Genomic DNA, 64887 nt, shown 5'->3' with positions numbered 1-64887 from the left:
TTGCAAAGCATTTTAGGATTTACCGGGAGCTCCAAGGATATTCTCCTACCTAATCCTTGCAGCAAACTTGAGAAGAGGGTGTTGTTGGAATCTTGAACATGAGGAGAGGAAACTTGGGCTCAGAGGGAGAGACCAATTGTTTGACCTCATACAACTTAAGCAAAAATCATATTTGAATTCAGCTGGAAAATGAGCAAGGGCCAGCTGATAAAAGTGACTCGGAAATGGCACTTGGGATTTCTTAACAATCATTGGTACCCAGAAATGAAGAGGGTAGCTTCAGGGTTAAAACTAACATCTGTAGAGCTTAGAGAAGAAAGTCAGAACACATGGTCTGCACCCATAAGGCTCATCACTAACAGGTAGAGGGAGGGGCGACCCAGCCCCTTTCCCAGCCGGCATCAGACAAGCATCTCGCCACCCCATTACCTAAGGCTCACCAGTGCGGGACAAGCCCCTTCTCTCCCCACAGCCCCCTGAGCTCACGAGCAGAGTGTCCTTGCCAACACTTGCTCGGCTTTTCCTTCTTCAACTGCTTGGCAATATTCTGTCCTTCTGCGTCTCTTGAGACACCGGATTGGGACCATGAGGACAGAAAAGCAGGAGACAGGGTGGAAAGAACAGAGAAGGTGAGTGGGCTGGGCCTTCCAAGGGCGCCAAGCAGGACGGGCGTCCTGGGACAGCTGTGTGGGCCTGAAGGAACCGGGGAGGAGGGACCCAGAGAGATTTTTAAAGAGCCTCTGTGCCTGGTTACTTGGATTCCCTTTAATGTTATTGAAGAAGCGCCAGCAAAGGTTGAACGATGGCACTTTTTAAACTTTGACACCGTGGAGACTCTTTACATGTATTCCTGGCGTGTAATTGGGGTGCCTAGAGAGTAGAACAACAGGCCTTTACTGAACACCTGCAATGTGCCAGGGGTTGAAGATGAGGGTGAGTCAGGGTCTCTCCTTAGAGGCTCGTGGTTTCGTGTGGGAGACAGGTGAGCAAACACCTGCACCTCAGTGGGGTGCATCAGAGGCTGCACGGAGGGCTAGGAGAATGCAGGTGGGGGAATGAGTCACCGTATTCCGGGAGCAGTGCAGGTGGGAGGAGCCCTAGGGTGGAGGTGATACAGAGAAGGGAGAGATGGAGATACCAGCAGGCTAAAGGCACAGAGGTGAATGGCCCGCAGTTCAGGAGCAGGAGAAAGGACAGCTGGCGGTTGGGGTGGAAGGAGCCAGGCAGAGGTCACGTGTGGACCCTGAAAGCCTCCGTGTCTGGACCTACTCTAAGGACAAAGGTAAGCCATCAGACGTTTTTCTTCAGATTTCAAGATCTTTTTCTGGATTATAAAATTCCCCTTAGAGAAAAGCTCTGTTAATATTTTATTCATTTTTTTTCTCTGCGTGCATGCCTGTAAAACAAAATGGGGACTATACTGCACACAGTTCTGTAAACAGCTCGTTTTCACTTAATATCTTCCACGTCACTGAATGGTCTTCTGAAACAAGATTTCTAAGAGCTGCATAATATTTCATTCTATGGACATTGTACAAGTTTTGTAACCAGTCTTCTGTGGTTGGGTATTTGTTATGGCCTGATGGTTGTGACCCCCCTTCACCCCAGCAAATTCGCATGTGGAAATCCTAACCGCCAGGGTGATGGTGCTAGTAGGTGGGGGGACTTTGGGAGATGAATTTGTCCATGAGAGGGGAGTCCTCAGGAATGGGATTAGTGTCCTTATAAAAGAGAATCCAGAACTCCTTGACCCCTTCCACCATGTGAGGTTACAGAAGATGGCCATTTATAAACTGGGAAACAGGCTCTCATCAGTCACAGAAATTGATGTCAGATGTCCAGCCTCCAGAACTGTTAGAAATAAACATCTGCTGTTGATAAGCCACTCAGTCTCTGGTATTTTATTATAGCTGCCCAAATGGACCAAGACAATATTCCAAGTTGTCACTAATTTTTTTTGCCATTATAAATAACGTGACGAACATCTTGGTGCACACCTCTGCTCATTAGAAGACTTGAGACAAAGCAGATCTCTCTTTGAAAGATCACAATGGTAGGAACATCGAGTGTGATTTAGGTTGCAGCAGAGACTGGAGACAGGCAGCCTTAGGAGCAGAAATATTTTACAACCACCATGATGAGTGTGAGGTTTACTTGCCCAGACCTTGGACTGTGGTCGGCTGGAGAAGAAGATAAGGACACAAGGAAAACATAGAGGAATCTCTAGGGTGTGGTGTTAATGTGTGTGGATAGAGAGATGAGCAGCGGCAGCTGGGGACATAATAGTGACAATGGCAACAAGAGTGACAGTGGTGAAGACCAGTATAGTAATAGAACTCGCACTTAGCAGATGCTGTTCTAAGCCTGTATTCTCTCTTTTCATTTTCACACAACCTTCAGAGGGAGGTACTATGATTTCCATTTTACAGATGAGGAGAATGAGGCACAGGCCATTCAAATAACTTTAATCAAAATCATGGATTTAGTGACAAATCTGGGACTCAAATGCTGTCAGGGTGTCTGTACCATCTGCAAGCTTAGCTCTTTGCTCACAGTCCCTGCCTGGCCCCCTAGCCAGGACCACAGTCTGATGGCTGGTGGTCCAGTTGGCAGAAGAGTAGATCTGGTCATTTTATCCCCAAAGTGGAGAACAAAGTCTCCATGGCCCTGAACAGATGTGTATGCCCCCAACGCAGTGCTTAGCACCTGGATGCTCGCATAGCATAGGTGTCCCGTGGGTGCACAGCCATGTGAACGACGAGAGGCTCCGCCTAGAAGCTGGGTGTTGCTGGGGGAACACAACTCATCATGGGGATCAAGGGGGCTGCCTGCTGGGTCTGTGGGGGTTTGAGAGCCCCATGCACTGAGCGCCACAGGACCAGAGAACTCTGGGTGCAGCAGTGGGCTGCCACCTGCCCAGCTAACCCGGAGCGGCAGCTCTCACCCTGTTGAGGGCCCAGGTGAGATGCCGCAGAGGGAAAATGCCCCCTGCTGGCCATGGGCAAGTAACCTCTGCTGAGTGCGTCCCTGCGCATGGGCCTTTCTCCCTCATCCCACCCCCTGCCAGGGAGGGGTCAGCCATACACATACTGGTGAAATAGGCAGTCATCAAAAACACGGTAACCTCCAGAGACACCCAGAAGACCCTGGCCTCCAATCCCCCCGCCTCCCTTGTTCTGCTCTGTCTTCATCTCCCGCCAGTTTAAACCCTCCACAGCATCAGCCAGAACACTGCTTCCTAAACTCCATCAAAACCAATTTTAGCCATATCCTGGGATGGACTTGACCATTTTCTTTAGTAAACTCACACTTTCAAATGGATTACTGACTTCAGCCTTGTGCTGAGTCAGAACATCTGTGGATGCCTAACTATTAAACTCAGATGCCCTCCAGGTCCACGGGAGGTGGTGCTGGGATGGGGACACAGTTCAGTCAGCCTCTCCCAAAGGACCTCATTTGGTGCAAAGGCATTTCCTGCTAAGGGAAGCATATTAATCTAGTTTTACCCAATAGCAGGATTCATGACCAAGTGGACCCTCCCAAAAGAAGCAGGCACCAGGGGCCTGGGTTGCTGGTATATTTGCTTGGTGGAGAGAAGGTTGGACGAAGGCATGTAGATTGGAAGGCATGTGGGGCACTCTTGGGGTTCTGGGCTGCCGGCAATCCTAGGAATCTGAGTGGCTGTGCCAGTGCCAACGCCGCTGGGACGTCCCCGGTGGCCCACAAAGACAGGCAGTTTCAGGGAATGGTGTTTGCTGCTGAAAGCAGGCAAGGAATGTGGAGTCAAACTAGATCCGCCTGGGCACCTCCCATGATCCATGCCTCTGTTTAACGCTCACAAAAGTCACGCAAGGGAGGCATGTTGACCATTTCACAGATGAGGAGACTGAGGCTCAGAGCGTTCCCACAGCTAGTGAATGGCACCGGGATGCAAACCCACCTCTCTTCAACTCCAGGTGCCCTGGGGTCTCCTGAGGAGAGATGAGGGTTGCAGTCAGTTCCCCTCATGGGGCTGCTGCATCTGAGTCTTAGACTTGAGCTGCACACCTACCCCAAAGCCTGTTTGAGGTTCAGGCCGTGTGCTTAGAACCATGCCTTCCCACCCTCAACCCCCACAGCCCTCTCAACTTAACTGTGTCACCCAGCACTAATGCCTGCCCTTTTAACCCAAGGCTTCTGATTAAAGACGAGCTAGTAAGTCCTGTGGGAAGAAAAGGCAGGTCTGTGGCGTTTTGGGGTTCCAAGGGCAGGGCAGTGGGACCTAGAGTGGCAAGTCCTCTACTCCATCATCCTCTCTGTCGCAGCTGCCCCTCAGAAGCTTTCCAGCCTCTTGTTCCCACTGTCTAGACCCTGGTTCAGGACCCCTGCCTAACCCTTGTTTTAAATAACTTTACTGAAATATAATTCACATACTGCAAAACTCACTCACTCTAAGTGTGCAATTCATTGATTTCTAGTAAATGTATACAGCTGTACAACTATCACCATGATCCAGTTCTAGAACATTCCCATTACCCAAAAAAGTTTTCTCCTGCTTGTGGGCTAATCCCTACTCCCACTGTTGTCTGCGGGCAGATCTGCTATCTCTACAGATTTGCCTTTTCTGGACATTCCATGGACTCCTATACAGTGTGGTTTTCATGTCTGGCTTCATTCACTTAGCATGCTTTTGAAGTTCATGCATGTTGTACCATGGAGTGGTAGTTTATTCTTTTTTATTGCCTAATAGTATTCCACTGTATGGACATACAGCACTTTGTGTATCCATTTGTCAGCTGGTGGATATTTGGGTTGTTTTCAGTTTCAGGCTATTATGAATAATGCTGCTGGGAGCATTAGCCTAGATGTCTTTGGGTGAACTTATATTGTCCTTTCTCTTGGACAGAGTCCTAGCCGTGCTGGTGACATCATCATTTCCTTGAGTTGCTGTGGAAGTCTAGAACTGGCCTCCCTCCAGTTCAATCCCTGCACTGTCCCCATGGTCATCTCTGAAAGGCACACCCAAGTATGTCTCATCCCAGCATAAAACCTTTCAAGAATTCAGAACAAGGTCCAGATTCCTGACCTTGAAATACACAGTGGCCTTCTGGGTGCAGCTCCGCTCTCCCTTCTGGAGCCCCTCTCTCATGTTGGGGACTGGGCCAGGCTGGGTTGTCACTACATCTGTCCTCAGTGTCCAAGCCCATTTAGAAGGCACTCAGATGGCATTGTTGGATAAATGCATGAGAATAGTGCTGTGAAATGCTTGCACAGCACCCAGGGATTGGCCACCAGACCCTGAGACAGCTACGAAAAAAGGTCAAAACCTAGTGCGGACTAGGAATCAGGAGGCTTGGGTTTCTTTCCAAGCACTGATTTTAGAGGAATAGTGTGCCTTACTCAAACATTCATGGCCAAATTCTGAAGCATTTTGTAGGACCTCAGTGCCTTTATGTGCATAGAAACATATTTTCCTTATCTGGGATAGGTTCCCCATCTGCTTGAAGAACTCTTATTCATCCTTCAAAACTTTGGTCAGCCATCGCCTCTACTGTGATAACTTGTCTGATCCCTCCCATACAGGGATAATTATTATTCTCTTCCTCCTTTGCCACTGTATCTTGTACACATTTTTTATCATGGTATGTTTTACAAATTTGCTTCTATGTCTTCATACCACACTAAGCTACCTGTCAAGGTATCTGAAGGAATCGCATCCCATTTGCCTTTTTATCTCAGTTCCTTGACACACAGGAATCAGTGTGGTTTATTTTCCAACTGCACTGAATGTTCCCAAGTCTCAATTCCCCCATTGCCAATGGAGCATGACGTACTTGCCCTAGGTGTCCTAAGGATATTAAAAATGAATGTACAATGACCAATAAGTAAAAACACCTCGATAAAAGGCATGAGCGACTCCACGCAGGTCAAGTCCAGTGAACTGCCAATTGACTAGAGCCCCTGGTTACTCAGGTGAACATGAAACTGACTTTATTTGGTTTGGGAAGTGCTTGGGGATCTTGTCAGCCTTGAGCACCATTGCTGTGAGTATGGGTGCAGATGGAGGTCAGTGATTAAGAGCTCATGATGGTCCAAAAATCTGACTCTGTCACCCTTCAGCCCCTCCCCCTGTTACGTTCCTTCACTGTCCTTATCGGTCTCTGACATCATCCAGTACAGCGATTTGCTTGGTCAATGTCACACTGTGGCGAAGGCTGCTGGTCACCTACACAGATCCTTTCTCCCCTCCTCCTTGGCTCCCCGCCAGACCCTGCTCCTTAGCCCCTCTTGAAGCTGGACGTGGCTATGCGACTAGGTTTGCAGGCACAAAGGGGAACAAATGACAGTTACCTCTGCCTGCAGGCCTGGGCTGTGGTGACTGGGAGTGGGGCCTGCGGGTTCCCTTCCACCTTTCCGTGGCTACACAGATGTGGGTAGTGGCTCAAAGCCACCCAAGCAGAAGAAGACAGTATGCCAGCTGCTTAGCATGGCAGTGATGGGGATGGAACTTGGGTTGTCCCCAGTGATCGTGTAGAGGAAGGCTGCCCACCAGCCTGGGACACATACCTTGAATTACTACTCAAGAGAAAGATCCACTTCTTTGTTCTTTAGTTTAATTAACTTTAGGGTGTCTTTGTTACAGCAACCCAATCTTACCCTAACTAATGCATGCTAATGCTTTGTGATGGCTGGGATTTCAGCTCTTTTTGTTCACAGCAATGTTCCCAATGCCTAGAATAATATCTGGCTCATAGTACATGCTCAAACTAATATTTGCTGTATCAATAAATGGAACCAGACTGCCTGAGTTTGAATTATGGAGGAACCATGTGATCTTGACCCTGTGGACCTCAACTTCCTCACCTGTAAAATAGGGACAGGAATCGAATCCACCTTCTGGATTATCAAGCAGATTAAGATCATTTGTTTACAGCTCATAGAGTAGTGCTTAACACATAGTAAGTGGTCAGTAAGTGTTAGATGGTGTTATTATTATGGCATCAATGTCATGTTTTCTGCAGCCTTGAAGGTCTTTAGTAAGACTGAAAATTATTTCATGTTAAAGTAAGAAAAATTTCAGGAAAAAGGAAGCCATGGGGGCTTGGATAGTAGTTGTGTCTATTCCTGCCATTGGCTGGTATTGATGAAGTTCACCCATTACTTGTTTCATGAACTCAGTGTGATAGCTTTGGGAAATACATGTAAAATTATGCAAATTGCATACAAATTCACATAAAAATAGCCTCATGCGTGCCTACGCATTTACTAGAAAGAATTCTGGTGGCTTTATACTATTTGCTCAGGCTTCCCATCTACCCTCTCAGAAAGACATACCTGGAAGGAGGGAGGTGTGTGCACGTGGAGGTATGCACGTGGGGGTGGGCACATGTCTTCAGTATGGGTCGGGGTGAGGGCAGAGGAGGCTGGTGACGACAGCTCAAACACCACTCTGCAATCAGAGACGTGTGGCTGGACCAAAATAAACTTGAAAACCCAGGCTCTGAGGCCCTACACCCAATCAGTCAGTCCAGCCAACCACCTCCCTTGATTATATAACAGCGCATCTTAGGCTGTAACAGCTGCAAAAGTTGCACAGGAAACTGGTTCTGAGGTTTAATACACCAGATATCCTCAGAGCTCAGCAGCTGTGAAAAGCTGAGCAGTTGGTGAGCTGTCTAACACTTGGTTTCTGTAAAATGGACACAGTGACCCATGGCCTGTCCACTGGCAACTGCTTTGAGGAAGATTATGTGTGTACAGAGGCTTCTGGCCTTGCAAACGGTTAAGGAGTATGCTTGCCATCACTATCGGCATTATTGTGAGGGAGCTGAGAGCAAGGAGCCAGGGCCCCAGGGCCCCTGAGCAGCATGTAGAATTTGTGGGCTTGAACAAAAAGCTCAGTAGCATAATTACAGAGACTCATGCCTCCTGAGCTTTCCAAAGCAACTCAGACTTCAAATACTTTGTCCAGTTATCAGTCCATATGGCAGAATCTCTCCTCCGTGCATGCTTGTTCTCCTTTCAGCAAAGACACCAAGCACCTGCCCCACGCAGGGCCCTATGCTGGGCTCCAAGATTCAAAGATGGAAAAAACACGATCTTTGCTCACATGGACCTTTTCCTGCTGCCCTTATTCACAAGCACCTCTTTCTTCTTACACCCGAGCTCACTAACCACCCAGCAGGGAAGACAAACATGTCATCAATAAACATCACACCACACACCGGGGACAGTAATAGAAGCCTGGAGAGCAAGAGATGCTAAGGAGGAAACATTTGGTTGCACCTGGGAAGGTCAAGGTCACCTAGAAAAATGCATGATGTCTTGAAGGGTGAGCAAGAAGGAGCCTGCCAGCAGGACTGGCAGAGAGAACGCTGTGTGCTAGGGTACAGAAGCATGAAGCCACACGGCCATGTGCTCCAAGATCTGATTTGCAAAATAGGGCCAACAGTGTCAAGATGTACCTTTCCCCAGTCATGCCAGTCCAGGCATCCCTGAGTCCTCCAAATGCCTGTGACATTTATGAACCCATCAGACTTGTTTGGCAGTTATTGTGCACAATGAGTCCTTGAATTGCTTTCCGGCTGCTGCTGCTGCTGTGTGTCCTATATCTTCAAGGAGATTGTGAATCACCTGAGAACTGAGGTTGTCTGTTCTGTCTTTGCCTCCCTGGGACCCAGGTCAATGTCTTTCTTGTGAATATTAAGCAGGCAACAGACATTGGTTGCAGGAAGTGTCCAAATGGATGATGATGTCAGGAATGCTTTTTTGGAGCACCCCCTCGGATGTTGTGTCACATGCTAATTTGTACATGATCTCATTTAATTCTTGATAACCCTCTAAGGTGGATAAGGTGAGTCCCCATTTTAGAGATGAAGCAACTGAGGCTTAAAGAGATAGCTTTCCTTGCAGAAAAAATGCAACCTAGAAGTGATGGACCTAGTATTTGAATGCAGGCTGACTGGCCAAAGGCAAGTGCTTTTAGCTGACTCTACCTACAGCCCCTGGTTCAGTGCACTTAATAAAACATTTGCACTGAAGTTTTACACATTGACATGCAAGACCTGAACTGCAACCAAATTGTGGTTATTTCCTCTTATGGCTGCCTCCTAAGCTGTGAGCTCCTGAAGCATGGGGCTGTGCCGGCTCCAGCTCTGTGCCTCCATACCTAGCATGGTGCCTGTTCTCCCAGAATTGAGAATAAGGAACCAGGGAGTTGTTTAGGGCAATTCTGGAAGGACTCCCTAAAGGAGGCTATGTTTCCTTGAGCCAAACTTGGAACCTGGTGAAAGAGAGTATGGGTGAAAGCTCAAAGGTGGATGTAGTAAATCCCTTTACAGGGCACTGCATGCTTTTGATGGTGTGGAGAAGAACGAGAAATGTGTTTGGAGGAGGCCCAAACTCCCAGACTACTTCAGAGGTACAGATGGCGAACTTCATGCTCTACACATGTATCCTTCCCCTGTGTGGTACCAGAGCCAAGGCCATCTTTGGAGGGACGAAGGTCCTTGCTGCCTCAGAAGAGGTGGATAGACATTTCCAGGTGAGACGTCATGGAAAACTATTGAGAACCTCGTAGCCGAATTGGGAAGCATCATTTGTAGGAAGCAATTAGTAAATGCATTAAACAATTTCTTGAGTGCCTGTTATGTTCTGGGGTTGATTCTAGGAACTGAGACTACATAATAGCCCTCACAGGGGTTCCATTTTAGTGGCAGAAGGCGGAGTGAATAAGTAAACTAACAAGCGAGCTAGGTAATGTCAGGTGGAAATAAATGCTTGGAAGAAAATAAAACAAAGTGATAGCTCGAGAGTGGATGGACAGGGAAGTCAGGGAAAGCCAGTCTGAGGAAATGACATTAGGGCTGAGAAAACTTGAATGACCAAATGGCACCGACCATGCCAAGAGCTGGGGGAAAGTGTTCCACCCAGGGGTACAGCACGGGCAAAGGACCAGGGGTGGAAACAAGTGTGATGAATTAGATGTACGAAAGGACCAGAGAGACTGGAGGGTGGTGATCCAAGGGGAGAGTGGTCCAAAAATGAGGTGGAAAAGCAATGAGGTGGAAGAGACCATGCAGGGTATGGTAGGATTTTATTCCAAGTGACATGCTGTATTAGCTAGCCATTGCTGTGTAACAAATCACCCCACAATTTAGCAGTTTAAAACAGAACACATTTTTTTAATCTCACAGTTTCTGTGGGTCAGGAACCTGGGCATGCCTTCCCTGGGTCCTCTACCTCAGTGTCTCTCATAAGCTGCCATCAAGATGTTGGGTGGGCACACATGGCTGCTTCAAACTCATGCCATCATTGGCAGGATTCAGTTCCTCCCAGACTGTTGACCTAAGGTCATCCTCAGTTCTTCACCATGCAGGCCACTCCAACACAGCCCTTTGCTTCATCAAAACACACGAGCCAGAGAGGCAACAGGGAGAGGCTAATAGCAACAGGGAGGTGATCGTATTTCATAAGCTAATCAGAGAAGCGGCATCCATCTATTCATCTATATTCATGACCATATTCTTTTTTTTAAATTTTTATTAAGGTATTATTGATACACACTCTTATGAAGATTTCACATGAAAAAACAATGTGGTTACTACATTTACCCATATTATCAAGTTCCCACCCATACCCCAGTGCAGGCACTGTCCATCAGTGTAGTAAGATGTCATGGCCATATTCCATTCATTAGAAGCAAGTCAGGGGTCCTGCCCTCACTCTAGGAATACCAGGATGTGAGGACCATGGGGGGTTATCTTAGAAATCTGCCTACAACACACAAAAAGCCATGGGAGATGTCTAAGCAGGGAGGGGACATGATCTGACATGTATTTTCAAAAGCTCACTTTGGCTTTCTTGAGCCCTGGGAGTGTGGGTGGGGGGTGAGCAAAAGCGGAAGCAGGAAGGCCCCAGGGGATCTCTGAAAAAGCTGATGCTGGTTTGGACCAAGGAGGGAACAGAGGGGAGGCAGAGAAGGAGAGCCAAGCACCCCCACCAGTGGAAGGAGGTGCGGGCAAGCAAAGAGGAATCGGGGATGATCTTTGAGGCTGCTGGGACATGTGCCTCTTGCCTGTGGGATGACAGTGCCTGTGACTCTTGGGACATGTGCTCTGTGTTTTTCTCCTCCTAGGAAGACAAGGTGGCACTACCCCCATCCTCCTCTGGACCTACCCAAGGTCACCCATTTGCTGGATGGCTGGCCAGCATTAGGAGCACCAACCGTGAGCAGAGAACAGATGTGCCCTTGTGCCCGGCTAAGGGACTGACCCTCTGTCCTTGGTTTCACCGGCCTGCCCAAGCTCAGACCAACACCAGGGTCGTGTTGGGGATGGCGAACCACTCACCTATAACCGTGCTCACGAAGTCAGCCGGAGCAGGAGAGGGCTAAGGTGTGTGGGTCTGTCTGCTGTCTCTCAGGTGGGCTACAGATGGAGTGAGGAATATGGTTCAGGGCAGGGAGAGTTATTAAAACAGACCCTAGAATGTTAGGGCATCGCTAACAAATGAATTCCAGAGAAACAAACACTTAAATTCATTACCTGAAACATACCCTCTCCATGAAATCTTTACCTAGTATGGATGAAAAGACAGAGAAGTAAATAATCATGTGGCTACCATTTATTGTGTCAGTCTCACTGCTAAGCATTTGATAGATGCCTCATTTAAACCTCATAACAACCCAGTGGAGTGGGTACTAGTATTATCCCATTTCAGAGATGGGAAAACTGAGGCTCAGAGAAGTCAAGCAACTTGCCCAGGGTGACAGTGCCAGTGAATGGGAAAGCCAGGATTTGATGTTGATCTGTTGGACCCCAAGTCTCTTTCCTAATCGCCACCAGACGCTGCCTTCCATTTAGGCTGGTTCAAGATTCATCTCCTGGTTCCAGGGTGAAAGTAGGGGGAGGAGCTCTTCTTCTCAAAAGTGGAGCCAGGCTTGTCAGAGCAAGACAGAAGTCATTGTTACTGCCTCTCACCACCCTGCCCCCACCCCACCTAGACCCAGCGGTTAGGAAAGGCAGCTGCCACCCTGAGAGAGCAGGGTTCAGTTCTCACCAGTGCGGGCTGCATCGTGCCCCCTCGTGGCGGCTGTGAGGAAGGGCAGTGGATGCCACCTGAAGGAACCTGGGGCTGGCCAGCTGGGGGGACAGAAACACAGCAGTGTCCATGGAGCAGAGAGCAGGTTCCATGGAGTCGGGCAGCCCCAGGCAAAGGACCAGAGTGCGTCACCTTTCCTGGGGCCCACGGGGTGTCCTCATTCCTGCCCAGGTCAGCAAGGACTCATCAGAGGTGATATACACCAGTAACCCAAATGACATCACCCAACAGCAGCCACACTGTCATCACTCCAATCTAGCGTCTGCACCTAAATTCAGACTCCTGCACACACCACGCGGGAATCGTCTTGCTTATGTTTAGGGCCTAGGATTTTGGCTAATTTAGAGGTCAGTCTGGCAACCAAAGGGAGAATATGTCGGGGGATGGTGTTTGCTTACAGGGAGCAGCACCACATGGGGATTTCCTGGGGACCACCATCCGCACAGCCCCCAAAAAGCCCCCTCCACGGGGAGTCAGACATGGGCCAATAAGAAAACGAGACAGAAGTGCCGCCTAGCTTGGGGAGAGCAGAGGAGGGGTGGGGACTTCCGCCTGGCAAGCTGGGGAAGGCACCATACCAGGTTTGAAATGAAACTGTGGGTATTTGCCACACCAGTTTGGAATCACAAAGTGTGTTGGTTCTGAGAATAAACTCAGAAAGGGAGCTGACGGTCTCCAAAAGCCTCTGTCCGTGTTACCTGCAATGTTTTTCCTCAACCTGGAAGGGGCCTCCTTCCTGGATAGGGAGCAGGGTGAGTGGAGCAGCCGGGGAGTCAGGATGCCTGTGTTCTATTTCCAGCCGCTATCACTGACTCATGGTGTGACCTTGCTGAGGTCACAGCTCTGTTTTCCTTGCTGGGGGAAAATCGGAGGTGGCAAAGCTTGCATTTTCCCAAAAGATGGGAGTCCTGGAATGTGGGGAACCTCCCTGCTCCCCGTGGACCCCAGCCGTGTCTGCCCTTGCTGATATTAATGAAAAATAATTGCTTAGATTTGGATTCAAGGGAGTTCGGGGGACACACAAAGCAAGAAGCAAGGAGTTTCTGCCATATAAATCCACAAGATTTATGGACACTTTTATGTACAGGGTGTCTCCACTTTGCAGATCTCTTTCCCCACCAATATTTCCCCACATGGGTCTCACGTTGCCTGTAGAAGGGGAGAGAGAAGGTAGTTTCTCCCTTGTTTTAAGATGAGGAAAACAAGGCCAGGGGCCCCTTTTGTTATTTGCATTTCCCCCCGACCACCCCGTTTTGCCTAATGCTCTGCATTTATTAGGTAGAAATTCATCTCTGTTTTCATTAATCAAACTCACCCATGGCTGCCACTTTCCACTCAGCACAGAAAAACTAGGGCTGCCACGGAGTTCAGTGACAAGAATTGCCGCATTCACTCTAGGTGACCTCCTCATAGGTAAAGGCCCAATTTTCACCAGAATTTTTGAAATTCTTTAAAGAGATCATTTCAAGGGGCCCAAGGACCCCAGGCTGAGAAATTTTCCCAGAGAGATCCAGTGGCCCGTGAAAGGTTCTGGGGCTAGTGGTGGGGCCAGGAGCGGGTCCAGGCACCTGACTCCCAGGCCAGGGCTCCGGCCAACGGGACAGCTTGGCAGGGGAGTGCTGGCACCCACGTGCAAGGCGGCAGCCCACGCAAATGCAGGTGTGCTTAAGCCCTGGTACTCAGGTGGACCAGGAAGGCACGGGCTCCCCTCTGTGGTGGAATGAGTGGCAGGAACCAAGTCTGAGACTGGAAAGGGGGAGGATACAACAAATCATCCCCCGGGTGTTCCAATAATGCAATAACGACCATTTATGCAGCCTGAGGCCCTCTCACCTGCTCTGGGAGGATTCAGGCTATTCATCCAGCACTTGCCTCTTCAAAGGGATGAAACCAGAGCAGGGGCTGAACCCCTGCTGCTGGGGATGACAAAGGCAAACTGGGGAGCCTGGGAGCACGGGGTTCGGATTCGGGAGTTCTGGTCTGGTGGCCTGGAGTGTAAGCAGGGAAAAAGGCACAGGGCCCCAAGGACCGTTAGAAACATCCAGATGATTACATCGTTTTTAAACTTTTCATTGGATAGTTGACCTGTGCGGTCTAAATCTTAAATTGTTTTTTACTGAGCAAAAACAGTGCTTAAGACATTTCCATGACTAGCTCTACTATACCTGAGGTTTTGTGCCAAGCTGGCCCCTGGGTCTCTGCCCCCCACCCCCGCGGCCCCCAGGCTCCCACAAACACTTGTCATCTGTTGAGCTGCTGTCTCAGCCCCAGAGGCTCAGGCTTTGATCCATCAGAACGCATCAAGACTACATGTGCTTTTAGAAAAAGGACGGGGGCTTAGCTTTGCAGCTTCAGAATCCAGGACTCCACCAATCTGAATCAGGGCCAGAGAAGGGTCTCCGGGGCCTGCTGCCCAACAGCTGTTCCCGGGGTTATTTTGGTCCAGTGGGAGCTTAACAATTCCAAGGTGTCTCGACCAAAATAACCAGCAGCAGGACCATCTCTTGGGGGCTCTACAGGGACCACTCCTTAGAAACTTTCTAAAAGGGCGCGGGGTAGGGAGTTTGGCTTGGGGCCAATGAAGGGAAAGCTCTGCCAGCATCTGAGGCTAAACTCACCCAGGCGTTGCTGTCCTTTCAGCCTCCCTGACTACCCTCCTGGGGGACCAAAGCTGGGGGCTTGGTGGAGGGAAGCGGAAGTCAAAAGGGAAAGGATAATCTTTAAGCATCTGTGGGAAGCTGGTGTCATGCCAATCACCTTCTACGGATGGGGCACGCAGGGTCCAGAGAGGAAGAACCCAGGCCTGACCCCAGGGCATCGTGCCTCTCTGCTGGGCCTCAGTAAGACCAGCAGCAGGTCCGCGCTGGGCAGATTCCAGGTCCCGGACAAGCTCGGGGACAGCATGGAAAATGCTGACTGGCCCTGGCCCGCCTTTGGGCCACAGCAGGGCCAGGCAGCTTCCGGCGTAGCCGAGCTCGCCTGCCGCACAGAGATGGGTCAAGTGCGAGCGGGGTGGGGGAGGAAGCCCCGCCCAACGCCAGGTGGGCAGCCCCAGGCGCTGCCCCCCAGGCCCGTCGGGCGTGCCTGGGGCGCAGAGCCAAAGAGACCCGGGTCGCGCTCCCTTTGGCGCAAGGCGGGCGCTGGTTAGCGCGGCGCAGACCCCCCCAACAAGCCCTCTGGAAACCGCTGGGGTGTGGGGCGCTCCGTAACTGAACTCAGTCGTCGGGCGCACCGGGCCAAGTCCGCGCGACAGGTCTCATCGCCCGGTCTCTGAAATAAGCTGCCCAGGTGGGGCCGCGTTTGGCGACGGCCACTCGGCCACCGCTCCCGCCTCTCCCCGGGGATTTTCCGGCGGGTGAATTTCCTGTCCCGCTAAATCCTTCTCAAGTTCCTCGCCCCTCCCTCCCCGCCTCTCCCGCCTCAGTCCCCGCCGCCCCGGGCTCCCGGAGTCCGTCCGCGTCGCGCTCAGTGCCCCCGCGCGCCCGCCCTCCGGCTCCCCGCGCGCCGCCCCGCGCCGGCGCTCGCCCCGGGAGCCCGTCCGCGCCGCCGCCGCTCCAGCCGGCCCGCCATGCGCCCCCGCGCCCCCGCCGCCGCCGCCGGCGCGCTCGGGCTCTGCAGCCTGCTGCTGCTCCTCGGGCCCGGGCATGCGTGCCCCGCGGGCTGCGCCTGCACCGACCCGCACACCGTGGACTGCCGCGACCGCGGGCTGCCCAGCGTGCCCGACCCCTTCCCCCTGGACGTGCGCAAGCTGCTGGTGGCCGGCAACCGCATCCAGCACATCCCCGAGGACTTCTTCATTTTCTACGGCGACCTGGTCTACCTGGACTTCAGGAACAACTCTCTGCGCTCGCTGGAGGAGGGCACGTTCAGCGGCTCAGCCAAGCTCGCCTTCCTAGACCTCAGCTACAACAACCTGACCCAGCTGGGCGCCGGCGCCTTCCGCTCGGCCGGGAGGCTGGTCAGGCTGAGCCTGGCCAACAACAGCCTGGCGGGCGTGCACGAGGCCGCCTTCGAGACCCTGGAGTCGCTGCAGGTGCTGGAGCTCAACGGAAACAACCTGCGCCGCCTGAACGTGGCCGCCCTGGCCGCGCTGCCCGCGCTGCGCTCCCTCCGCCTGGACGGGAACCCCTGGCTCTGCGACTGTGACTTCGCCCAGCTCTTCTCCTGGATCCAGGAGAACATGTCCAAGCTGCCCAAAGGTGAGCCAGTGGGGCCGGCTGGGCTGGGGGCTCGGCTGAGCTGGATGAGGGTAGAGGGAGGGAGGGAGCAGAGGGCGGCCACCTCCGCTCAGGAGCCCCTGGTCACGGCCTGGGGTCCAGCCTGGAAGAGGAGGCTTGCATGCCCACCCAGGGCAACTGCTCTGGATGAGAGCCGCTGGGGGTGTAACCCTCGTAGGTTCGCAGCCCGAACTTCTGTGTTTTTGCAGGGCAACGGGGGTGGGGAGGGACGCATCTGGACTCCGAAGTTTCTGGGCCCTGATGTTGTGCTTTTCCCGCTGTTTCTCTAACCGCTCACTTCCAAAGTTAGGGACCTGCCATATCTGACTCACCGATGATTGACATCACCTCCCTGGGCTTTGGTTTCTAGTACTGGTGGGTGTGGGTCGTTTACTGGCCCCTCCCAGGTGGAGTCACCCCTGTGTGGGAGACAGCTCGCTGAACATTGAGAGCGAGCCAGCCAGTTGTAAGGTTCTCCAGCAGCTTCCAGAGTTGAGCAGGGCTCTGTTTCTCAGCTCCCAGAGTGTCTTCTGTCTAAAAGGGGTGAGGAATATTCCTGGTAAGGAATAAAGCAACCCACCAAGAGCCAGTGATGCAGAAAAGACGTGCAGTTCTATGGCTTTTTGGCCCAGGTGTGACATAGCCAAACAAAGACCTGTGGCCTGGTGTGCCCTGTGCTTTCCTGGTGCGCTTTTCCAATTGTGACATGACGTGCATACCCACTTGCCAGATTGGAATCCGAAGGGCACAGAAGGTAAGGGCCCTATGAAGGCCGGTAGAAGGAAGCAAAGGCCAGTCTGGGACGAAGGGGCCCTGCATCCCCTGAGGTGAGGCCCGGGATGGGGAACAGTGGGGGGTCCTTACCCTCAGTGAGTTCCAGCCTTCCACTGTGAGCAGGTGGGCATCAACGCCAGCATTGGCCTCTCAGAGCCAGACTCTGCCTCCCACGTCATCCCCAAGGGTTTGGCCGAATAGGAACTGTAAGGCACATGCTGTAAAAGGGGACGGAGATGCAGATTTAGCTGTGGTATATCTCTTGTCCATTTACTGAGAAGTCAAGGACGCTGTTCATCGATCCCCTAAATTCCTTCCATGCCTCACCAAACATGAACCCCAGCAGACGCTCCTCAGCAGGTGCGGCCCCCTGAGCTGGCTCTCAGCCCAGGCTGACTCTACCAAGTGAACCTAAAAAGATCTGCCTGCAAAATGCAGAGACCCCCAGCTTTAAACTTTGCCTTTACTCACTGCCCAGCTCCCCTGGCCCTCCCCACCAGAATACTGCCCGGGAGACATGAATGTCCAAGTAAAGACTTCATGGGGGGCTGGGGTGGGGGGTGTACTTGTTTCTGATTGCTCCTATTTGTGCATTAACCCCCACTGTTAGTTGAGTTGGTATTATTGGTAACATTCGGCTTCCACATGAGGGTAAGGTGTTATGGGGTCAGGAGCTGCGGATTTCAATCTCAGTTCTGTCATGGATGGCTGTGACCTTGAACAAGTCACATATCCTCTCTGGGCCTCCGTTTCCTCATCTCTAAAGCACTCCGCTTGACCTCTGAAGACTCCACAGAGTTCTGGATTTGGAGATTGAAGACATCAGTTTGAGTCCCGGCTTAAAACCTGGGTGACTCCAGCCAGGTCACTTAGCTGTTTTGAGCCTCATCTTATCCCTGTGTGAACTGGGTTGTGGGTGACACTGTGCGGTTCATCTGACTGGGCAGTTTCAGGATTGAAAGCAGATAATGTGGGTGCCAGTAAAGAGCAAGTAAGGATGTGAAATGTTCCTCCTCCTGACTGCAGCAGGGGAGGAAAAGAGCACCAGGTGGGCACGTGGGACTGGGTGGAGGGATGGACAGGTTCAGAGCCAGGAGCAGTGCCCACCCTGGAGCAGGGTGGTCTTACTCAGCAGGAGAGGATGGAGGCTCCTCACCAGGTGGAGCACCAGCAGCGACCTGGCCCCATTGCAGGCCGCCCATGGTTGGGGCCAGGGCCGTGTCCCAAGGAGCCATGAACCTGAGGCAGGCAGGTGGGTGGAGGAATTCACACAGATCGGATGTGAGCAGCTCAGTTCCAATCTAGACCCAGGTTCACGATCCTAGTCAAGTCCCTGAATTCCCTGAGCCTCAGTTTCTCTGCCTCTAACCTCAAATGCAGTGACGGCCCACCCACCGTGTTTGCTGTGAAGTTTGGATGCAATCAGCTCTGTCAAGGGGACAGTGATGCTTAGCTCAGGGTAAGTGCTCACTAGGTGTGGGTCGCTCTCTTTCCTCCCCTCCTGCATTTGAGTCTGTTATATGTACACAGGGGCAGCAGAGCATGGTGGCTCAGGGCCCAGACTGGCACTGAGCTGCCTGGTTCACATCCTGCCTCGATTTCTTACTAGTTGTGCAACCTTCCTGTCCCCCAGCATCCTCCTCTGTAAAATGGGGGAGCTACTGGTACCTTCCTCTTAGGGTTGTTGGGAGGGATAAAGAGGCTCATCTATAAAGTACTTAAAACAATGCCAGACACACAAAATGGCACTTAGAACAATGCTGTTATAATTACCCTTTCTAAAACAGAAGGCCTAGAGGTGCCCGGAAGGACCTGTCCCATGATCCCTCAGAGAGTCACTGGGACCTCCTGGTGTCCAGCCTTCTGCCACGATGACCACCCACAAGGAAAATCAGGCTCCATGAGGCACGAGCTGCAGGCGCCCACCTCTCCCAGGGGAGGAGACTTGGAGGGGGGAGCAAAGGAGATTCGGTTCTCACTGCCTCTCCCCCTCCTCCCCAAGAGAATCGGAGCTGAGCAAGTGACCTTGACAAGCTCTGACAGTTAGAAAAATATGCTCATCTGCCAGGCAAGCCTCTTGTGCGGCCACCGTGCTGACGGCAGCCCTCGGTCATGGAGCAAACCACGGTGGGGAGGAAGGAGCAGCGGGGGGCAGCTGGTCCCCTCGTCCAGGAGCTGCCCTGCTTGTGCTGGGGCGAAGGAAGAGGGTGAGGGGGTGCCTGCCAGAATGCCCGGCAGCCAACTTAGTAAACGAAACAAAACAGAAAACCAAACAAGCCCCAAACAAGGAAACAACCCCAAAACCCCAGGAGGCCTGATTCACGCTGAACTTCAGATAAATGACAAATTATATTTTAGCTTAAGGATGCCCCATGCAGTATTTGGGATATACTTAGACGCAGAATTACTTGTCGTTTTCCTGAAATTCAACAGTTAATTGTCCTGTGTTTTCCCTGGTGGCCCTATCTTAGAGCGTACAGTCTCTGTATTGTTTACCCATGTTCCCCCCAAGTTACCCAACAAGGTGCAAAGAGGTGAAGTGTTTTACACAAGGTCACGCAGTTAGTGGCCAAGATGAGCTTGCAGAGGCGTCCAACCCACACCTGAGTCGTCCTGATGGGCGGAGAATGGGAGAGAGAGCATATTCCCAGCCCCGGCCCTCCTGCGTGCTCCTGGGTGACAGCTGGCTGACCTCCTTCTGGCCTGGATTCGGCACCTGGTCTGGTAGTTCTCTGTGAGACAAATGTTTGGGACAGTGTGTTGCCAAGGAGACAGTGACCCTCTCTTTCTAAGTAGAAGGGGCTCCAGACCTGGAAGCAGCAGGCCTTGAAGATCACTCAGGTGATGAGGGAGAGGGTCCGGGGGGGTCTGGGAGCCGGGGAAGCAGGGTCACACCCTTCTCAGTGGGCCGCAATCTCGACAGCCTTTCATATTGGTCTGTCCCTTCACTTGTCTTTACAGCAGCCCAGTCAAGTGGGGAGAAAAAGGACACACAGGGGTGATGAGAACCTGTGTGCGGACCACCAGGGGAGCGTGTTTGAGATGTAGATTCCTGGGTCCCCAGGCCTACTGATGGAGCTCCTGGGGGATGAGTCCCCCACCCCCTAGAAATGCATGGTCTCCTTCTGGCACTGGAACCCAGGCTGTGTGACCTTATATGACTTACCTGCTCCTCCTGTGCCTCAGATTCTTCTTTCGTAAACAAAGGTATGTGGGTAGGAGGATTCTAAGGCTCCTTCTAAAGTTCTGTGGTTTCAAGGGAAGGGAATATTGTCCTTTTGTAAGGATTGGGAAGTTGAGGCCTGGGAGGCCAGGTCCCTCTGAACAGCCCTCTGCTGGAATGCAACGGGCCATGTCTCTGCACAGCAGGGAGGGGGCAGAGCACACAGACAAGCTGGGATTCTTGACCCACAGGACATTGCACGTATTCCCAGCCTTCTCCTAGAGCTACAGAGAGGAAAGGCCATGGGTTTGAGCCCCAGCAGGCAAGCGGCTGTCTCTGTGCTCGGCTCCAGAGGTTCATGTAACAGACACACCTCCCAGAGACACAAACCCACAGTGCCCTGAGAGGGTATCACAGAAAGGTTCCAGGTCCCAGGGTGGGCGGCTGGATTGCCAAGCCACCTTCTCTCCCCTCCCCTGTCGCCTGCAAGTCACAGCCCACAGTGCTAGGAAAGAGAGCTGAGTTGATCTTGCACCCAGACCTTGACACTGGGGCTGCTGGGGGGGAGGAGAACTGGGGGAAAATGAAACAGGGCCGTATGTCATGCTTTGGGTCTACTAACCCTGGCCCCCTGGGCAGGGACAGGCCCCTAGAGAAGGTCCACACTGGGTCTGGAGCATCTAAGCCTCTGGGGACGTGGCCCCAGTGGGGCAGGTTCCACTGGCAGAGTCTCTTCCAGGAAGGGGTGTCATGAGCTGCAAGGTGCTCAGCAAATTCCATCACTTACCCTGCCTGCTTCCCAGGCCGGACTCGCTGCTCTTTGGGGGAGCCTACCCCAGTGCCTGGCGGCGCAACTTCTTTTTTCTCATGTCAGTCACAGTGAGGGCCTGGCTTGGCCAGATGAATGGGAACTGTTGTCATATCAACGAAATAAACAGTATTTTGGCCAAAGGGACAGGAGCTGATGCTGGAGGTAGCACGGGTCCTTTCTGCCCAGGGTCTCTATTTCCTTATTTAAAATTAAAAGCAGTTTTATTTTCCCAGCTATAAAATAATCGGTTCCTTGTAGGCTTGAGGAATGTGGATGAGTATCATGAAGAGAATAAAAACCTCCCAGAATCCCACCACTATTAAAGTTTTGCCGTATTTTATTCTGGTTTTATTCTTATGCACGTATATCTTTTTAAACAAATCGATATTACACTATATATCTTACTACGGATTTTTTTTTCCCTCTGAGTTGGGAAGTTTCCTGTCACACTCTTCCTTGCAAATGTAACTGCTAATGGCCACAGTCATTTTACAGATGTATTCCTTGGACCTTTTCTCCTGTGGTGACACATGGGGGTTGTTCCCTTTTATTTTTTGTATACGCACAAAGCTGTACCAGAAATCCTCATACGTGTAAAGTCTGTGGACACTCGGTTATTTCTTTGGAGTGGATTCTTGGAAGCAAAATGCTGGGTGAAAGCCTGTGGTTATTTTAAGCCTCCGGATACATTTTTGCCTAACTGCATCCAGACAGCTGGCATTGCTGGCATACAGAGTACCTGCCTCACCACACCTTTCTTGTTATTAATAAATACTGGATAATAAACATTTTTTTAATTTTAATCATGTTTCCCAATTTATAGGCAAAACAGTGACATACCCTTTTTGTTTTAATTTGCATAATTTGATCACCATTTGAGTGGACGTTTGATACGTGTGACACACCTAACACTGGCTCTTGCAAGCGCCTGCCTCCTGCCTTTGACAGGTCTGTACATGTCCTGTGTGCACAGGCTAGTGTGTTTTCAGCTCATCTCTTCTTTAGAGTTGATTCACCATGTGTCACCTTTCTCGCCATTTCTCACGGTGTCCTGGGCCCCGTGTCAGCTCTGTGGGCACTGTGGTCTGGAGTTCATGTGCAGCCCACTGCAGATGTGACCTACGGAAACCTCGCCCTGTCTTGTTTTTCCCCAGGGGAGCCCCACTGAGTCCTGCTACTTTGTTCCAAACCCTGGATCTTTCAGAAAATGTCACATTCATTGTGCTGCTCTATCAATTAACTCAAAGAGCCACCTCTTGGCTGGGCAGTGTGGGACAGTGGACCTATCTTCCTGCCCGTCTAGGATGGCCCTGGGGGAAGGCAGCTGGGAATCTGCTCTAGGGAGGTCAGGGTCACTGTTAGCTGAAGCTGACAAGTTGCATCCACGTGGCAGAAAATACATTGCTCCATTCAAGAGAGCAACTGAGGCCGGGTGAGACTCTGCTCCCCTGGTCCCGACTGCCGGATGCTGGGAGGAGGCGCTGTCTGGCTCCGTTTGGAAGCCGTCTCTCCGTTGGTCCAGTCAGCCAAAGGGACTTTTGGGGTGACATTGTTTGTACCCCAGGGCCACCAGGAGCTGTCAGGTTACCATAGGCATGGGGTGAAGTTTAGGGATGGTGGCTGAGCAGGCCACCTGCGAGGTGTCCATAGCCATGGCTGGGCTTCCAGTTAACTGTCTGATGGCAGATAAATCCCCTCTGATGATCCTGGGCCCAGTGTCCTGTTGGTCAAATGTAGGTAATAGCATCTGCCCTTTGACCCTAAGTGATATCATATGAAAAAGCTCAAACCGCCAGGACACATAGAAGCTGTTCTTGTTTTCTCTTTATCCAAATCATAGAAATGCAGACAAACAAACCAGATGTGAACAGAGACTCACAAATCCCACTGGATTTAAGCATTGCCTGTCAAATCCCTGGTGGCCAATGATCTGTGTGGACAGGCGATTTGTTCCACAGCACACCTCTAAGCAGCTGTCAGCCCGGCCCCTCCGTTACAGAGGCTGCCTATCAAGGAGCCCCAAGTGTGCCATCTCCTCCCTCCTCTGGGCAGGTTGTGGGATAAATGCCAAGGGAAGAGTCAGGACCTCAAGGGAGCTGTGGCCATGCAAGATCAAGGGGCAGATTTCCAGAGGCGAGCCCCACCAAGGGGCCAGGAGCCAGGGCCCCCTCCCAGCTCCGGCGGCTAGCAGTGGGGCCTGTGAGTCACATCGCTCTCCATTGCCCTAGATCATGACTGGTGACCCCAGGTGGCCCCTGAGGGTAGCAGGTGGCAGTCGTCAGAGGAGGTTGGACAAAGGGAGAGCCCAGAGCACATGACCATGAACACACTTTAGGGTGTTAAGCCGGCCCTGCTCCCCAAATGCAGCTGTGTTCCTCCTCCTGCCACCAGTTTTAGACCCCTGGGCCTAAATGATGGCAGCAGAGGCCCGTCTATCTCTGATTCTGGCTGACTCTGTGCCCTCCTGAGCTGGCCTCCCCCAGGCCATGGGATGAGAGGGTCCCCACATCCTAGCGAAGGTCTCCTGGGCGTGTTCCCTTGGCACAGGCTCCACCACCCCCAGCAGCTCTCAAATCAGGATGAGCAAGAATATGTTCCCCTCCAATTATTAGGAAGAATAACATTGCTTTTTCACAAGACAACAGTGAAACGAGACCTATTTTTAAGTGTAACCATCACGAATGATTATCTGCATCAGAAATGATGGTTACACATGGTCAGGTTGGGGGTTCCGGAGCTTTAGAGCTGAGAGTCAGGACATCCCACCCTGGACTAGGGCAGGCCAGAAGCTGGGAGAGGCACGGACTCGTCCCCGTGCCAAAGACGGGGATGGGTTCAAGCGCCGCCAAAATAGCATCCAGCCCTTGGACTTTATCATGTCCCATCAGATTGCTTCATTTCATTTGCATGTGGGGAAATAGGCACAAAAGGTATGGACCGGGCTTTTGTTTATTTGATTTCCGATTATCACTGCTTCCTGCCCCCAGCAGGTCGCTCCCATTGGCTTTGTTTATTGAGAGTCTACTGTGTTCTGAGTACTTAACTAAGCACTTAGGGAGGCTCCACCCACTACGAATAGAAAGGGAGCCACGTATGTCAATTAAAAAATTTCTAGTAGCGGCAGCAAGTCAAATGAGCAGGTGAAATGGATTTTAGTATTTTATTTAATTCAGCACATTCAAATGTTACTCCTTCAACTTGTAATCAAAGGGAAAAATCATTCCTGAGATATTTTTCCATTCTTTTCATACTAGGTCTTCAAAACCTGGGGTGCAGTTTACACTTCCAGCACCTCTCAGGCCAGACTGGTCATGTATCATGTTCTCAGCATGCGGCCAGTGGCTACTGTGATGGATGGCATAGCTCTCAGTCTATTCACGTCTTCCAGAGAGGTCAGAGTCAGCCAAGATCACCCCATTTTGTATGTGAGAATGCCAAGGCACAGACAGGTTAGTGTGACTTCGCCAAGGTCACCAGCCAAGAAGTGGCAGAGCGGAGGGATGACCCAGAGAGACTGGCTCAAGTACGGCTTGTCAAATCTCGTATCAGAAACTAGGGTCCCCGTGCTGTAGGCTCATCCTCTGGCGTTCAGAGCCCCTGCGTTAGGCTCACAGCCATACTTAGTCAGCAAGCTTCCCTGATTCAGCTCCTGGCCTGAATTCAAAGATGACTTGAACATCTTAGCAGAAGTCAAAACAGACTGAACATCAGTGAAAATAAATTCCACTCCAGAAACTAAGGACATGATGGTATACCTGACAAAGCTCTGCCCTCTTGGAGAGAACATTCCAGAAGACTAGGCAAGCTTAGATTATAGAGTTTTCTAGTCTACCCTTCTTTGCTTTCAGATAGGAAACCATGGCTCAGAGAGATCAAGTGACTTGCCCCAAGCCACACAGCAAACCAGTGAAAAGCCAAGACCGAAGCCACGGCCCCTGATCCCAGGCTGATGCTACCCCCTCACATTGCTCTGCAGTCACTAGAGTGGAATGTAGCACAGAGGCTGACAACTTGGACTTTGTATTTAGATCCATCACAGTCTGAATCCCCCTATGTGAGCCTGGACAGATGGCTTAACCTCTCTGTGCTTCAGTTTTCTCATGTAAAATATGGTCAGAGAGATAGCCCCTGTAATGTGCTTAGCACAGTGCTTGGTACACAGGAAGGCTGGCTGCTGTTTTCAGCTGTAGATGAATGCCTGGGTCACCGCTCCAAGGACCCCAGTTCCAGGGACTCACACTGAGCCACAGATGTCTCGACGTGGTATGGCCACAGGTGCTTGGGACTGAGCATGGGGATCCCTGACTCCCAGGCCCCCTGTCCCTGCCTTACTGCGTGATCTTGGAGGATGTGTTAATTTCTGTGGCTGCTATAAGAAATTACCACAAAATGAGTAGCTTAAAACAGCACAGATCTATCTTACGGTTCAAAATAGGTCTCACAGGCTGAAATCAAGAGGTCTGTGTCCACACTCCTTGACTCATGCCCCGCATCACTCTGACCCCCTTTCCCATTTCACATCTACTCTGACCCCCCACGTCCTTTCTTTAAGGACCCCTGTGACAGCACCATGCCCACCTGGGTGACGGGTGACCCAGGATAATCTCCCCGTCTCAAAGCCCCTTTTACCATGTAAGAAGGAGACATATTCACAGATTCTCTAGGATGTGGACATGTTGGGCAGCATCTGTCCCCACAGGAGAGTAATGTCACTTCTCCGGGCCTGTTTCCCCACCTGTGATATAGGGAGTTGAATGAAGGTGAGGCCCTCTCCACCTGCACAGGCCATTCCTAATGACACCCCCTCCCCAGTCCCAGGCCCAATGCCTCGTCCTGCGGTCACTTCCCAACAACCCACAACCCTGACCCCCATGACAGCAGTTGCCGCAGTGCTGGTACCCACTGAAAACCGCAAGGTGAAGGTGTGGCTGCTGGGATTCCAGGTCTACCCTTGGCTCCAGCTGCCAGAATCAGAAATATAACAAAAAATCCACCTGGGTCCTGACTTCCCAGGAAAATCAGAATTGCTTTGTAAGTAAATTGTTTTGGGGCTGTTTGGGGCATAGAGAGAAACCTAGGGGCTGATGGTGGAATGCCAGCACTCATGGGGAGATGTCCTGGAGTGACAAAGCAGGGCTTGGCACCATTGCTGTTATGTGCAGGCTGAATCTTTGCCTTGGAAGCCATCCTGTGTGCTTTAGGATGTGCAGCAGCTTCCCAGTCTGCTACCCAGTAGGTGCCAGTAGCTTCCCACCCAGTCCTGACTGCCAAAAATACATCACCAAATGCCTGCTCAGGAGCAAAATCACCCCCAGTTGAGAACACTGCTTGAAGGGTGTGGAGAAAGTGAAGGCTCCTATGGCCAGGGTTCTCACCTGGCCCTTGTCGGCTAACTCACTACACACATGTGGGCAATATGTTGTTATTAACTCTATATAAAGAGCTCTGCCCAGTGCTCTGTGTGACATGGTGGCACGGCTGCAGGAGAGCAGAGTCTGGAGTGGTGGCAGCACCAAGGACAGAGACTGAGACGGCTGCAGGGACAGAGAGGCCCAGAGGCAGAGACCAGCTTGCTGCATGCAGACTCGCTCTGAGTGGACAGAATTCTAGTGACTGACCTGCCACCATGGGAATAAAGTTGGGTATAAACCCTTTCACCCCAAGAACATTCCATTGTCATTTTTTGGTCTTATTGACTCCATAGTGAACTTGTCCAGAGCTGAAACCCATGGGCAAGACAAGGTCTTTCGAGAAAAATGATTAAGTGAGTTGATAAGGGTGAAGTGCTTATCATAGTTCCTGGTAAATACTAGGAGTTTCAATAATTACTGCCCTGTAGAATATCATCTCAACAGTGTCATCAGTGGGGGCTCACTTTACATACATGCCCCTCATCACACACAAGACTCAATATATCACTTCTTCCACCTGGCCAGGGAGCCCACCATTAGGTGTTAACTTGGGACATTGGGTGCTCAGAGGTCAGGTCCAGGGAGGGAGCCCCAGCGGGTGTCTCAGGCACTCCAAGGCAGCGAGGAGCATTGGTCACCGTGACGGGTGGGAGGACCCAGACTCACAGGGCCAGTCTTAGACTTCCTCACACAGGCATTGCCAGAGGATCTGTCTGACCAGATCATCAACAGTAACTATACACAGGTTTGGATACCCAGCACCCAGCCCAAGACCCAACTTACAGCACATGTCTGTTACTGATGCTTGACATTGCTGCAGTGGTGTGGACCTGGGGCAGGTGGGCCTCGTGGTGGAGGTGGCGGACCCAGGACAGGTGGTGAAGCAGCAATTGTTGTGATGGTCGAGATGATGGCAGTGATGGTGATGCTGGAGGTGGTTGTGGAAATGCACGCATGCCTTCCCAGGCATAGCGGACAAAATCTGCTGCTGACATGACTGATGTGCTCTAAGGCCCAGGGCCGGGAGGCAGGCCTGTGGGGTGGAGGACAGTAGACACAAGCCAGAACCTGGTCCAGCGCCCCCTGCACTGTGCTGCCCCCACTCTACAGAACACACCCAGGCCCACGCAGGAGCCCTTGACCGGTGCTGCCGGGGCGTCTTCCTATAGTGGGAATCAGCTGGTTACTTAATCAGACACAGTGTCTGGCGGCTGAAACAGGGAGGACACGTGGGAAATTCCCCCGATGCCGCAGTCGGTATTTAATGAAAGTTGTGGAGAAGGAAGGTCGGTACCACGGAAATGAGAGCTCCGTTCCGGGCACCCTGCCCCCCACGCGCAGGCGCAGGCCTTGCAGTGCCGTCTGCATGCCTCTGTGCAGCCTCCCTTCCCAGGTCGAGCGGCTGCAGCAGGGGCCACACTACCTGCAAGCCGCCAGGCACTTATGGTGAACTGGGAACCCAGGGCCCGGAAGGTGCTCAGTGGGGAGTCAGGAGCCCTGGTTCCATCCAGGCTCTGTATAACTTTAGACAAGTTACCTAACTTCTCTGGGCCTCTCAGCTGTGACGTAAAGGAGAGGGGCAGCGGGGAGGGGTCTAACCGAGGTCAGCGGTACCTTCGGATCTGAACCCCTATGACGCCGTGCGATTGGTAGGCCCTGCCTGAAAGTCTGGCTGTGCGTGTGGAAGAACACAAAGCTGCTTCCCTTCGGATTTTGAGTTCTGGGTGTTGGCGGGGAGGGCCCAGAAGGGTGTTTCTCCAGCCCAGGGGAGCCCTTTTACTCCTTGGACAGAGGAGAGGGACAGGAGTGGTGAGCTCTGGTCTATGCCCGGGGTCCCTGGAGAGCCTTCATGCTGGGGCTTCTCCCAGGGTGCGGGAGGGAAGCCCCTTCCCCGGGAGTTGCAGCTGCAGCAGTGGGTTGGGTGTACGGACCAGCCACACTCTGTCCCCAGCCACCTTGTCACCAGGGCCTTCGCATACCCTGATAAGACTTACAAAGATCTCTGCACGGCTCTTGAGCAGGCAGTGCGCAGGAGAACAACTCCAAATGGTCAATGAGCGCACGGGACAAGGTTCAGCAGTACAGGTTATCAGAGAACTGCAAATTAAATCAGCAATATACACTTTTATGGCTTATCAGATTGGCAGAGATGAAAAAGTGACAAAATCCACTGCTGGCATGAGTGCGGGCACTCGCTCACACAGTCTTCAACTTGTGAGAATATATCTTGGGGAAATAATTACAGATGTGTACACAGGTGCTCACAGCAGTGTTGCTTCTAGTAAGAGAAAAACTGGAAACATCTTGGGATTGGGGAAGTAAATCATGGCTCATCTGCGCAATAAAATATCCCTGTAGCCATTACAAGGGATGTTTGATAATTATGTTGTTTGACTGGGAAGATGCTCCCAGTATGGTTATCCAACAGACTGGCAGAGCATATTTCTGCCTGATGGATTTATGTACACATACACACAGAAAAAAATCCAGAAAGGTACCAGCCAACACATGTATTAAATATGCATTTTTTGGTTTTTTTACCTTCCTTTTTGAAATTTTCTTTGTTTCAGTTTATACATCAGCTTTGCATAATACTTGGAATAAGAACAACAAAAATACATTTTTAACAACAAAACCTGCTTAGGAGAGTCTGCCACTGATCTGGGTTAGGCAGCTCCCAGGAGACCAGATCAGGGGAAAGGCCCCAAGAGATCCTCTGGCCACAGGCCTGTTTGTTGACAAGGGGCAAGAGATTAATCTCAATCTACCCTCAGCTGTGTCACCATCTATTTCGGGAGAATGGCAGCTCTTCACCCTCTCCAGCTCAGGTGTCAGCTGCTGGGCAGAAGGCATCAGTCAGGGGGAGAGAGACTTGAAGTGTGGCAGCAGGCTTGGTGCTGAGCCAACCTGCACAAGAAAGGTGGCAGGTCTCATCTGAGTGCGCCCTGGTAGAGCAGGACGAATTGGTTATAAAGGGAAGGAGCAGGGGGGCCCTTTCTGCCTAGGCCAGAATGAGCTGGAACCCAATTAGTTTCCGTGGAAGGTAAATGTGGGTTGGAGGAAGTCCCATACAAGGCAAAAGGTAGAGGCTCGACCTGCCGTCAGTTATGCCTGGTCACTGAGTTGTCTCCCCAGGGAGTTGAGCTGCACTCAATCGTTTCTACTCCCTCCAGACCCTGGAGCCTCCAAGCACATGGTTTTGGAGGACAGCTGGGCAGTGAGATGATGGTGGCTGTGGGACAGAGGCTAGCAGGGCAGGTGTCCAGCTCCTCCTTAACTCCACTTTCCTATAACCCACTGTTGGGCCTCTTGAGTGTAAACAACAGCAGCCAGCCCTGGCTAATGTACGCAAAGGGACTTAGTGCACAGACGTCAGGCAGTTCATGAGATGGGAGAGAAGCCTGGGGGAGCAGCCTCAGAAGTGCAAGAGGCGGTTCTGGGAGTCTAGAAGACAGAAACCAACGGCCGATTTCTCCAGGGCAGGGCTGCTGGACTGATTGGGCCCCACCATCTTTTTGGTTGATGCACTCAGATTCTGTATACTGGCTCAGAGAGCTGCTGGCCCAGTATAGGTCATGTGCCACCCCCTGTCCAGGGAAGGGCTGTGGTTTTAAGAAAGTCGCACCAAGACCTACCCAAGGGGGTGAAAGGTGATTGTCCAAAATGAAACCTGGAAACTGCCTCCAGATGAAGAGAGATGGAGGGTGAAAGTCCAAAAGGTAACAGATGACTGTCCCCTATGTTCCCTGACAAAGGTATGTCCAAGTCCTAATGCCTGGAACATATGAATATGACCTGATTTGGAAAGGAGTCTTTCTACATACAATTAAGTTAAGGATCTCAAGATGAGATCATCCTAGATTTAGGAAGTGTCCTAAATCCAACGACAGCTGTCCTTCCAGGAGGGAGATCTGACAGACAAAGACAGACGGAGATGTGAAAGATGGATATGGAGTGATGCCACCATACACCAAGGACCTCCTGGAGCCGCCAGGAGCTGGAGGAGGCAGGAGGGGTCCTCCCCTAGAGCCTCCAGGGAGAGCCAGCCCTGCTGACACTTGCATTTCAGACCTCTGGCCTCCAGAACTGGGAGAGAAGACGTTTGTTTGAAGCCACCCATTTTGTGGCAGCCCTCGGAATCTAATATAACATCCAAACGCCTTTAGAATGACCTTGTATGTTCTTTCCACTGACTCCTCTGGGCTTGGGCCACCGTTGGAGGTAGCATGGGTTCCAAACTGGTTTTACAAGTTTACTGTGCAGCTTTGATTATAAGCATTTAATATCAGAGAGCATCTGATAAAGTGGCATCTAAGCAGAGGCCTTAGGGAAGTGAAGGACGGATCTCGCAGAGGGAGCAGGTGCAAAGGCCCTGGGTTAGGCCTGCACTCTTTCTGGGGTGTCTAAGGAATGGCAAGCAAAGTGGAGTAAGAGGCTTTGGGGCGTGGTGGTAAGGATCATGGATTTCATTTTGAGAGAGAAGAGTTTTGGGAGGGGGTGGTGTGTTGAGCAGAGGAATGATGGGATGTAGGTTTTTCTGTAGAACACTCACTCGTGCTAAAAGGAGATGTGGAGCAGCCTATAGGAAGACAGCATGAGGCTGTGTCTTCTGTCAGTAACGAAGCTGACATCCTAATCTTCCTCTGAATCCCACGTCCCTCATTCATTCAGTTCTAGACTCAGAGCAGGAGGTGTGTTACCTGTGGAGCCCACCAGCTATTACTATTACTACTTCACAAATGACCTGTAATAGACAGGAAAAGCTCCTCACCTCCTGGATGCCCTTCATTGAAGAAGGTAGAGAAATCATAAAAATTGACAGCTGCTAACATTCTTGCCATGAAGAACTTATTGTATTGTATCTGGGGTTTATAGATGCCAGAGTTGAAAGTTTTCTACCAAACAAATGGCATGTGTGAGTAGTAGCTCCTCTGGTCTCCCCACAAATAAGTGAGTGGTTTCTGATTAGCTTTTTGACAAACTAGCCCTCACTTTCAGACTACCTTCAGGACCCTGCCAGTGTCACATGCCAGGATCCTGCCCACTTAGACGTTTCTGGCTTGTTCTGGATATTCGCAGCTTTTGTGATATTCCATGTACTCTGTACCAGGCCCTAAGCTGGGAGTCGTGGATGCAGACGTGGGAGACAAGGGCCGCCGGACTGTGGTGGGGCTGACCTGTTGGAGGACGATGTGGGGGACCAGGAAGGGGAGGCCTGACTTGGGAACTGATGCATGGGATGCATTCCAGGCAGGCTTCCAAGAGGAGGTGTTACTGAGGTCGAGTTGTGAACAAAAGTTAGCAAACCTTCTGTAAAGGGCCAGATAGTAAATATTTTAGGCCTTGTGGGTCATATATAATCTCCTGCAACAACTCAAACCCGCTGTTGTAGCACAAAGTTAATGAGTAAACCAAGGGGCCTGGCTGGGTTCCAATAAGACTTTATTCACAAAAACACACAGGAAGGGCAGAAGAAAGGGGCTTTGGCCCTAGAGTCATGGAGTGTATGCTTCACGACTGCCATTTTAAATCCCTTAATCCAAATTCTTAGTTCCTGGCAATGACTCTCCAGCAGCTCCACACAAGGCCCACTGGTTACCAGCCATCATTCGGGTCAATACTGTATCTAGGGGACGCTGTATCTAGGCAGCATTACAGACAGCAGAGAGAGACAGAAAAAACATGGGTTTTGGCGTCAAATAAGCTGAGCGTGTAGTTGAATTCTGGCTTTAATAGTATGTCAATTGCCAAAGATTTCTGAGGCCTGCTTCCTCAGCTCTGAGTTGAAGATAATACAGTGCAGCTTAGGGAGGTAAGTGATAAATGGTGTGCGCTTAGGGGCATGCACTGCATCCAAACATAGTAGGTGCTCAATAAATGGTTCTCCCCACCACACACACTCCCACAGATTCTTCCCAGTTCAGGGCATGGATGAGGGTGCAGGAGTTAGGAGGTGGATTATACTGAATTGGGAAAAATTCACATTCTTCTTTTTCAGAAATATGCCTCAGTATTTATTTGGTCACACATTCTGAGTGTGTCTGTGAAGGTGTTTTGGATGAAATCAACATCTGACTCAGTAGACTTGGTAAAGCAGATTGCTCTCCCTATTGTGGGTGGTCCTCGTTCAATCAGTTGAAGGCCTGATTAGCACAGAAGGGCTGACCCTCCTGCAGTAAGGGGGAACAACTCCTGTCTGCCTATCTTGACCTGGGACATCAGTTCTTTCCCACCTTTGGACTTGAACTGAAGCATTGGCTCTTCCTGGATCTTGAGCCTGCCAGCATTCAGGCAGGGACTACACCATCAGCTTGCCTGGGGCTCCAGCTGGCCAACTGCAGATCTTGGGACTTCTCAGCCTCCTTAATCATGTGAGCCAATTCATTATAATAAATATCTTTATGTGTGCACTGAGTTTTTTTTTTTTCACCATGAATGGTGGCCAGGCACCATGGTAGGAGCATATTAGATAGACCTTCATTTCATGTTCACAGTATCACCATGAGGTGGTGCTCAGGAATCTGGGCCTGGCCTAGGGTCACAGAACATCAGGCAGGAGAGCCAGGCTCCTGCCAGGGTCTGTTCCAGTGCTCACTGGAGGGCTGTCCCTCCATGTCCACACTGCAGAGCACCCATGGGGCCATTCTCTCAGTAAGAGAGAGGCTGGACCAGCAGCTTGAACTCTCTAGTCCAGGTCAGGGCCTGGGGACCAGGAGGGTGGCAGCAGTTCTAGGACATCTCTTTAAGAGACCCTCTGCCTGGAGGGAACTTGCTCTGAGATGTCAGGAGGGGCTGGTGCAGCCTAGGGTCTCCCTGCCTGGGGAGTGGGTGGGATGGGGTAGCGGTCAGTATGTGGCCTCTGGAGCCAGACCGAGACAGGGTCAGTCTCAGCTCTGTTGTTCCCTGACTGCATGGTCTTGAGCAGGTCACTTGGAATCTCTGGGCCTCAGTTTAATCATCTGTAAAATGGAGATAATTATAACAGGCTCCTCATTGGGTTGGTATGAGGATTAAATGACTTAATTCACGTAAAACCCTAAGAGCAGCGCCCAGCACACATGAACTGCCCTATAAATACTGGCTTTCATTCGCTGTTCTTAACTCAGATGGCGGAAGAGATGGGGGTCAGGAAAGGAGAGAGAACATTCCAGATCAAGTAGGGACATCACAGGGACTCCCCTCCTCCTCTCCATATGCCCATCCTCCTACTGCCCCGGTCCTAATGCCCCTCCTGTTACTAAGTTTCTCAAGACCAGGACTGTGTCTTCCTCTTTCTTCCTCCTTCCTTCCCTCCTCCCCTTTCTTGTATCCTTCATGGCATCTAGTGTAAAGCTCACCTCTTTTGTTTAATGCATGAATCAAAGCCTCCGAATAAACTTACTAACTCCAACTAGCCTGCCTTAGAAGGCTACTACTTAGCTAAACTTTTCTGTCTAAAGTTCTCATCCAGAAGGACTTTATTCCCCACCACCACCCAGGGGTCATGTGGCACTGTCTGGACACACTTTTGATCGGCATACTGGGTAGTGGGGGTACTACTGGCATCTAGTGGGTAAAGGGCAGAGATGCTGGTAAACACCCTGCAGTGCCCAGTATGGCTCCACAGCAGTGATCTGACCCAACATGTCAATACTGCTGAGGCTCAGAAACTCTGGTCTAAAGTAAGATTCTACAGGACAGAAGAGGGGACCCCAAAGTCAGATTACCTCCAACTCCTGAGTTCTGCAGTTGGCCTTGAATGTGTCTTTAGAGCATTCATTCTGCAGCCCTGCCCTGCCTGCCCCCCACCCCCCAGCCCATCCCTGTCTGCCAGACTGAATCTCTTTGTCCAGCTCTTCTTATTTCTCTGCCCTTTGTGAGTTATGAAAACACGTTAAGACAGTGTATCTTATCATGCTAGTTCCATCAAGCAAGGTTCCAGAGGCCCCCACCTCTGGTGAGCCTGTGTGTGGCACTTTTCAAAGAAGCCCATTTCTTCTAGCCACTGAAAAATTCAAGATGACATTTTCTAAAAGTATTGTATTGTAAAAAAAAAAAAAAAAGTCAAGCCTAATCTCAAGGTACAAACTCCACTGTAGAAATCAGAATTGATTCGAGGACTCTCGGCCAGCAAAGGTTGAGTTTAAACGGCAAAATCTGTGAACTTGTGTTGTTTCGCAGTGGTTGTTTTCCAGTTAATACAGCTTATTGATGAAAAGGACTCCCAGAAAGTATAATAATGACCCATTACAGGTTTGAAGATTGCAAATATTATCTTGGATTTAGAAATTGCCTGTGCTTCCTGCAAGTCCATTGGTATCCATCTTGTTTATTTTCATAACATCTTTGGCTGGGGGTGGGCTGGATGGTGTTTAGAGGAGGCAGGGCAATAGATTTCCACACTTTTCCATTGCAGAAAACAGTATCTGCAACAGAACCCCACTAAACTCTGTCTTAAAGTTCTGCTGTTCTGTTCAATTGCATGCAAAATGCTCCTACAAAGTAAACAAAAGTTTGGCTTTTTAACAACAAAGAAACAGTTGAGAACTGTTGTCAAGTGTAAACTGGAGAAACCTACATAGCTGTGGCCCAGCTACCTCCTTGGGTCTGTAAGGTAGACACTGGTTCAGGTAAAGGAAATAGTGTGAGTCTGGTTGCTAGGCAGTGGATCCCACAGGGAGAAGAGCATCCGTGGGCTGGTTGTAGATGAAAGAAAAGACGGGCCAGCACAGAGGAAGGAGAAAGCTTCTGTTTTTCAGCTGAAGAAGGAAAGATACACAAATAAAGACCCAAAGGGTGGTTGCCAGGTTGCTGTACAATTGGTAGAGCTGCTCTTTGCAGGACAAAAGCCTGATAATTAATAAGGTGTGAAGAAATATTCCTGACCTTCAGACAGTTCTGGAGATGGGCTGAGGACTAGCTTTTTGAAACCTGGAAGCACTGAAAAAGAGAGCAATTGGAGGTTTTCCTATGAGTTGCAAGGAAACCAAAAGTAAGCAGAGATTGCTGGCAATTGAGCTTCCTATCAAAATGGTGTCCTCCCATCTCCATGAAACTGTGTTGCTGAAGGCCAGCTATGTAGATTCTCCGTGCTTCAGTTTTCCCATCCATAAAATGGCATAACAACAGTACCTACCTCATAGAGTTGTTGTGTGAGAATTTATTTAGTATGGATGTAGCACTTAATATAGTGTTTGCAGGTAGTAAGTGTAATATGAGTGTTAGGTACTGCTACGTAATTTTTCTCTCCTCTTCCAAATCAGAAACAGAAGATCTGACCTCTGTCAATTCTAACATCATGTGTTTTCTTATGTCTGAAGTCTGTGGAATCATGGCAGTAACTTGACTTTTATATAGTTCATGTTGTGTATCAGTCAGGATGTGTAGGTGATGCTTGGTAACAAATAGTCTTTGGTTAATATTAACAGGATTCTGTGTCTTTGTTCATGTCCAGTGAGGGTTTGTATTAGTCCACTAGGGCTGCCATAACCATAACCATACCACAAACTAAGTGGCTTAAACAACAGAAATGTATTTTCTTACAGTTCTGAAAGCTACAAGTTCCAGATCAAGGTGCCAGCAGGGTTGGTTTCTGATGAGGCTTCTCTTCCGGTCTTGCAGGTGGCCTCCTTCTTGCTGTGTCCTCACATGGCCTTTCCTCTGCGCATGTGCAGATAGAGAGATCTCTCTCTTGCTTTCTCTTCTTATAAGGATACCAGTCCTTTGAGTTTAAGGCCCCACTCTCTGACCTCCTAAAACCCAATTACCTCCCTAAAGACCCTATCCCCAATTACAGTCACACTGGACATTAGGTCTTCAACACAGGAATTTTGGGAGCAGGACACAATTCAGTCCATAACAGGGTCAGTGGTGGAGGTGAAGCCTCTGTTCATAATATTCATTTGGAGACCCTGGCCATCAACGGCTTCATCTCAACATGTGCCCATCTCTTCTACCTCAGCTCATACTCAGTTCCCAGACTCTGCTGTCCCTGGCTGTATCATGTTCCCTGAACGCCGAGCTATTTGCCAACTTTCTATCTTCTCTGCCTAGATTGTTCTTCCATGGCTGGTTCCATCTTTCCTCCTGACCACCCTCGCTAAAGATGGTCCTTTATCCCAAACACTCTTTCTCATTTTACCCTGATGTCTCATCCTAAACATTTTATGTATTTCTTGATCTACTCATTTCTTGTCTAAAACATTAGCTGCATTAGGGCAACCACTTAGTTCTATTTGCTGCTATACCCCCAGGGCTTACTACCTAGTAGATACTCAACAAACATTTGTTGAATGTGTGAATGAGTGTCTGTCTGCTCCCACTAATATTTGTACTCCCTGAGAATAGGGGCCTTTGTTGCCTTGTTTATCACCAATCCCTTGGCACATGCGAAGAACTTCATAAATGTGTGTTGAATGAATAAATGAGTGTCTGGAGAATGACCATGACTTCTTTGTGCCTCAGTCAAGTTTTCCTCTAGGCTAAGTAAAGGAGGGTATAGAGTCTACCCACCTGCAATTCTCATGGTTGCACCCCTACTTCACTTGATGGCATTGTGACGATTATTATATGTGAGTGCTAAGAAAAGCACCTGGCCCATGCTAAGTTCTAGTTAGCATTTATTGTTATTGTTATAAAGCACTTCCTCAGCATGTACTCAGATGTCATGTTTTTCTAGACTCGAGGGTTTGAAGCTTCTTTTTAAATTAGCCAAACACTCTTCAAGTGAAAACTTAAAGGGGACCCCAGTAAACAAAACAGAGTTTATAAGGGTCCCTCTGGTCCTAGTAGGAGCGCACATCCTAGAAGCTTTCAACCTCCCCAACTCTCCCCTTCAACAACTGGAAGACAGTGCTTCTCAAGTGGGCTTTGTGGACTGGCAGCATCAGAATTGCCTGGTTATTAAACATGCTTTTTTTAAATGCAGAGTTTGGGATCCTACCCCAGATCTCCTGGATCAGATTCTTGGGGCAGGAGGGGAATACCTGGGGATCTGCATTTTAAAGCCCTCTTCGGGTGATTGAGGAGCCTCAGCAACTGCTATTTGAAGGCCCCTCCAAGTAAAGGCTTACCTTCCGCACTCCAGTCAAGGGAAAACCCTTCTGTGGTGGCGGAGCTTCTACAGTGCCAGGCTAGTCCTCCGTTCATGCTGCCCTGTGGGCAATGACAAGGACCGTGGCCTCCAACTTCAGAAGCAGCTCCGCTAACCAGAGGGACCTGCCACCGGCTGGCACTCATCACCCCATCCCCACATCTGGCCCACACTGCACCCCGCCTCAGACGGCGGATGACCCAGCTCTGCATGAAGGTCTACAGGGGCCCTAAACCCTAAAATGATGACACCCTCTTCCCTCACCACCCAGCAGACTCCAAACCAATAACCCAAGTCCCATGCCATAAAGTGGGGCAAAGACACCAACACATGGTGATTTTTCCCATGCTGATTATTCAGACTTTTTTTTAAGTTTTAAGTTCCATACAAATCAATGTTTTCCCCCTTTCATTTTGGGAGAATGCCCCTGCTTTGCACCCTGTAAGCGCTGCACTTGCCAACTCTGAGGCAGTCCTGTGCTGCAGCGTGAGCCTGTCTCTCCTTCTGCCTCCTTGTCCCACGCAGGCCTCGATGGGCTCCAGTGCTCCCTGCCCACGGAGAACAGGAGGGTGTTCCTGCACGAGCTGTCGGAGGCCAGCTTCAGCGAGTGCAGATTCAGCCTGTCGCTCACAGACCTCTTCATCATCATCTTCTCGGGGGTGGCCGTGTCCGTCGCCGCCATCATCTCCAGCTTCTTTCTGGCCACCGTGGTGCAGTGCGTCCAGAGGTGCACCCCCAACAAAGACACCGAGGAGGAAGACGAGGATGAGGACGACTGAGCCACCCCCTGCCCTTCCTTGCTGGACAGAACCAGAGCCGGGAGCTCCCCTCTGAGAAGAGAGGGAAACACTGAAAGCAGAAGAGCATCAGCCGGTCATGCCCAGAGCAGCACCTGCTCCATGCTCTGCACCCTGGGCATGCCCGGCAGCCCCTCTGATCCCAGAGCTTAGAATCCACAGGGCCTAGTGCCCAGGCAGAGCCACCAGCCTCCCAGCCTGAGCTGTGTGTGCGTGGGCAGAAGTGGCCAAGTTGGGCTGCCCGGCTGACAGCTGAAAACCAGCCCAGAGACGAGAAGACTTGCAGCTCTTGGCCACAGAGATTATTTTGTGTGTCCATTTCTCAGATCTGGACTGGGAGACTGTGCGGCGTCTCCTTCCTTCCAAGACGCAGCTGCACAGACAGTGGGGATTCAAGCTCAGGTCCCTGTCTGGGAGCAGGGCTTCTGCTGTAATGGGCTTCAGCAACCCTGGGAGGTTACGTGCAGAGCAAACCGTTTGGTTAAAATGGCATTGAAGAGAAAACTAAGGCCTGGCCAATGGGTATTTGCTGTTGCATTTTGGTGAGTGGCTTGGGAAAACTTCCACTGACAGAACTCAAACCCTGATCTTTAGCCTAAGAGGAGGCCACTTGTAGAGGGAGGGCGGTCAGTTGGTGTAGTTGTGATGGCCTTCACTCAGTCACTCTTCCCTCTAAAGTACAACCGAGTTGTTTCCCTTCCTGTCCCCACCCCCAGCCTCATCCCTAACCTGCACCCTGAGTCCCTCCTCAGCAAGCTAATACCTGGCTGTTCTCTGTGCTTCACTGTCCCAGACTGTCATCTCTAGAACTTTCCACAAGGCCAGGATTGTGAAGGCAGATTGCACTGGACCAAGAAAATGTTGAAAATAAACAAACTGGGACTTGACCTCTGAGAAACCTCCAGCAGGGGCCTAAGGGTGTGTGTGACATTTCTTTGGAGTACAGGCTGACAAGGAAGGCAGTGCTTCGGTTCAGAGAAAATGTTAAAAAAAACAATGTCACACACCAGCAGGTAATGCAGGGTGACAGATGTTAGCGTCATTGGACCTTGTTGGGGACTGAAACTCAGATGAGGGGCTCATGAGAAGCTCCTGGAATATTTCTGGGAATCATCTCTCTGTTGTTCCTCGTAATATATTCCTCACGCTTCCTTCCTCCACTGCTCCCATCCATCTTGGCTTCCACAAATGATTACAAAGACTCACTAAGCACCAGGGACCCATCCAGGTGCTGTGGGTACACACTGAATAAGAAAGACCGGGCTCCCACTCACTGGGCCCTATGCTCTTACAGATGGAACATAAACAAGCTGCTAAAATTCAACTTCAGGTAGCGATGAGCAACATGAAGGAAATATGTGAGGTCCTGTCACGGACTAACTGGTAGGAGCTACTCAAGAGTGGGTAGTTAGGTGTGTTAGCCAGGATTCTCTAGGGAAACAGAACTGATAGGAGATAGATAGTCAGTCTATCTATCTGTCTGTCTGTCTATTTATCTATCTATCTATCTATCTATCTATCTATCTATCTATCTATCTATCTATCTATCTATCTATCTATCATCTATCTATCTGTCTATCTATCATCTATCTATCATCTCTCTATGTATCATCTATCTATCTATCTATCATCTATCTATCTGTCTATCTATCATCTATCTATCATCTCTCTATGTATCATCTATCTATCTATCTATCTATCTATCTATCTATCTATCTGTCTATCTAGGTATTATCTATCTATCTATCTATCATCTATCTATCTATCATCTATCTATCTATCTATCTATATCTACCTATCTATCTATCTATCTATCTATCTGTCTATCTATCTATCTATCTAGGTATCATCTATCTACCTATCTATCTATCTATCTATCTATCTATCTATCTATCTATCTAGGTATCATCTATCTACCATTCTATCTTTCTGTCTATCTATCTATCTATCTATCTGTCTGTCTATCTAGGTATCATCTATCTATCTATCTATCTATCTATCTATCTATCTATCTAGGTATCATCTATCTATCTATCTATCTACCTGTGTATCTGTATTATAAGGAACTGGCTCATGTGATTATGGAAGCTGAGAGGTACCACAATCTTCAGGTGCCCAGATAGAAACCCAAGGAAGACCAGGGGCGTTGCTCCAGTCCGAGTCCAAAGGTCTAAGAACCAGAACAGTCAATAGTCTGAGCTCCAGTCTGAGGGCAGAAGCCTCAGCCTGGCAGTCAGGCAAGGAGAGAGAGAGAGAGGAGGAGAAGCCTCTCTTCCTCTGCCTCTGGGTTCCGTCAGGCCCTCGGCAGATGGACCGCTGCCCACCCACACTGGGGGGGGCAGCCTGCTTTACTCAGTCTACAGACTGTAATGCCAGTCTCATCCAGAACCACCCCCGCAGACACACCCAGAAATGTATAGCCAAATATCTGGGCGCCCTATGACCAAATACAGATGATACACCAGATTAGCCATTACATCAGGGAAGGCCTCTGAATGGGTGGCTTTGAGCTGAATCCCACCTCCTCCTTCTCTCACCTCTTTGCCTCCCTTCTCCCTCCCTCCTCTCCTTCTCTTCCACTCTCCCCACTTTGCCCTTGAGGAGACTCCCCGCCACCCCTTGTAGCCTGCAGCATAGCTGGCCCCGGGGGGCCCTAGCTCAGAGGGACTGTTCCCTGTCACTGGGCGGGGGGCACCTTCCCAGACTGCATGGCAACCTCACACCTGAGGGATCCCCCCCTGTGGGCCCTGCCCTCCGTGTGGGTAATGCTTCCGTTGAGGAAACAGAATCAGCAAACAAACTGGCCACCCCGTGCCAGGTGCTGCTTGAATGCCCAAGGGCTCCAGCCTCCCGTTGCCCCTTAACGTGGAGGAAGTCTCCCGGAGAATGTTGTCAGCCGGGAGAGAGGCGGTCCGCTGGCGCCGAGCTCCAGAGGGAAGACCGAGAGCTCGTGGAGGGCGTCGGCGCTCTGCGGCTGGGAGGCTGAGACATGGAGCAGTCTGACCTCGGCACCTCCCCGGCCGGGCCACGCACTCGGCTGAGACTTGAGTGGGGCTGGAATCACTGCCTCTCATCACAGTCTCTGGTCCCCACCCCCAGGAACACCCTCCCAGGGACACAGAGGCCCTGGATCCAGCTGGGCCCCCGCCAAAGTCTCTTTTTCTCCCAAACCCTAGGGAGGTGGTGCCCCAAGTGGTAGAAATAGTACCAGAGCCTTGTTCTAATAGGTTCCAGTGGATGAATTCTCACTTAATGAGTCCGTTTTCTTCCTCCTAGTCGTGGTTTCCTTAGAAGGCACAAGCCCCGCACAGTGTAGGAGCCAGTGGTCATGCCCGGAGTGAGTGGGTAGCTGGGGACGGGCAACCAGGACTTGCTGGGCACCCACCACCCATCATTGTGCCAGCTGCACTGAGTTGGGGGATGAACTTGCTTCTGGGGAAGAAGGAGAGCTTTGAAATATTGCCAGCTGGAACCTTTCCTGCGTGAACATAAAGCCTGTGAAGCACTCCAGATGTTGGGGACATGAGGGCACCTGCAGTCAAGTCCAAGAAAACGTCCCGACCAGGAGAAACGCCTTTGGAGAAGTGGCGTTTCACGAACAGTAGGCAATGGTTCAGTGCCCCTGGGCCTGCCGTATGTTCAAGTTCAACCAGAAGGGCAACGCTACATACCAGGTGGGGGCCTCCTCCACACCAGAAGTGTCCCTTACCCAGATCTCCACAGGTGTCATTTATCACAGACGTTACCTCCCCAGAATTATTCTCATCACACCACCTGGTACTATTTTCTGCGCAGCATGTACATGGTGTGAAATGCCCCCCACTTCTTTCTTACCTGTTTATTGTCTCTTCTCTGGACTTGAACCTGAGCTCCCTGAGGGCAGGATCACAGGCCCTTGTGTCCCAGGCCTCTAGCATAGTGTTTGGCACATAGTAAGCGTATCGGTTGAAAAAGCATATAAATTAATTCCAGGCAATGCACTGGAAACGCTCCAAACAGGAGCTTTATTTAAGCATCCCTACAACTCTGGGTGAAAGCTGCTATATATAGTATCCCAGGTTTATAGATGAGGAAACTGAGGCTCAGAGAAGGTGGGTAACTGACAGGACATGGCAGAGCCGGAATGGATTTGTGGCTGTTGGACTCCAAAGCCTGCTCCCAGTTTTATGGTAATAGTTCATGTGTACTGAGGGTACTTCCTGTGCTGAACCCTGGGCCACACCATTATGCAGCTTACAAACTCTGCATTTTTTTTTATCAGGGTCTCCAGAGAACTAGAGCCAATAGGTTGTGTATATACACATACAGAAAGAGATTTATTTTAAGGGATTGTCTCATGCAGTTGTGGAGGCTCCCAAGTCCAAAACCTGGAGACCCAGGAAAGAGCTGATGTTGCAGTCCAAGTCCAGACGCTGGCCACTCTACAGTTTCCTCTTCTTGCTTGCGGGAGGCCAGTCTTTTGCACCATTAAATGCCTTCAACTGATTTGATAAGGCCCACCCACATTATGGAGGGAAATCTGCTTTACTCAGAGTCAACTGGTTTAAATAATCTCCTCTAAAACCACCCTATAGAAACATCCAAATAGTGTTTGACCACACATTGACTGAGCGCTATGGCCCAACCACCTTGACATATAAAGCAAACCTTCAACAGGCAGTTTGCATCATCACCTCCCCTTTACGGATCCATCACCACCTCTTGGCTATTGAGAGAACTGGTTTGGTTCTGGGATTAATGCCCCTGGCAAGGACACAGCCAGTATGTGACAGACGGGGATTTGGCCACAGGTGCTTTGACCCCTGGACACCCTCTCTCCATCCACTGCATTGCCTTCTCAGGCCAGGAGAATGGAGTGGCACATTTCTTGGGGCTCTGAGCTGGGCTCCAGGAAGAGCAGCCTGTACTTGCTGGGTACCTGGGGTGAGTTTCTCGTAAGCCTCAAATCCAACATCTTGGACCCCTTTGGGAAAGTCCAAACCACCAAAATATCTTTTCTCACTCTCTTGTTCTCCTAAGATCTGATGACCAGAGGATTCGGCAGCATCCCAAAGGAGCTGGTCTTACTGTGATGACACAGCCCTCAGATCTGGGCAACGTACCCCTGTCTTGGGTCGGAGCTTTAGCGGCATTTTCCAGTCCTCGTCCTTTTCTGCTTTTCTTCCTGGGGTGAAGAATCAGTGGGGCCAAGGGCACACACACACCCAGAACCAGCGCCTCTTCCAGAACATTCTCTGGGTGCTCAGGACCCCAGGATTCTCTGCCCAGGGGTGAGCCTCTTCCCAGCATCCCTCCTCCAAGGCAGACCCGGTGGCCAGGCAGTGGGTGTAGGTGGGGCGTGTGAATAAAGGTTGGGGTGTCCACATACTGTGCTCAGAACTCCTACAGGCACAAGATGGAACCAGGTCTGGGAAGGGACAGGGGCCATGTTAGCTCGGCTCTCCCCCTGCTGCCATACTGTGGGACAGGTTGGCAGGAATTCAAGAATCATTAACCCTGGACTTCCAAATCATCACAAAGGTATTTTTGTCAAGGTCACTTCATTTATGACTTGTGAACGTGTAGGTGTGGGTGTGTGAAGGGTGTTTGTGCTAGTGTCCTGGCTCAGAGATGTTAGTTAGGCCAGCGTGCCACAGCTGAGACCAAAGAGGCGCCCTTCACCCCGGCTCTGGCTCTATGACCAGATGCTACTCTGCCCTGTGGGGCTGGTCCACGCAGGCCTTCATACAGAAAGGTTGAAAAATGCATACACACCAATTGCTTTCACAGTGATAGAGAAGGGTTTGCATGGAACACCCATGCTTCTCCCTCCCTCCACCTCCTCCAATGTCCCTATAGGCTCCGGTGACCAAAGTTACAGGCATGAATCCTAGGTACACTCAGTGGTTGGGGGGGGAGGGGTTTCTAACTCTATTAAATTTAACTGGACCCTGGGGTACATCAAGGCTCTAAGTCTCCTTAACATCCGGCCACCACCAACTGAGCCAGCCGCTGCCCCAGGCCTTGCTCATAAACTTCTGTTTAGTGGCCTCTAGCAGCTTTGGGGGCTTAGTAATTTATTATTTGCAAAGTGGTCTATCGAAACCATGGCAAAACCTTCCCAAAAGCAGACGCCTGTGGGTTTCATTTGCCTGCGACCAACAAAGTAGCTTTGTTCTCTAGGAATCCAGGTTAATAAACACACATCTACACTTTAAATTGATTTTCCATGTAAAAGAGTTTTTTTTAAAAAAAATGAAAAGAACACTGTTCTCTGCTGCTTGCAAATGCAATCCATTTTTTGAAAACACGCCTGTTCAATGTCTGAGCAATTATATTTTGGCCTTGGGAAAAATACAGTGTACTCTTTTGTAAAATCTCATACCCATGTTCAAGACCGTTAGTCATGAACTCATTTGCTCTCTGCAGTGCCCGAGCTGGGAGTTGGTTTTCCAAAAATCATTCTCTCAGGGTTTGCCACTCAATACAGAACCACCGGCCCCATTCCGGCCTCTGACTGTGAATAACCAGAACGAAGCAACTTCATGTCAACTGGTCTCAAAAGAAGCCCTGGGAGGTGAAGTGTCAGCCCTCTACATAGTGTCCACTCTGTTCTCATAGCCAAGTACCCTTGGCCGTGGACCCTCTTGGGGCTGCAAGCCCTCCCCTGTGAACAGAGTGACACTGACTTCCTGGCGGAGTTGATGTGAACACAATGAAACCATGGAGGGACATCCCACGCAGTGTCTGGTACAAAGGGATGCCCTGCAAACGGGGTCCCTCCCTCCTGCTCCAGAATCCTGGCAGTGCCTCCTTGAGCATCACAGGTGTGCAGAAGAGGGCCCCTTCTCAACAGAACCGTTGAATCAGAGCTCGAATCCCAGCACCAGATAACAGGCACTGAGAGCCAGCAGTCTGCAGACCTCTGGCACGGAATGAAGGCTCTCCATGCTCCTTTTTGCACTTTGAAATCAGCCCCTAGCCCCTGCCGCTAGCGGCCTAACAGACCCAGCTGCTTCCTGGTGCTGGCATGGCTGCATAAATGTCAGAGGCTGCTTTTACACGTGCAATCCACCTTACACAAGGATGCATCCTCGGGGTCCACTCTCCAGGAATACAAATGAGGCCACATGAAGACCCAAATTATGTTGTCTTAATGGAGCCCACCATCTAACTGCAAGTCAGTAAAAGGTCTACCTGCCCAAACTCCAGACCCTGAGTATTTCTGGGGATGCAGGGTCTCTCTTGGTCTTGAAACGCTCCAGAAATGGCATCCACCGAGTATCCACTGTGTCTGCTGAGGGCTCACCCTTGACCCAGGTGGTGTGGCCTCCTCCCGCCCTGCTGCGGGTCCTGGGGGACACCCTCCCCGCACCATTCCTGCCGTACCCAGGCATCTAATCCCGGAATGCCCGTGCTGGAAGTGCTGACTGGAGTGACCTTCCTCTCAGCCCTCACTCTGCAGTCGGGGTGCTTCTCGTGGAAGGGGGGACAATGCCCCCATGTGGCATCAGACTAGTCCCTAAGCCAGGCTGAGAACCAGACCCCCTAAGATCTTCCCAATTTCCCCATCTCTTGGGTTCCATTCCTGAATACCAAAACCTCCGTTGGATAGGCCTCCTCCACTCAGGATTATCCATACTAGCAAACAGATCCCCTGCACAGGACCACCACCTCCCTCAACCAAGCACCCAGCCAGCTTCCCAACCAGCAGCTCAGGTGCGACAGGAAGGGAAATGGGCACCCATGCCATTCCACACCTCCATTCTTTCCTGATGGATCTGGGAATCTGCAGGGTCCTATTAAGCCTGGGGGAAGCTGTTGACCCACTTGCCATGCCCTTATAAGCTGCCTGGCAAGGCGAGAAATGCAAGGACCTCCCCACCATGGAGCTCTGAGCCAGCACCAGGGATCTCTGCCCCTGCTCCAAGAATCCTCTGTCCCCAGAGATGCCCTTGACACTGTAAGCTCCATGAGGTTAGAGGCAGTGGGTCTCTACCACTATCCGCCAACACTTGACCAGGCCCGGCAGACAGGAGCCTTCAACTGTCACGTGAGCAGACGAGCACCCACACTTCCTCACTGGAAGAGGCCATGTAGTCCCCGTTAAGGATGGAAGTCCAAGGGAGTGAGGAGGCGAGGCAGAGCCCAGGCTGAGCCCAAGCCAGACTACTGCACTTGACCCACAGCCATTGAAATGGTTCTAAGAGAGTATTTGGGAATCAAATTACAGAAGCTTTAAAATAGCAGTGTAAGCCTCTTCAACAGCTGGTGCTGGCAAAACTGGACAGCTACATGTAAGAGAATGAAACTGGATCACTGTCTAACCCCATACACAAAAGTAAATTTGAAATGGATCAAAGACCTGAATGTAAGTCATGAAACCATAAAACTCTTAGGAAAAAAACACAGGCAAAAATCTCTTGGACATAAACGTGAGCAACTTCTTCATGAACATATCTCCCCAGGCAAGGGAAACAAAAGCAAAAATGAACAAATGGGACTATATCAAGCTGAAAACCTGTACAGCAAAGGACACCATCAATAGAACAAAAAGGCATCCTACAGTATGGGGGAATATATTCATAAATGACAGATCTGGTAAAGGGTTGACATCCAAAATATATAGAGCTCATGCACCTCAACAAACAAAAAGCAAATAATCCAATTAAAAAATAGTCAGAGGAACTGAACAGACAGTTCTCCAAAGAAGAAATTCAGATGGCCAACAGACACATGAAAAGATGCTTCACATCGCTAGTCATCAGAGAAATGGAAATTAAAACCACAATGAGATATCACCTCACACCAGTAAGGATCACCACCATCCAAAAGACAAACAACAACAATTGTTGGCGAGGTTGTGGAGAAAGGGGAACCCTCCTACACTGCTGGTGGGTGTAAACTAGTTCAACCATTATGGAAAGAAGTACGGAGGTTCCTCAAAAAGCTCAAAATAGAAATACCATTTGACCCAGGAATTCCACTTCTAGGAATTTACCCTAAGAATGCAGCAGCCCAGTTTGAAAAAGACATATTCACCCCTATGTTTATCGCAGCACTATTTACAATAGTCAAGAAATGGAAGCAACCTAAGTGTCCATCAGTAGATGAATGGATAAAGAAGATGTGGTACATACACACAATGGAATACTATTCAGCCATAAGAAGAAAACAAATCCTACCATTTGCAACAACATGGATGGAGCTAGAGGGTATTATGCTCAGTGAAATAAGCCAGGCAGAGAAAGACAAGTACCAAATGATTTCACTCATATGTGAAGTATCAGAACAAAGAAAAAGTGAAGGAACAAAACAGCAATAGAAACACAGAACCCAAGAATGGACTAACAGTTACCAAAGGGAAAGGGACTGGGTAGGAGGGGTGGGAAGGGAAGGGAAAGAAAGGGGGCATTATGATTAGTATGTATAATGGGGGGGCACGGGGAGGGCTGTGCAATACAGAGAAGACAAGTAGTGATTCTACAGCATCTTACTACGCCTATGGACAGTGACTGTAATGGGGGTTGTCGGTGGGGGACTTGGTGATAGGGGGAGTCTAGTAAACATAATGTTCCTCATGTAATTGTAGATTAATGATACAAAAAAAAAGACATTAAAGATTTTTTAAAAATAGCAGTATAATAAAGTTTTCTGGCATGTGGATTGCATTCATATTCCCCAGGTATTTGGACGGCCACTGAGCTGGCCCTCTGCTCACCTGGCTGGCCCTTATGCTGTGTGGTGCTGCTGTGAGTGGTCCTGGACTTTGCCCACCTGTCCCACCCCATCCCCACTGCTTGCACCCCAAGCCCCTGGGCACACCTTCGGTTCTGCACAGCTGGCTGTCCCACCCGCTCCCTGGGATTCTTCTTCCCTAGATCTTTGCTCCTTCTTGTCATTCAGGTCTTAGCTCAAAGGTCACCTTCTCAGAGAGGACTGCCCTGCCCCTCCCAGCTAAGGAACCCTCCCCTGTCACCCTCTCATGCATGTCGCCCTGCTTCATTCCCTTCACGGTGCTGCATGAGCTTCCTGGGTTTTTTTTGTTTGCTTGTGCACGGTTTCCTCCTCTCTAGACTGTAAACTTCAAGAGCAAGGTCTTTGCTTGTCTTGCCTGCCCCTGTGTGCCCGCAGCCTAGACCTGTCGTGGGCATGGCCGGAGCCTGACAATATCTGTGAACTGATTGGATGAGGTGGGTGGGTGTATGGATGGATGGAAGGATGGGTGGATGAATGGATGGAAAATTTTCTACCCTTTCCAAGGACTTGAAAGTCACACATAACGTGTGAGGAATACAACCAAGAAAGGATTTACAAGACAGTGAGTGCATGAAAGGAAAGTGCCTCTGCACGAAGCCCAGGGCTGCAGAGACCTCAGGGACCACTGTATTTCCTCCCTAGCAGTTGCCCACCTTCACTGTAGCTCAGGAGCCTTCCCCTCTGCCCCCGTGTGGCTGCTGGTTGTGGATGCAAACCCCTAGACTTTGCACCTTGCCTTTATCTGAGAGCCCTGGAAAACAAGCCCCATCAGATGGCCGTGTCCTGTCAGGCACTGGCGACCATCTCCTTCCCTGATTCCCCTCCCCGGGTCCTCCTCTCCTTGGCACCTGCAGCCTTGGCATGAGCAGCTGGGTACTGAGCAATTTCCATTCGTGGCCATCTGACCCCTAATTACTTCTGTTAATTACTTGGACAGGCTTTCCCTGCAAAAAGGGCTTATAACCCAGGGACAGCGGGAAGGGGATGTTCTTCACCTGCCCTTGTCCGCCACCTGCCCTTGTCCGCCACCCGCCTCTAGAGGGAAGAGACTGGGTGCTGTGCATGCTATTCAGTTTCCCAAAGGCTGGCTTTCAGGGGGGCTCAGTCTGTCACATTGATGAGCTCCCTCTAAGAGCTTATTCTCTCCTAACCCTGAGTCTTCTGAAGTGCCTGATTGCTTTTTGGGAGAAACAAGTGTGACAGCAGAAGAGAGGTGGGGAGAGCTCCTCCTTATGGGTGCAAAGGGCCCCAGTAATTTCTGGTCCCCACCTGACCCCGTGGGGCCACCCCTGGTGCCGAAGTCCAAGTGGGGCATCCACACTCGCAGCAACCATGTCCTCAGACCGTCATCTGACACCCACGGGGCCCGGCCCTCCTCCCCCCGTCCTAGGGAGGTTGCCTGGGTTCATGCTTCTCACTTGTTTCCCCCCATTTGTCCTGCAGAAATCCTTCTGTCCTAGCTACTTCTTACTAGGGACTCACTCACTCATTCACTCGGTATTTGTTAAGCATTTACCTGGGCCAGGCACTGGTCATACAGCAGCAAACACAGCCTCCCAGCACAAGCGGCTTCCCATCAGAGAAAACAAGTAAGGCAATGAGCAGAGCAGTGATGAGTTACTGTGCCCTGAGGTGCCGGGTTCCGCAGGGCGCCCGGAGTCCAGCTGGGCTTCAAGCAGCATGGGCTTCACGACCCCAGCACCCCAAGAAGTGCCTGCCCAAGGAAGCTTAACGCCACCAGAGAATGTGCTATGGGTGCAACACCACTTGACAGGAACCCTGACCTCCCTTTCTTGGAGATTTACTAGAAAGGGCTTATAGTTGGGAATCCTTCCCCTGTTCCTCTGAGATGTATATGCATGTCCTATAACCTGGCATGTCTTTCTCAAGGGCCTGAAAGCCATGCCTTTGAACTGCAACCCTCAGGAAGGCAGGGCCTCAGTCTCCCAGCCTCCGGGAGGATCCAGCCCCGACTTCCATAACTGCCCTCTAGCAAGCACAGCTGGCCGAGCAGCACACTGACCAACCCTCTGTGACTTTTCGCTTCTCTGCCTCCCCAGCCCTGCTCTCCTGTCCCTCAAGTCCCTTTAAAATGCAGTAGTCAGCAGGGAGAAGTGGGCAGGTGTGGGGCAAGGAGGTGGGGAGAGGGTGTTCTAGGCAGAGAATAGGGGCGAAACCAAAAGAGACCAAAGAGCTGGAGACAGAGAGGGAGTGGGGTCTTTGCCATCCTGGCACAAGCCTCCTCACCCTCTGCAGTACTTCTGTCTATCCCAAACATTTCTTCAGCACAAAGCAAACCCACAGCTCCCAGCACGCACTCCCAGTCCCCCAGCCCCCGCCCCTGCCCCCACCAGTCTACCTTCTGTGTCTGTGGATTTACCCACTGTGCACATTTCATATGAATGGCGTCCTACAAGATGTGCTCTTTGGTGTCTGGCCTATTTCACTCAGCACTGTGTTTTCAAGTCCTTGTCCTTGTTGTAGCATGTGTCAGCACTCCCTCCTCTTTATGGCTGAATAATACCCCACTGTGTGGCCATTCCACATTTTATTAGTCTGTTTATTACTTGATGGACATTTGTGTTGTTTTTCACTCTCTGGCCATTGGGAATAGTGCTACAGTGAGCAGTCCCGTACATGTTTCTCTGTGAACAATTGTTTTCTGTTCCTTTGGGTGCACATGTGGGACTACAAAGGCTGGGTCACATGGTAGCTGCCATATGTACATGTGAGGAACTGCCATGCTGTTTTCCAAAGTGACTGCCCCATTTCCCACCCCACCAGCAATGTGCAAGTGTTCCAATGCCTCCACACCCTCGACAACACTTGTTATTGTCTGTCTGTCTGATTGTAGCCATCCCCGTGGGGGTGACAGGCACATGGCTTCTCATCCTGTCATCCTAGTGGCCTTCTCTGGCTTTGCCCAGGACTCCTCTCTAGCTCCTCGGGGAGCTGGTGAGAGACCCTCACAAGTTGGTGAGGACACTCAGTTTTGGGGGCTTTGACGCTCTTTTCCGCATCACCATGGAGAAAGCCCTTACCAGGGCAGGCTGGTGACAGCGGGACACCGATGAGCTGAGCCGAAGAACATAAGAAATGCTCTTTGAGCTGCATTTCCAGTCCTCACCTTACAACCTCGCTTTGGAAACCAGTTGGGTGCTGAACCACCCTCCAGACGGGACGTCAGCGCCCTGAAGAAAGGAAGCAAGTGTCTCTGATCTCTGAGCACCTGCTCTGCCCAGCCCGGAGAGAATGGGCTGTTCTCAGGAGGGCGGGGCTCGGGCCCGAAGCTGGCTGCTCCAGCAGGAGTCCTGTGGGAGGGAGGCTGTCCAGGACCCTATGGGCTCTTCCTCCCCTGAGGCTCTGTGCTCAGCAGATGGCAGAGCCCCTTGCTGGAATGTAGCTCCAACTGCTGGAGTCGGAGCAAACATTTGTTCTCATTCACAATCTCTGCTAGAAAGGTGTGCACTTTGCTCCCCAAAGGGCAGCTGTGCCCCTTCACTTGGGAAAAGGAGATTCTCTGTCACTGAACGGGTTGGGGCAGGGCATGCGCCGCGAGCAATTCCCTGAGGCCGCAGCAGTGGGCATGCAGTTTGGGGTTGGTGTTACCCATCCACCCCCGCCCACAGGGGCCCCCACAACTGCCTTCTCTGGCGCTTGCCCTTGGGTGGTTGAAGCCATCACCAGGGAGCTACACAGCCCTCCCCACAGTGGTGTGCCGGGCTTCCCCAAAAGATCCTCAATTTGTAGCACTTGCTGATTTCTCTGGTGTAAATATTCCCCCGCTGGCCAATTTCAAGCTACCAGCGTGATGCCAACTCAGAGTTGGGAAGAGATGTGCGCAGTCGGCGTCACCCGCTGATAGAAGCCGAGGAGATCACACACCACTGCCTCCTCCCCACTGTCTCCCAGGCCAACGGGAGGAAGTCAAGGGCACAAGAGGTGCCCCCCACCCTTTGCCTCAAGGCGGGACAGGCCCTGTGGGATAGCTCACGCTCCGGGACTCCCTGTGGGATCGGGCTGAAGCCGGCCTTCTCCTGGGACCACCGTCTTCTGCCGCTCCTTCCCTTACTGATTGTGTCCCAGGGCTCTCACTCCATAAGCCACATGCCCACCAATCCCCGCCTCAGGCAGGGCCTCCAGGGGACCTCCCCCAGGACAGGCCTCTCTGCTGAGTGGCCCCCAAGCAGGCTCTGTCCTGCGGTGCATGTGCTTTTCTGACAGTGGCAGGGAGGGAGGGCGTGGCCATCCCTCTGCCATTTGTGAGGTGGTCAGACCAGCCCAGGACTAGGAAGCAGGGAATGTGGGCCAGGGCCCGTCCGTGCGGTGTTCCCAGCTGTCAGGAGGACAGGGCCGACTCCATCACCTCCAGAAGCTTTGAAATTCTTGGTCAGGCCCCATTCCTAGAAACCTGGATTCGTTATCCTGGTTGGGTTGCTTCTTATTTAACAAAAGCCTCAGCGGAGTCTGTTGATCAAGTGCTTGTGGAAATCGGGGTCATGGAGCAGAGCTCCTTAGCCTCAGGACCGCTGGCTCTTTGTCATGCGGCCGTCCCGGGCACTGTAGGTCCCTGAGCGGCAGCCCTCGCCTCGCCCATACCTGCCAGTAGCACCTCCCCAGTTGTGCCAACTGCAGATATCTCCAGACTCTGCCGAACGTCCCCTGGGGGCAGGATCACCCCCCTCCCCTCTCCCTGGTTCAAGATCTGTGCCCGTGAACCTTGAAATGTGGCTACATGACAAACCAGAGTGAGTTGACGATATGGATTGATGCCCGAAAACTACTTTACACTTCAAAAAAGCCCCTTGTCGTTATATTTTCTAATTGTAATTGCACAGCAGTATGCCAATATGCTTCATCTTAGTTTTCTTAAATTTATCATTGTTATTACAATTATTATTATTTACAGTGATCTGATGGAAAACTACTTCCAGCTCTCTCTGGAACACACTAGATTTGCTTTACCCCCCTCCCCACCCACCCTGGACTCCCCCACACGCTCCCCACCTTCATACTGGTGTCGCCTCACAACCCTGTCTTTGGATGGCAGCAGAACACTCTGAGCCTCTCTGCCCTCGCCCCTGGAAGCAGCAGCCCCTGCAAGGTCCAGGGAGACAGATAGGGGCACCCAGGAGAGACCCAGGGGTGTGGGAAACAAGCAGAAGGAACAGGGGTGGGGGCGGTGGGGGGCAAGCTAGTGCCCCTGGGGGAGGGCCTCATAACCCAACCAGTCAGGGCCATGGTACTTTCTTGAGTTCCTGACAGAGTGGCAGGGTCCAAGCAGTCACTTTACATCCCAATACATTCCTTGACAGCCAGACGGAGGCCTTTGGGCCCACTCTGTCGTGCCCCAGGGAGCCATAGAAAGTTCTTGACCCAGGCATGGTGACAGCAGATGCAGGAAGGATTCTGACATTGGCCGGGTGTCCAGGCATTCTGATGCCCCTCTGGCCCACAGCAAGCTGCCTGACAATCATGGGAGGGTGTTTGGAGGAGGGCGCGATCCTGGGCTGCCCATCAATTAGGCAGAAATCACTGTGTCGCCAGTTCCTGGGTACCCCGGGCTAACACATTCAAACTGTTAAGTCCTTCCCTGCCCAGGGTAGACAGACTTCAGGAGAGCAGGGTGCCATTAGCAAGGAGGGTATTAAGGGAGCAGGCAGCTCGTTACAGGTGCGAGTGTGACGGGTGCTCCCAGTCAGTGCCTGGATTATGGCAGGTTAGTGTGTCCCCACCGAGCACGGCACCAGCTTTGTAAGCCGGGCCCTGACATTATGAACAGTACCTTCCCTCTGATACATGGGGCCAGAGACTTTCTCTTGTGTAAAGGGAGGATTTTCTCAAATTAACCAAAAAGAGACAGTTGTAAATGGTGCCCTGGCTGAGGCTTTCAGAAGGAAATCTCAGCCTTTCCAAGGCACATTTTTTATTTTACTGAATCCTCATGAGCAACAGGGATGTTACTTAAACCATCTTGGGGTGAAAGACCATTGGGGGAGCTGTAACTGTGTCTTTGCAAGTCCTGCCCTGTGTCCATCTCTTTTCTTTCCCCATAACCTGCACTTCTAAATATGGCTAAGTGCAGTCCAGGTCTGCCCAGGAGCCTGCCTGCAACAAGTCCACAGACTTTGACCAGCAGATTTCTTTTTTTAAACCAATATTCAAAAAGGTAGCTGAACAGCTACTTTCAACCCCTGAGGCGGCATCCACTTTGGAGGTATAACCTGGGCTGTGCCTTACCCAGTGCTGGAGGCTGGGCTCACATCCCTTAAATTCAAGCTGGCGCCAACTCCCCTCCCAGCCTGTAAGCACAGCCTGAGAACGGGTACGGGGTTTCCTCGGCAGGGGATGAAAATGTTTCAGAGCTTGATAGCAGTGATGGTTACACCACATTGCGAATGTACTAAATGTCACTGAATTGTACACTTTGAATGACTCATTTTAAGTTGTGTGAATATTGCCTAAATTGAAAAGCATGAAAATCAGGGCAAGATACATTTTCCTGAGGTTCTATGCCCTCTGCCACCCTGTCCTCTCTACCTTGACCCCAACTACACCCCTTCATCTAATTCCCTGGCTCCCAACTCAAGGCTCCTTATTTTGAAATTCTAGCCACTCCCCTGGCTGCTTCAAAACCTGACATTTATATTCACTGTGTCCCCAGAAATGTGACCTCATTTCAACTTTGATCTGCTGCCCATGTCTGGTCATCTGTCTGGATGGGAGATCTGGGGTCCACTCCAAGACAGCAGAGGGCCTGGCATTCCCAACAACGGGGGTGTTCTTTAATACAATACTTCATTGGATCTCTGAACCAAGTGAGAATAAAAAGCAAGCAGGGGTTGAGGGTGCCACCTGAGTGTGACTCAAGATGCTTGCCCTTTTCTCTGAAGCGTGTCTGCACAGCTTCTTTATTTGTTTACTTGTGTGTTGTTAGGTAAAGACCACTGAAACAGCAGGTAGGTGGAGTTCTAACACAGCCTGAGATTCCCACTCCGTGGTGTGCAGACCCTGTAGCCCCCCTCCCTTTGGGTGTGGGCGCCACTGAACGCATGCTGGGATTTTGCTCCTGTGATCAGGTTACATTATAAGCCTAAAGGTAAAGGGATTTTTCAGCTGTTCACTCTGGGTTAGTCAAAAGGGGAATTATCTTGGGTTGGCCTTTACATGAGGATCTTGAAGATTGAGACTGTCTTCTGCTGACCTTGAAGAAGCAAGTCACCATGAATTCTACAGCTGTCAGGAAATGAACTCTGCCACATGAGCTTGGATTGGGACCTCAAGTTTCAGGTGAGACCCCCAACCCTGGCTGACACCTTAGCTGCAGCCTGTGAGACCCCGAGCAGAGGACCCAGCTCAGCTTGGCACCAACTCCCAACCCACAGAAACCCAGAGATCAGAAATGGGTGTTGTTTTAAGCTGCTAAATGTGTGCACATATTTAAATAGCCCATTAACGTAGAGTGACTTGGGAAGACAAAGACATCCTGGTCAGAACACCGTAGGTATCAAGAGATTGTAGCCGAATCCTGTATCTGCTTTCTGAATGTTATTTTGTGAGGTTAGGGGATAGACTGTGCAAGTTTTTTTTTAACAACTTCATTCAGCTATTACCAACATGTAATAAACTGCACATGTTTAAAGAATATGATTTGATAAGATTTTGTCTATCAGTCCCCATGAAATCATCACCACAATCAAGGTCACGAGCACAGACTTCATCCCAAAGGGTTTCTTCATCCCCTTGTCATCCCTCTCTCCTCCCCTTTCCCTCCCCAGGCACTTTGTCACTATAGATTACTTTGCATTTTCTAAGGTTTTTATAAGTGGGACCAGGAATTCTTGGTCTGGCTTCTTTACTCTGAGATTCATCGTTGTTGTTGCCGGTATCAGCAGGTCATTCCTTTGGGTCGCTAAGAAGTCCTGAAAAGCCTTTGACGTTATGTAGGTCACTCATTGTCTCTGGGCCTCAGCCTCTGCAGGGGGTAGGCCGCAGGCCCCCTACCTCACTCTGAGTCTTCCCTCCTAAGGTTCAGAACACAGCGCATCTCCTCTGCTACCTTCCCGCCTGTGCACTAGATGTCTAAGCTTCCTCCGTGGGGAGACGCTGCCTCTGAGTCTGAAAAGAATCTGTCTCTCTTACTTTCTAATTTATAGAAAGAGAGAACCTTGAATCCCCAAGATTCTGGGGACCCTCTGCAACACCAAGTGACCTTGCAGAGAGCCTAGTGGCTCATGATGTGACCGGAACGCTCATCACCCGGAGGAGCCAAGGGCTCTGAACCGGCTCTGTGTGCTGCAGACACAGACAGGACCGACTGATCAAAATCCCAGAGTCGGCTTGCTGCCAGCCCACCCTCCTTTCTGCAGGGATCCTGGATGGGGAGTATGAACAGTGCAGTGGGCGAGTACCTAGACAGTGGGGCACAGCCCCTGCCCTAGGAAATAGGAAATGAAACATGCTTTGAAAAAAGAAAAGAAAAAGAGAGAAACATAAAAACAAGGAATGCTTCTGTATCGCTTCAGCAGACTAACTTCCAATCTTGTTTCCAGTGCTTCCACAGTCCTAAGTGTTCTTAACCTCTCTGAAGAGTTCTCCAAATCTTGGATAAATGTTATGTTTAAAAAGATACAGCTGGACTTCCAAACTCGAGAGGCCATCTATTGGTAATGGTCTCTTCTGGGTCCAGGCCCAGCTGGGCAAAGAAGCCCTTACCTTGAACTGAAATTCCATCTTTTGGGGCCATCTGCCTCCCCTGCCAGAGAAGTCTCACCTATCGCTGGGAGCAGGGCCACTGGCCAGGTATACTTTTAGGGTCCATTTTTCCAAGTGCCTCAGACTCTCTGTGTGTGGTCTAGGTGGAGCCATCTCTGGTGTTCTTACTTAAGAAACCCCTGCTTCTCCCACTTCTTTGTTCCATCCCATGGTTCCTGAGGCTGGGCCAGAACAGTGGCTTCCTTTGGCCAGGACAAGGCTGTCTTTCTGATTGATTAGAAGCCTACGAGGGGCTTTCTGACCACACGCTGGCCCTTCCCTCCCAGCACAGGTTCCTTTGGTCATCTGTACATCAAACAGGCCTTGAGCATCTTCTCCACAGCCACTTGGCACTGGGCAGCATTGCTGGGACATCTCCATGACAACCCCATCTCCCCTTCCCCTGATTTTAGGAACATGACCCTATGAATGCACTCTATGGGAGCCTTATCTTTCAGACTGATTAAAATCAGAGAATTTTACAGCAAGAGAGCTACCTAATTTCTAATGTGAATTTAGAGGCACAAAGCAGTGAAGTGGCCCCAGTATACCTAGTGCTAATTAATGGCAAAGCAGGACTGGAATGCTCCTGTATCACTTAGGATTGGGTTTGCTGTATATGACAACAAACAAGCAAACAACAAAACACGGGTAACAGTGGCTCGAACAGAGAGTGGCTTATTTCTCTCAGGTCAGGTGGTGAGCTGAGGACTTTGTGGGCACTCCACAATTCCAAGAATCCAAGATTCCTTCTCTCTGTGGCTCTGCTATCTGCAGCACCTGGCTTCCACTTCATGGTCCAAGATATCTCCTGGAGCTCCAGCCATCACTTCAGCATCCCAGGCAGCAGGAAGGAAGAAAAGAGGGGAAGAACTTTCCAATCCCTCTTTAGAGGATTTTCTGGAAGTTCCACACGACACTTCTGCTTATTTCTTATTGGTTTGAACTTGGTTACCAGGCCATAACTACTTGAAGGGAGGCTGGGAAGTGAAGTCATCTAGCTGGTGGGGGGAGGGGAGGGAGCATGTGACCAACTAAAGTGTTGTTTTATTCCCTAAGGAAGAAAGGGGGAATGGGTGCTGAGAGGCAACCACAAGTCTAATATATATATATATACACAATATTATATATTGTATACATGAACCTGGGTAGTTCCCCTCCCCCATCGCCCACCAAACTCAGTCTCAGGAATGACCTGGGGCTGGGGCTCTGGACAGAGGATGCATATGTTCAGTTAATCTTCCATATTTTCACATTTGCCTACTTGCTAAAATGTATTTGTACCCCTCAAAACAATGCTCATGGCCCTTGGCAGTTGTTCCCAGACATGCCTTTGCTCAGAGTGGCAAGAAATTTTAATTGCCATACGTGTCTGTTCCCAGCTGATGCCGGACAAGGTGACAGTCAGCCTTCTGGTTTCAGCCCCCACCCCTCAGACAATATCCCTTGCATGGTCTGTTTAGTGCCACGGTGTTTTGCATTTTGGGGCATTTTGTTGATTTCACTGTTTACATGGCCCTCAAGTGCAGCTCCAAAGTGCCCTCTTCTGCACATCTCTGTCTGTGGTCTAGTTGGAGCCATCTTGTGCTATCCTGTGCTCCTGAGTACTAGAGTTGGGGATGAGACTCACACAGAAAAAAACATGTGCTGGAGAAGCTTCCTCCAGGCCTGAGTGACGCAGGGCAGGAGGCCGTGAGGTCAATGGTATGAATAAACAACATACATCAAGTAAGGTGTCTTTAAACAGAAATGTGCATGAAACAAGGTTATGTACTGATCAACTGACAAAAAATGTTGTGACTTGAGGCTCAAGGAACCTGTATTTCCCCAAAGGACACCGATTCTAGCATTTTGCCAACTTTATGAAACATGACTGCTGGGAATAATAAGCAATTACCACACACACACACACACACACACACACACACACACACACACACACACAATCTCATTTAAACCTCACAACATCCTGTGAAGGAGGGACCAGTAAGCTCATTGACAAGTAGGAAAACCAGCTCAGAGAGGTTAAGGGGCTCCTCCAAAGCTGCACAGCCAGCAAGTGGGCTTGAAGTCAGTTCTGTCCAAATTAAGTTGTCTTTCTTGCTTCTGTCCAGGCTGAATAGAGAGGGTTGGAGTAAATTCTGACTCTAGGATGGCCGCAGCAAGGCAGAGAATTATGCTCAGAGAGATCAAGCATCCAACTCTGCCAAGCAGAGTTGACCAGAGCCCCTCTCCCACCCACTCGGGACCCTGTGCTGAGAGGCCTCAGGGCACGTAGTATGGCCCGGCCCCCAGGGGCTAAGCAGAGGAGTGGGCAGCTGTGCGCTGGCTCCACTGCGGGCAGACAGTTATATATAACCGAGGATTGATTGCTGCCGCCTCCCCGCTCCGCCTGCCTCGCGGAAGACTGCAGTCCTTCATCTTTGCCCTGAGTCAGCAGCTGGCAGCCTCCCCACCCCCAGCCCCAGGAGCTGGCTGGTGAGGCCCTTCCCAAGCAGGCCCCAGGGGAAAGAACACAAAGACATTTACCTTAGGAAAAAATATTAAAAACATCAGACAGTGAAAACAGGAGCTTATGTTGTTTTGTGTGGAGAAGAATACTTGGAGGAAATAACGAAATAGAAGCAAAATCAGAGTAGCTGTGGGAAGCTCAGGATGAGAAAGTAGGAGAAGCTGGCTCTAAAGGACCCTAGTATTTCTAATCATTGGAAGTTGGCCTCCCACGTGGAATGGGCTGCCCTGCCTCCTGGGTTTACATGGTTTGACTTCTGATGACAGGCATTGCAGTGGGGCCCCTGCTGAAACACTGCATTCGTATTTGCAAGACAGTCCATTCATTCGGGTGCCGTTCTCATTGTTAGAAATCACTATGGCCAGGGGTGTCACAGACTGGAACTCCCGTGGCTCTGATCCCTTCCAACCCTGGAATTCTAAAGGTAAAGTGGCTATAAAGATATGTGTCCTGGGTTGATACTACCATGGAGAGGATGAAAACATAATGAAAACCATTACCTTCGGACCTCCTACCACGTGCCGGGGACTTCCCGTATACTTTCCCAACTTCCACGCCTGACAGGTCACGGTATCCTGTTTTTCCCTTGGAGACCTTGATGCTCAGATGAGAAGCCACGTGTCTGGTGACACATGCCAATCAGTGTCTTTTCCGTTATACCACGCTGCCCCACGCTCACACCCAGTACATCCACAAGCTGATAGCATGGGCCCGGACACGAAGAAGCCCGACAGCATGGGCCACCTGCTACGACTGGCCACCTGGCACGTCTCTCATTTCCCCACAGGGTTTGTCTGTCATCCTTCAGTCCCTGCTATGGATGCTCAGCCCTGAATGAGAATGAAGTGCAGGATCCTGGGGGGGCTCATTATCTCCCCTGGGAGACTTGCTGCCCTGCCCCTGGTGGGCCCGAGCAGCCTCTCCCCTGGTCTTCCGGCTGCCTTTCTCCTCCCATGTCCCATCTGCTGCCGCCAGGAGCCTCTTTGTCAAGCACAGCAAACATACAAGAAGCTCCGAAGACTTTCTGTAAAGGGTCAGACAGTTCATAGTTGAGGCTCAGCAGGCCGCATACTGACTCTGTTGCATCCTTTTCTCTTATTATTTGTTTGCTTGTTTTTACAGCTCTTCAGAAGGGTAAAAACCATCCCGAGTCCCCGGGCCGTACCCGGCGGGGTTTATCCCGTGGGCCACAGTTTGCTGACGCCTGGCTCGGCGAAGAAAATACAGCCGGAGCCTGGTATTCAAGGCCTCTTGTGATCTTCCCACGAGTCCTTTTTTTGATGCTTATCCCATCACAGTGCCCTTCCCCTTACTACACTCCTGTCAAACTGGAGCACCCACATCCCTGGGCCACCCAGGTACCCCTGCCTTTGTAGTACCCCCTCACACTTTCCTTCCACCTGGAATGGCAACTACCAACGTCTTGTACTTGTTGAACTCCTACACAGTGCGTGCCACCTCCACCATGCAGCTTCCTAGATTATCCTCTCACAGCGTATTTTGCACGTGATTGTGAACACCATCCCTCAGAGCAGGGCACAGCCCAAACAAATGTGGCAGCCTGCCTGCCCACCCCTAAAGATACAAGTCATAATCCCTCCCCTGAACTTGAAAAATAATTTTTAATGAAGCATCGCTTCTACCTAGATCCATAGTTTTCCACACACAGCTGCTCAAATCTCTAGCTCTTCTCTCATTTACTGCCCTGCTGCCTTGTTGAGTCTAATTCCTAAAAACAAAGAAAGTGTCTTGGATTTGTCTACTTTTCTCCATTTTCTGTGTGGCAGATTGGAGTTTCCCAAATGGTTGCAGTGATTTCTCCCTCCCCTTTTGCAATGTGGCTTTGCCGTCCCCTCTCCAAGAGAGGAGGGCCGAGGGGTGCTGAGACTGTTCGGAGGACTGGAGTACGGGGAAGGGAGGGTGCACCGGTTCCTGGGGCCCGGCAGGCTCTGCTTCCTGCCGCTTCAAAGCAAGGGTCACCCAGGAAGTTCAGATCTCCTGAGCACACCACGGTGCGGGAAGCCCAGCCATGGGGGGCGGGCAGGAGGCCCTGGCGGGACCAGGCCACATAGAGAGAGAGGAAGAGGCCAAGGGCACCAAGGAACGGGAAGTGAGGAGCCACTGGACATTCCCACACCATGGACAGCGTGGACACCTCATGGAGAGAAAAGCCACAGACCCAGCCCCCAGTCAAGCAGTCCCAGCTCCCCAGGTGAGACCGTGGGGAGCAGGGACAGCGGTGCCCATTGCACTCACCCCAGTTCCTGAGCTATTAGCACTACACTGTGGCCGTCAATTTACACAGCTCAATTTTAGTCTGTCAGACAACCATGGACAGCCAGAATCCTCCATCCTAACCCATGCCAGCATCTTCTCTCAGTCTTCTAAAGGGGCCGATGACCTGAGTTCTCTTCCTGGCCATTTCCACACAGAGACCAGAGCGATCTCAACCCGATCACACTGCTTCCTGCTTAGAAACCTCACAACCTTCCAAAGCTTTTCCAAAATCTGAAGCCTTTTCCGTGGCCTCCAAGGGCAGGTGCCCCCACTACCTCTCCCACTTGCCTCGCTCAGGTCAGGAACTGACCCAGCCACATTCTGTCAGGTCCCTGGAATATGCCAGGTCTCTCCCAGGGCTTCTGTGCGTGATCTTCTCCCGGCCTTGATTGCTCTTGCCCAGGAGCTGAGAAGACTGGCTTCTCATCCTTCAGCATAAACAGCGCTTCCGCAGAAATGTCTTCCCTGTCACTGGGTCCAAAGTAGGCCCTCCCGCCTGCCCCCCTCATCCCCTCCACGTTAATTCTCCCCTGAGCTCTTTCTCACAACCTGAATTGCTCTGTTTTTCATTTACTTGTTGGTCCGTCTCCCTCACTGGAATATGAGCTCTGTGAGTACAGGCATGTTGGTCCTGAGCCCCTTGAGACCCCTGCTCTGGGCGCAGTGCTGGGCAAACGATAGATGCTCAGTTTGTGGAATGAACAAATGAATGAATGAAGCTCTTCTGAGGCCAGGCTTAGGACTAAGGCATCTCTGAAATCTAGCAGTGCTCAGCCGGGTACCTGACTCTCAGCAGATAATAGTGAAACAAGTGTGGAGACATCCTCCTAGAGATTCCACGTGTGCCCCTGCAGTGGGAGCAGGTGGGGTGGGGAAGGGGAGTTGGAAGACAAGCCCGTTTTCCTGCCCTGAGGGTAATTCGAGAGGGCACCTCGTGCTTTTCAGTTGGGTCCCAGCACAGGAGCAGAGAACTGAAGGAGGTGGTACTGCCCCACCCAGTGAAACTCAGGGTAAATGAATGAGTGGATGGATGCATGATGTGGTCTGCCCAGACCACACCTGAAACCCACAGCAGGACAAGAGTCAGGCTGCCCAAAGGGTGGCAGCCCCAGGTCCCGCACCAGGGAGTCTCATAAATAATTGCCGAACTGAATCCATGAATCATAGCGTGTTCAGCTGCTTGTTCAGATAGATGGGAGAGACTCGGAGGTGGACAGAGATTACCTTCTTCCCACTCCCAGGTGTCCTGCAGAGGATGCTGACTCTCCAAGTGAAAAACAGGCTCACTGGTCCAAAATTAATAAGTGGACACAGAGTCAAAGAGAACAGCGGAGCGAGGCTGTAACAGCGGTCTTGCCAGATGGGTGCTTGGTGAGCAGGCCCACTCAGGGCGGCTGCCACGAGCAATTTACCCCTCGCACGCAAGTCCCTCAGTACTCACTGGCTCAGTACTACGGGGTTCACATCGCAAGTTATATCCATACTAGGCTTTCTTTGCATTTGTCTCAATTCTATAGACTGGTTCAAAACTTTTTCCACATTTTTCTTAATCTCCCTCCCCTCCCAATTGAAATGGCTCCCTGGTACATGTTCTGACATGGAGGCTTCTCGTCAACACCCTTTTGTTTAAACATTAATTCCTTTGGGAATAAATCACATCTAGTTTTCTGCCATTTCTACCCCTCCACACCCTCAGTCCACTGTCTGCCCTTTCTCCTGCCCCGCCTCCCCTTTCCTTCCCTCCCTCCTACAGCCCCTCTGCTCAGGTCCTCACAGCCTGCAGCTCTGCCTATGGGGTTAGTTCAAGTGCAGTGCGGCACTTAAAATGCCCGTTGGGCCACAGACACAAGCCACCATCTCTGGTCCTCGAACAAGGTCAGCATTTGGACCTGCAGGCACCAAACTCCTGCATCTTCTCACCAGGTTCTGAATATGGAGGCAGGGGAGGAGGCAGGACCAGTTATTACCCCTAAGCTTCAATGACAATATTGACAATATGCACTGAGCTCCTACACCGGCTGGACACGGAGTCACGGCTGGGTCAGCACGGATGAACGGGTGAGGTCTTATGCCCTCTTGGGGCTGGTCATCAAGAGAGAAGGATGCATAACATCATTACACATTGTGATCTGTTTGTTCTGGGAGGAAACCAGTAGGATAAGTGAAGGGACACAGTGGAGGTGGTCAGGGAGGGTGTCTCTGAGGAGGTGACATTGAAGCTGAGACCAGGAGGATGAGAAGGAGCTGGTCTTGTACGAGGAGAACAGGTGGGGGTGGTGCAGCAGAGGATTCCAGACAGAGAGGAGAGGCCCTTTGGGGTCTCCTCCCACCCCCAGGGCCAAGGTTATGCAGCCAGTTGCAGACGCACTAACTCCCATCCCAGTCTCTGGCAGTGGGAGATTTGACCCCAGAGAAAAAAAGCCACCTCTGTCTTGTTCGGAGGCAAGTTAATGTCCCCTGCAATGTGCTGCTTTGGAAGGTGACAGCTCTTTGATTTGTCTTTCACTGACATGCCTCCCGACTAGTGACAAGGCAGCACCTAAACAGACCTGAAGTGCACGCAGTCGAGTCAGCCTGCACGCAGATGCACTCAGGAGGCCGAAACTGCTCTGGGGAAGCAAGGAACTATTTGATAATAAAAAGAAATTGTTGAGAAACTGAGAGTTGGACCAAATCCATGGACAGAGGACTTGGGGGTGGAGGACGAGTTGCTTAATTACCTATTTATCACACTGGCCAGACTCTCCAAGACAGCTCCAGTGAATGACAACATGGAAAATCAATTTTGAGCCTCTCTGGGAAAAAAAAAATATGAACTGTCTTTTACAATGTTCCTTGATAATGCCAGAATATGGACTTGAACCTCTAGTGGTATTGGAATTAGGCAAAAGAAAGCTCAAAAAAAAAGTCTGCTTATGTAGGGCACGAGATTAACATTCTACAGTGTACAATTGTGATCTCTCTCTGACCTTGGAAATGGCGAGTGGTTCCTCAAAGCTTTTTCCCTCTTACTTCCTGGCATGACTCTGGCAGATAAAATCCTTTCACACCTTCTCCTTTCTTTCTTCGTCTTGCTCAGTATCTTGGATTTGCTTCTTTGTCCTAAACACAATCACACACACACACACACACACACACACACACACACAGATGCGCACACATGATCAAGAATTCGAACCAAATGAAGTGAATATGCAGGTTATGCTCTGTGCTACCCCAAAAATTAAAAACAATGCACATCTCCTTGCCCAAGAAAGAACAAGGAGAAAAAGGGTAGAAAA

General features: G+C 50.8%; 1 protein-coding gene and 1 long non-coding RNA gene across 6 annotated transcripts; one reads left to right on the top strand and one right to left on the bottom strand.

Moving 5' to 3' along the window:
- Positions 1 to 10110: 10110 nt before the first annotated feature.
- LOC140848821 (uncharacterized) lies at positions 10111 to 17573 on the bottom strand. Of its 5 annotated transcripts, none has more exons than XR_012129997.1 (4): positions 17163 to 17573; positions 16631 to 16832; positions 11331 to 14069; positions 10111 to 10420 (listed from the first exon to the last, which is right to left on the bottom strand). It is a non-coding gene; the product is annotated as an uncharacterized lncRNA (long non-coding RNA). The 5 variants fall into 5 exon arrangements; XR_012129998.1 differs by having other exon boundaries at positions 10111 to 11408; positions 11526 to 14069; XR_012129995.1 differs by having other exon boundaries at positions 10111 to 11919; positions 12040 to 14069.
- LRRC38 (leucine rich repeat containing 38) lies at positions 14316 to 40256 on the top strand. Its single transcript, XM_017673712.3, has 2 exons — positions 14316 to 16280; positions 38054 to 40256. The coding sequence occupies exons 1-2, from the start codon at positions 15650 to 15652 to the stop codon at positions 38305 to 38307; spliced, it is 885 nt and encodes a 294-aa protein (XP_017529201.2). The 5' UTR covers positions 14316 to 15649; the 3' UTR covers positions 38308 to 40256.
- Positions 40257 to 64887: the final 24631 nt, after the last annotated feature.

Source organism: Manis javanica, chromosome 4, assembly GCF_040802235.1.
Source record: "Manis javanica isolate MJ-LG chromosome 4, MJ_LKY, whole genome shotgun sequence".
In the NCBI taxonomy this organism is placed as follows: Eukaryota; Metazoa; Chordata; class Mammalia; order Pholidota; family Manidae; genus Manis; species Manis javanica.
The sequence above is the reverse complement of the archived record's forward strand: the minus strand, read 5'-3'. Positions and strand labels throughout refer to the sequence as shown.

Bases quoted from the DNA above. Each gene is read 5' to 3' on its own strand.
- LRRC38 (XM_017673712.3), top strand. From the start codon at position 15,650: ATGCGCCCCCGCGCCCCCGCCGCCGCCGCCGGCGCGCTCGGGCTCTGC. The intron at 16,281-38,053 runs GTGAGCCAGTGG...TGTCCCACGCAG, and splicing joins CATGTCCAAGCTGCCCAAAG to GCCTCGATGGGCTCCAGTGC.